Source organism: Coenobita brevimanus, chromosome 29 (assembly GCF_032717465.1).
Source record: "Coenobita brevimanus isolate Jiangsu-jjx chromosome 29, ASM3271746v2, whole genome shotgun sequence".
Classification (NCBI taxonomy): Eukaryota; Metazoa; Arthropoda; class Malacostraca; order Decapoda; family Coenobitidae; genus Coenobita; species Coenobita brevimanus.
Window position 1 is genome coordinate 44,830,658 of NC_136982.1, and position 72,089 is coordinate 44,902,746.

General features: G+C 41.0%; 2 protein-coding genes across 3 annotated transcripts; one reads left to right on the forward strand and one right to left on the reverse strand.

Moving 5' to 3' along the window:
* Positions 1–27,476: 27,476 nt before the first annotated feature.
* On the reverse strand, positions 27,477–37,998 carry LOC145395042 (uncharacterized). Its single transcript, XM_080268786.1, has 8 exons — positions 37,836–37,998; positions 36,793–36,982; positions 35,344–35,534; positions 34,428–34,637; positions 33,684–33,814; positions 32,673–32,823; positions 31,767–31,971; positions 27,477–30,450 (listed from the first exon to the last, which is right to left on the reverse strand). The coding sequence occupies exons 1-8, from the start codon at positions 37,996–37,998 to the stop codon at positions 27,477–27,479; spliced, it is 4,215 nt and encodes a 1,404-aa protein (XP_080124912.1).
* Positions 37,999–39,620: 1,622 nt separating this feature from the next.
* Positions 39,621–50,734, forward strand: LOC145394964 (uncharacterized). Of its 2 annotated transcripts, none has more exons than XM_080268714.1 (8): positions 39,621–39,704; positions 41,427–41,629; positions 42,436–42,624; positions 42,830–42,981; positions 43,835–45,596; positions 46,747–46,885; positions 48,003–48,210; positions 48,861–50,734. In XM_080268714.1, the coding sequence occupies exons 2-8, from the start codon at positions 41,545–41,547 to the stop codon at positions 50,244–50,246; spliced, it is 3,921 nt and encodes a 1,306-aa protein (XP_080124840.1). In that variant the 5' UTR covers positions 39,621–39,704; positions 41,427–41,544; the 3' UTR covers positions 50,247–50,734. The 2 variants fall into 2 exon arrangements, with proteins under 2 accessions (XP_080124840.1, XP_080124841.1); XM_080268715.1 differs by having other exon boundaries at positions 39,634–39,704; positions 41,430–41,629.
* Positions 50,735–72,089: the final 21,355 nt, after the last annotated feature.

The window sequence follows — 72,089 nt, forward strand, 5'->3', positions numbered from 1 at the left end:
TGGAGGGGAGAGGGCAGGGGCGGTTGGCAGGGAGGAAGGACGGGGGGAAGAGGGGAGGAAAGGAAGGGGAAAAGACAGAGGAGGTGGGGAGAAGGGTGGAAGGGAAAGGGAGAGACAGGGAAGGGGTAGGGGCGGTGGGGAAAGGGAAGCAGGGACAAGGGATGGGGAGGAGTGGGAAAAATGAGGGGAGAGGAGGTGAAGTGCAGAGTGGGATTAGGGGAGTGGGCAATTATTGAAGATTTGGTGGAGGAGAGGTGGACGGAGGGGAGGATAAAGTGGATGAAAGGAAGGAGGGTGGAAATGGAAAGTGAGAGGAGAGGAAACACAAAGATGCGAAAAAACATGGAAGAAGTGAAAAGGGGGAAGACAGAATGAGCTGTACGGAAGGAAGGAAAGAAGACTGGAAGTAGGGAGTGAGGTAGATGAAACTAAGAATGCAAAGAAGGAAGCATGGAAGGACTGAATGAGGGAAGGAAGGAAGGAAGGACTTGGATGGACGGAAGGAAGGAAGGGTGGAGGCAGGTGAAGAAATCAGGAAGAGAAAATTGTTGAAAAACAAATGATAAAACGGTAAACCGAGATTTATTTTAACACATTAAATCAAAGGACGTTTTTCTAACCAGAATAAAATCATCTTGCGTCTGCCAGAGAGAGAGAGAGAGAGAGAGAGAAGAAAAAGGTGGGGGAAGCCGCGAAGGTTGTGAAAAGTGGGCCGTTGTCTAAAACAGCTGATGGTACTGAGAGAGAGAGAGAGAGAGAGAGAGAGAGACAGACAGACAGACAGACAGACACTCCGGTAGATTTTTGAAGTCTAATACCCAGAAATTTCTAGGTAATATTTGATTAAGCAACTGTATTGTGTGTGTGTGTGTGTGTGTGTGTGTGTGTGTTTTATGAACTTCACGATACACTATTTCATAATACATGGCACCATAAATCTACATAATATAAATAAATAAATTATTCACCAGTACCGGCAACGTAGTCAAGCCTTGATAATTATTTAAAAAAAAAAGCAACATTTTTAACTTTTTCCCACTTGGATAACTCATCATTATTATTTTTTTCTTTTTATGATTAATGCTCTAGTGGAAGTGAAGCGTGATTAGATACATATATTTTCTGCATTAATATTCTGATTCTTTATGCTGGTTATGCTGCAGATAAAAGCTATAACTGGAGAGAAAGAGAGAGAGAAAGATGCTTGGATGTGTGTGTGTGTGTGTGTGTGTGTGAAGTGGGAGTGATATATGAGTTTAATGATGGTGACAATACGAATACACTGGATTGTCTAATAAATTCTCCATCAGCCGAGACATCCACGTATCTGTTCACTCTATCTACATTTTCTATCTCGCTTACGTCACATTTCCAGAGCAGAGCATTACTGGAAAATCTACTAATTCTCTCTCTCTCTCTCTCTCTCTCTCTCTTTCTCTCTCTATCTCTCATGCCTACACACCCACAATTCCTCTTCCCCGCTTCATATTCTTTCCTCACCTTCAATTCCTTCACAAATTGAGATTCCTGCCTCTCTCTCTCTCTCTCTCTCTCTCTCTCTCTCTCTCTCTCTCTCTCCACTACAATTGTACAGAAACAGTAAACATTTGCGAAACAGAAAAGAATGAGGAAACACCATTAAGTAGTAGCTGTTTCCCCCGCTTCATCTGAAACGTGAACATCGTGGACTGCTGGTTGAATTTGTCTTTTGCAAACCATCCTCCCCCTTCCAGAAAACAGGGAAGGAGTTGAGATTGTGTGTGTGTGTGTGTGTGTGTGTGTGTGTGTGTGTGTGTGTGTGTGTGTGTGTGTGTGTGTACCGCAACCGGACAGTGGATCCGTCCGCTCAAAAAAAACATGAAAACAGAGTGCGGGACTGACAATACTAAGGTAAACAAATAAAACTGCAAGAAAAACACCAAAAACTCAACCAAACGAGGAGAGAAAAAAAAAAACAATGAGGGAAAAAGTCTCAGATAATGTAAAAACTTGCAAGACCACTAGGAAGGTGGAAGACAAGCAAGCAAGCGGTGTCCCCCTGTTGTTTTCCTGCTCCACTGAAAATCGCTACGGTGCTTCTGCAAGTCTTTTGGTGTGGAGTGACCCTCTTTACACTCCCCAACTCTCTCTCTCTCTCTCTCTCTCTCTCTCTCTCACACACACACACACACACACACACACACACACACACACACACACACACACAACAGCACTCATTCAGCACAGATATAAAGGGGATTATAGTGGGTAATGACTCCGGATGTAGTGAGTGAGAGTGATGAGACATGCCAACCGTTGAGAGAGAGAGAGACCAATATCACTCATCTAACCCTACAAACACTAATACCAGAACAATAAATGAGGGAATAATATCACGCATGAGCTCACTTTTCTATAATGATTCGTGAGTCATGTTTGATTGCAATTCAGTCCACTGGTTTCATTACCCTTTATAACCCTTTAGAATAGTGACTCTCTCTCTCTCTCTCTCTCTTTCTCTCTACTGTTCCTGCCACCAGACGAGTTAATTCATCATTAAGAGATGCAAAATCGCGACAAAAATTTTAAATGGTTCCTGGCAGTGTTGGATATCCTTTTATTGGCATGCACAGACTTTTGTTTTTGTGTTTTTGTTTTTCACTTGCAGTTCTCGTTCATGCCTCACCGCCTGCAATGACTGGGCCGCCCCTCATCCCCCCCACCTCCCTGCCTATCCCTCACCACTGTCCTCCACCCCCCCCACCCTTTACTTCTACCCCTCGCCACCCATACGCCATCCTCCACTCCTCCCTCAACCTCATCCCTATCCCATCACCCACACCTCATCCAGCATTCCCCATTCCTCAACTCCCCCATCCATTATCTTACCATACTCGGACCTGATATCCCATCATCCTCTTATCCCCTCTCCTCCTACCAACTCCCCACTCTCATCCCTCACCTTTCATCTCCAACCCACACCCCCAACCCCCAACCTCCACTATCATTCCTCACCTTTCACCTCCAACCCACACCCCCAACCCCCAACCTCCACCCTCCACCACCACTCCCACTCCCGAACCTACATTCCTCAACCACCTACCCTTTACTCTCACCCCTAACTCCTTTCCCTCAGCACCCCCATCCCTCACCCCTTTCCCCCATCCTTCTCCCTCTACCACCCAGCCTATGCCAGCCGAGGAAGGGAGTGGCAGAGGGAGTGAGGCAGAGGGAGTTCACCTTTAATAGAGTTACTGGTACTATGTTGTGTCCACTGTAGTTTACCATGGTCCTAACTTGTTCTCTTCCTCTAGGGGGATACTCCTGTACATACTCCTACAGGTCTATATTACTGTACTCTACTCTAGTCTTCACTCTACCGGCCTTTCTTTACCCTACACAACCCTGCCCAGCCATGCACTGCCTTGCCCTGCCCTGCAAGCGACCTGCCATGTCCTGCCCTGCGCTGTTTAGTCCTGCCCTACCTTACCCTACCCAATCTTACCCTAGCGTACCCTGCTCTAGCCTTCCCTTCCCTACCCTATCCTAGCCTGCCCTATCTTACCCTAGCCTACCCTGCTTTACTCTTCCCTGCCCTACCCTACCCTACCTCTGTCTTAACTCTCTCACACCACTCCCCTACCACCCTCACTCCTTTCACCTTTCAGTCCGATGACGCGTTTTCTTAAATGTTCTTCGCTTATTTTCCTCTTCCCTCCATCCCCCCCCCCCCTCCGACTCCCCCACACCATAATTCTGCCACTTTAAGCAAATACTGTACCGCCTATGAGCAAAGATTTATAATAACGATCCTCTCTCTCTCTCTCTCTCTCTCTCTATCTATATCTCCTTGTTTTCCACGTTTTGTTACCATAAACACCATCTTAATGTGCTCACTGAATTAGAAAATTGTGTGTGTGTGTGTGTGTGTGTGTGTGTGTGTGTGTGTGTGTGTGTGTGTGTGTGTGAGAGAGAGAGAGAGAGAGAGAAACGTCAGGATTCAAAATAAGAAAAAGCAAAGAAAAAATTACGCCGGAGAGTTACATAGACTTATACAGATACACAGATCACACACACACACACACAAACATTCTAATAGCCTATTTAATCATGCAACATTGTCTTAAACATCCCTCTCTCTCTCTCTCTCTCTCTCTCTCTCTCTCTCATCTGCATCACAAGGGACCAACTTTCCACTCGAGTCAACTGTTTTAGATGTGTAGACAATTTTTTAACCTCCAGTTCTCTCCTTGTTACCATCGCAGTATCTCTCTCTCTCTCTCTCTCTCTCTTTCTCTCTCTCTATATGTATACATAATTTATTTATCACTTATTTACTTGTATAGATAGGCTACACAGAGAGCCTTGACTGACTGACTGATATATACAGTTCCATCAATAAACACTGGTTTACCTTTTAATACCATATAACCAACGAAAAGAATTTATCAACACAATAAGGCACCCACTTACCAAGAGCAACCACATCAAGCCGCATCCGTCATTGTTCTCGCCAACTACGTCGCTCCTGGAAAATTACGCCTGTTCATTTTCTTAGATGCACAAGGTTCATATTCCACTAAGATCAATGTGTGTCTTATCTTACTCCTAACTCCAGACGATTTTATCCTTCAAGACGATTTTACTCAGCGACAAGAAAATGCGAGGGTCTCAATGGTCTATAGTCTACCTCAGTATATCACTCAGACCCAAGTGTACAAATTATTTTGCTGAATACCGCCAGACGATTTTTATAAAGCATGAAAATTTTACTCAGCTGTAAGAAAATCGCGTCTCAGTGGGTTATGGTTCATCTCAATGTATCACATTCAGAACCTTGCATTACCATTTTTTTCTTATTACTGCCAGACGATTATATAGCAAAACGATTTTATAAAGCAAGACGATTTTACTCGGCTAGAGGAAAAGGACCTGAATGGGTCTATCTCAGCATAGTCAAACACCTTGTGCATTTTATTTTACTGCGACCACTACCAGACGATTTTGTTATGCAGGACAATTTCATTCTGCTACAGGCTTGCTTACAGCATCCTTCGTTAACTCAATAACTTCCACTACGACTGTCACACGAAAGTCTAAATGCCTTGAGTATGCTGTACAGTTAAGTTGTGGAAATTATCAAACTGACAGCGACATTATTATAAAACTGAATACGACATTATTATAAAACTGAATACGAAGCCAGAACAATAAACACAACAAGCATCAGCAAAAAGCACGTCGGATGCAGTGTATTACACGTACACTGTTCTCAGACTTTCAGAAACATCACCATCCACACTAAATCGCCTCTATGTCGCCCACTCCTCTGCCGCTTCGCTGCCCTAACACCCCAACTTAACCCTCCCTCTCATATACCTTTCTACTCCAACCCTCCATCTCGTCATCCTTGGTCTTCCCCCCCTCTCCCCCCCCATTGACCTCACTCAGCAATAATGTGTGTGTAAAAACTCTAAAAGTTGACCCAGGACGATAGGGACGCACACTATACTGGCAACCGTGTCTACGGATATTCTTTAAGCTTAGATGATGGCGACCTCTCTCCTCTTTTGCAAGTGCCCTGAATTTGGTTCGTAAAAATTCACCTGTACGTTATTTTTGCAACCCATATATGTATTCTAAGGGCACAAATTACTTACAGGAGAATACCGCGACCTAATACACAAAATAAATCGCTGAAGAGGTAATACATACCCTCCTGTACCACACAAAACGAGACCCTTGAGGAGGAAGCAGCACACGCACTCACACTTCCGTAGACCAGACGACTCTGACGAGATGTGGCGTTGCCTCGTGGGCATTTTGTGACACGCTGGCAGCTTCAAAACAGCCATAGTGATTATTTCTTTTGTACTGGTATTTTTCATTGTACTACATCTTTGAATCATGCACAGGAATCTCCTCCATGCTTTTTGGCTATTTTAATACGTCTTTTGGCATGTTATATACCGATTATTGAGGCATGTGGAGAGACACTCACTGCACCTCGAGCTGCCATATATCGCTGGACTTGCCATTCCATTTACAGAATTAGCACTAATAACACTATTAACAGCAGATGGGATAGAACATAAGGAATAAGAGAAAATAAAGCGACTTGTGTTGCTTTGGCGTACAGTAATGCGCTACCACAAGCATACAATTAATAGGAGTTATGGCATCTTCCGAGCAAAACAATAGGGGAAATTAGAAGTGATGCAGAGTATCGACCATGCTCACTCACGCTAAAATGCGGGAAGCTACCGGTCGAAATATCACACTAACAATATTACAACTTCCCTAAAATCACCTGCTACATCCTGATGAGTTGTTTCTACCATCTTAGCCTACGAAAAGCCCTGCGAAACTTATAATTCCAATGAAATACAGGTGGTTCAGAGTTTCGAGAAATTCTGGTTGCACCGCTCTGCAAGTTTTCGGGCTTTGTCATCTCATCTATATATTATTATTATTATTATTTTTTTTTTTTGTTAGTGCAAAATTCATTGAAGTTTATGTTTGGTGTGGAGTATAAAAGATGTAAATCTGTCTAACCTGCACCCGCGTGAGGGTGAGAGAAGTGCGTATTTCAAAACAATGCTGTCTCGAATCTCACCGCGAACTAGAACTTGGCGGACTCATAGTCTTGTTGTTAAATTTCCGTTGCTCAATGGCATTAGAAAATACTGTGCCTCTAGCTTCATCCTTTCCATAGCACAACTTCGTAATTAGTTTCCGTTGCTCAATAGCATAAGAAAATACTAAGCCTCTACATCCTGTCCATAGTACAACTTCGTAATTAATTTCCGTTGCTCGTTGGCTTAAGAAAATACTACACCTCTACATCCTGTCCATAGCACCACTTGTTGACTAGCATGTATTGATGTGTTTATCTTTAATTATAACTTAATTGCAACTTAGCATTTAGGATGGAGAGATTGTGATTTTACACATGTTTGCTGAAGTGAACAGGGTACGGTATGTTATTAACAGAAAAGGTACTGGTTCCTGGCGGGCCTTCCACCCTAGGCCCAGCATTAATATTAGTGCATAATTAATATTAATGAGATAGTCTTCTTGCCTCTGACTGCCCTAAAGTCGATGTTTGGTGGCTTCTAGTTAAGTGCAGTATGTTTACCTCTTCATACATAACCGTGCAAGCAGAGTGAAAGAAGAGTTCTAGGCAAATGTGGAAGCATGCATGGAAAAGTTTCAAAGGAATGAGAGTTTTTTTTATTGGAGATATGAATGGAAAAGTAGGGAATGTAATGGTGGATAGAGTAGTTGGTAAGTGGGATGTGCATGCATAAGTGGATGAGAATGGCGGTGCTCTAGTGGACATTGTCTGGCCATGTGGGGAGGATGGAGAGCGAGAGACTAACGAGGAGAGTGTATGTGAGCGAGGTGGAGGGGGTGAGAAGGTGGGGGAGGCAAAGCATGAGGTGGAGGGATGGAGTGGAAAGGTATATGAGACAGGTGGGTGTGAGCTTCAGGCAGGGCTGTGAAATGACTGTGAACACGGCGACACGCAGGCGATTAGTTTGTGGCCATCCCTTAGGGGATTAAGGTGTCTGGCAATAGATCGATAGATAGACTCTGTTGGCATTTTTTTTAATATTTTGAACGCCAGACAATTTTATTCAGCGAAGAAGAAACACTACGAACCGGAGTACAAATACAGCCTCCATTAACCTCTTGTAATATACGATATGGCGCTGCCAGGGAGCCTACACGCGGTGGCGCTGTGTAGGCTACAAAGGGTGGAGCAAAGCAGCTGTGACGTCCATTCAGAAGCCAAACCTCCTCGTCCTATAGTCTTTAGGTCTTGCTTCTCATATTTCCCTGTACCGCGCCATGGGGAAGGACTCTGGTCCGACCCAAGCGAGTCGGTGTCTATCACAAGGGGACACCAGTTTCCTGCATAGTGTAACCTACAGTATGTGCTGTACTGTGCCTGTAGGACGGCCTCACAGACGCAGTTGTTTAGCTGTGGTCGACGGGTCTGTTCGGCCAGACAGACAGGGGTTAAACAACAACAGCAACAACAACTAGGCTATATGATGTGGTGCCGGAGAATTGTCATCACAGGAAAAAAATTACAAGGTTAAGGCAACAGGGTTGTTCTCTCTGTAGCAGAAAGGGATAGGATGTGTGGGTGCTGTAGTATGTAGGGGTAGGGGTGTGGCTAGATGAAGGGGTAGGCAGTGTGTGTACAAGTGTGTGTAAGGGTGTGTACAGGTGTGTGTAAGGGTGTGTGCAGGAGTGTATTACGGGGTAGGGTGAAGGTAATGTGTATAGGGGTAGTGGGGGGGTTGTGTGTATAATAGTGTCCGCAGAGTTGTGCGTAGGGGTGTATGTAAGGATGTGTGTAGGAGAATAGGTGTGTGCAGTTGTGCGTGTAGAGGCATGTGTACAGACGTGTATAAGGGTAGAGGTGTGTGTGTGTGTGTGTGTGTGTGTGTGTGTGTGTGTGTGTGTGTGTGTGTGTGTGTGTGTGTGTGTGTGTGTGTGTGTGTGTGTGTGTGTTGGGGGAGTATGTGTTCGAATATGTATTGGGGTGTGGGTAATGGTGTGAGTGAGTGTGTGTTCGAGTCTGTATATGGCTGTGTGTAGGGATGTGTGTGTGTGTAGGGGGGTTGAACAGGAGAGAGAGAGAGAGAGAGAGAGAGGGGAGGGGGGAAGCATCATGGCGGATTTGTTTACAGTGGTGTACAAAAACGCAACCTCGATAAATAGTAGGGATCCGAGCTGAACCCCTGAAAATACGACGCTGCGGCGGACAGTGATGGGAGGGGAAGAGGAAGAGGAGAGAAAATGAGAGGAAAACGAGAGGAAATGACCAGGCAAAGGAGAGAAAAGAACGAGAAAGAGATGATATGACGAGGAAGGAGAGGAGAGGAAGAGGACATGACGAGGACAAGAAAGGGAATTTACAAGTGGAGAGAAGAGGAAGTATCGAGTACGAGGAGAGGAGAGGAGAGGAATGGAGAGGAAAACAAGAGGATATAAAGAGGGAGAGTAGAGGAACATAGGAAGAGCAAGTGAGGTGAGGAGGAGAGGGTAAGAGAAGAGGAAAAGGAGGAAAGAGAAGAGGAGGAGGAAAGAGGAGAGGAAGAGGAGGAACGAGGAGAGGAAGAGGAGGAAGGAGGAAGTGGAAAGGAACAGGAAGGGAAGAGAGAAAGAATATGAAGAGAGGAAGGTAGGAACAGGAAACGAAAAGAAGAGAAAATAACGTGGATAAAGATAGATTATGACGAGAAAGAGGAAAGGAAAACGAGAGAAAGGATGGGGGTAGCTATGATCAAGAAGAGGGAATGAGAAAGGGAAGGAACGGAATGGGAGAAAAGAAGAATGGAAGAATACAGCGAAGAGCATAGATGATGAGTGAGAATCAGTGGGCTAATGTATGCAAAGAACTAAAAGGAGATGGAAGGAAGAAAGAGATGAGAGATGACGAAAGAGAATGGAAGAGGAACGGGAGAGAAGGGGGAAAGATACTGTAAGAGAGAAAAGGACTGAGGAAGGGATGGTAAGCAAGGAAGGAGGGAAAAGGAGAAGGAGGCTGAGGAAAGATGAGAAATAAGGTGAGGAAAAAAAATGGAGAGAAGAGGAGAGGAGAGGAAACAGGTGGAAGGAAAAGAGAAGATAGAAAATGGAGGAGGGAAGAGGAGAAGGGAGAAAGGATGGAAGGGAGAGATACAGAGGAAGGAAATGGAGAGGGGGTGGGGAGGGGGAAAGAAACTGGAAGAGACAGGAAAAAGGGAAAGATAGGAAGGAAAGAAAAACAGACTATGTAAGGGACAGAAAAACTAAAAGGAATGAGGAGAAAAAGGGAAGAGAAGGAGGGAAGAGGAGAGTTAAAAAGGGACGAGGAGGATAAGGGAAGAGGAAAGAGGAAGGAAGGAAAGGAAAGGAGAGGTTGAGAGGACGGCTGGGAAACAAGAGGATGTGGGAGACAGTAATGGGAGACGGAGGAAGGCAACGAGGGAAGTGAGAGAGAGAGAGAGAGAGAGAGAGAGAGAGGGTCTTACTTTATTTCTGCCACCGCCACACGACTATATTCAAATTCACTAGGCAAAATAAATCGCTAATGTAAAGATGCTATGAAGCCTCCTATGCCAACGAGAATGATACCTAGGGTGTAGCCTATGTACAGGGTGACCCAAAATGAACGCAACCCATAAAGGTGTGTGTCATTTATACAACTGATAAGAGATTTGCTTTGTTTTTGCATTCATGTTAAGCTGAGCTGATAACAAAACAGTCCTGAAAGTTTGGGTTACGCAGTTCAAATGATCTGTTTTTTTTATGACTTTCAAAATGTGTTCCAAATGACCACCTCGACGTCGCAGGAACTCCTGAATGCGAAATTGTCAGTTACGCGGACACACTCCTCTCTTGGGATGGCCCTGATGTTGGCCGCGATTTCTGTTTTCAGGTCTCTCATTGTCTGGGGGTAGTTTTCATAAGCATGATCCTTCAGAAAACCCCACAGGTAGAACTCTGGGGGATTCAGTTCGGGTGATTGTGGGGCCCACTCAGGGTCACACCTACTGATCAGTCGATCCCCGAATCGTTGCCGCAGCCACATCAATGTTTGGTTTGACGGGTGTGGGGTGGCCCCATCCTGCTGGAACCATTTCTCCCCGCGAGTGATGCCACTGTGGTACGTCTTCCTAGTTATGAGTTGCATTCATTTTTGGTCACCCTGTAAGTGATGGAGGGGAGGTGGTCTCTCTCTCTCTCTCTCTCTCTCTCTCTCTCTCTCTCTCTCTCTCGAGCACGGTACTTTGCATTCCCCCTCCATAAATAAGTCAACCTCTCTCTCTCTCTCTCTCTCTCTCTCTCTCTCTCTCTCTCCAGCACGGTATTTTGCATTTCCCCTCCATAAATCAGTCAACCCTACTGCGATTCTCTCTCTCTCTCTCTCTCTCTCTCTCTCTCTCTCTCTCTCTCTCTCTCTCTCTCTCTCTCTCTCTCTCTCTCAATTTTTAACCATTTCCCTGTTCAGTTCCCCTCATTCGCTTCCTCCTCCTCTATCTTTATTCCATTATCCTCTCTCTCTCTCTCTCTCTCTCTCTCTCTCTCTCTCCTGACCTACGTAAAATAAACTGCAAAAGGACGAAAATCTGGGCCAAATTAAAGTACAAATAGGAGAGTAATAAAAGAAAAGAGACTAAGTAACTGGAAGGGATTAAAATGAGAACGTTGACCACTTTAACAACTGCGGTGGGCTAACGATGCACAGACTGTAATTACATCCGAGTGACCTAATCTGTACAGTAATTGGCGGATATGTTACACCGTTAGCACAGCCATTAACCTTTTGGCGCACACTGCAACAGCTAGCGAGAGAGAGAGAGAGAGAGAGAGAGAGAGAGAGAGAGAGAGAGAGAGAGAGAGAGAGAGAGAGAGAAGGGGGCGCGATAGGGAACTAATATTGCAACAATAATTCATTCAGCCTCTCGCATGACACAGATATCTACACACTGAACATGAAGCACAGAGACTTAAACTGTAACTAGTAGTATCCAAACACCAGTCGCACATATGGTACTGTAATGCGCGCACACACACACACACACACACACACACACACACACACACACACACACACACACACACACACACACACTAATACCAACACAACACAACCCTTACCTAACACAACTTTATCCAACCCACCCTAAATCGCGTGACTTCAAAAAATCGCTTGGATAAGTATCTCGCTTCAAAGTCCCAGCTAATCACTTTCATGACTGAATAATAATGGAAGGCGTTTTTCAGATTCAGATCGTGACGAAACTACTGCTGGGAAATACTGTATATGATACCTGTAGCTTATGGACACTGGTAGTGTTTACCACTTTTCAGTCTTTCCTATGAAATTTCCATGTCAGCTTTTCCATGCTGACATTTGTTTCCAACCAGCTTCAACTGGAGGGTTTGGTGGGAGGGCTGGGGGGAAGCCTTCTTACTTTACTATCCATATCTTCAACTTGTAGAATTAGATCCCATAATGACTGTCTTCTCTGTAACAAGCAGCCTCGAAAGGACCACTAGGTCTGTTGCTGTTTGCTTTCCTTTGTACTTTGTACTGCCCTACCCTAACCCGCCTTAACCAAGGCCTTTTTGCCTTAACCCGACTGGACACACACACACACACACACACACACACACACACACAGCACAACAACAACGCTCTATTTTCCCTCCACCTCATCTCACTTTACTCCCAGCCACAAATCACGCCACATTTCCGCCTCATTTACATTTTACCACTAAAGTTGGGAACATATTGTGGGTTCGCGCTGGCCATTCCCGGGGACAATGGCGGATCTGGGTGATGTGACCAATCAGGGGACGTCGTGTACCTGTGCTGGTCCAGTGACTGGCTGGTTGGGTGGGCGGGAGAATTTGAAACTGTGGCTTGTTTTTGACTGAGCTGTGTTTAGGCTATCCTCGGAATTTTTGTTATTGTGAGATGACTGATACACAGTGTTTTAACTGTTTATACCGGATAATCAATTTTGACTGAGTAGCGGTGGCTGAGTGATCAGCGTCGTTTACAGCAAAGATGCCGGCCCGTTAGCGCCAGGGTTCAGTTCCTGGTGGGGGTAGCTGGCGCCAGTCGGTTCAGTTGTCCTAAACACTTAATGGGTCAGTAGGTAAAAGTATTACCTTGGATAACATCTAGCGAATGTAACTGTAGTAACCTGGATGATGCAGTGGCCTTGTATCCCAGGATATTGGGTGAAAAATCTGCCACAGGCTCAAAGGCCTAAGTTATGGAGTTGAGCACCGCGACTAAGCATCCCATGGCGTCTGCCCCCACCTTCATCTTTACCTAGGACAGTAATGTTATTTACGGATGACTCCATTATTTACCAAACGACGCATTTTGACTGAGCTGTGTTTATCCCTGGACGCTGTTGTGCGTGAGATGACCCTGCACAGTGATTTAACTGTTTAATATCTTGCAACCATTCCGAGTCATACCTTTTGAATGAACTGTCTATGGTATCCTTGGAATCTGATGTTATTTACAAGATAGCTCTTACTGATGCTTTACTGTACACTGTTTATTTTTGGCAAATATACAGAATCCTCTACTCTGACTATGTTTATCGTGTGAATTTGATAGTATCTGCGAAATGAAGCTGCTTAAATTTAGCAGACATACCATACCGAATCATATGCTTTGCCTGTGATGCATGAGAAGTTATAATAGGCTACCTCAAATATATCACTTTTATCACCAATCCACTTAGTATAGTCACTATCAACACTAACCGAATCATCACTATAAAAGAGTCCTTATCACTACCAAAACTACCACTACCACCACCACCACAATCACCACCACCACCTCTACCACCACCAGTCACCACCGCCACAACTACCACCACCACAGTCACCACCGCCACCACTACCACCACCACAGTCACCACCGCCACCACCAGTCACCACCGCCACCACTACCATCAGCTTAAAAGAAGCAGTACCGGTAATAGCCATCACCACCACCACACTCCACCATCACCACAGTTAACACTACTCGACCACTACTGTTACCATACTACCACTACTACCACCACACCCACAATCACCACCAGCAGCAGCATTAAAGACGAAAGCAGAACTAAACAACACCACGAATACCACCACCACCACCACCACATTCTCCATCACCATCACTACCACATTCTCCACCACCACCACCACCACACTCCACCACCACAGTTAACACTACTCTTCTCTTATTTACTACCACCACACTCACAATCACCACCATCACCGCCGCCAGCAGCATAAAAGATGAGAGCAGAACCAATCACCACCACCACCACCACCTCCGTCAGCTGTATAAGAAAGAACTAATCACCACCACAAAAACCACCACCACCAACACCACAGTCATCACCACCAACACCACAATCATCACCACCATCACTACCACCACAGGCAACAAAAAAGAGAGAAGCATCAATCACCACCACGAACTCCATTATCACCACCACAATCACCACCGCCACCGCTACCACCAGCATAAAAGAAGTAGTATCAATCAGCCGTCTTGTTTGTCCTTAATTTCCAGGACTCCAATTTTGCACCACGAGGAGAGAGAGAGCAAGAGTGAGTGCTGGAAGGCTGGAGATAGTAACTGGAGCCACCCACCACTAACATCATCATCATCATCACCATCCACCACCAACACCATCATCATCATCACCACCACCACCGCTGTAACCATCACCACCACCAGTATCATCATCATCCCTATCACCACTGCCACCACCACCATCATCATACCATAGCTACCGCACTGAATCTCTCCCGCCTGTTTGCCAATCTTTAGCCTCAAGGCAGGTGTGGGTTTAATATTAACAAATTTAGCTGCTTTCTAACTCCTTCAATACGATGCCTCTCATATGTTCGCCAGCATCTGATATGAGGTATGTTCACTAGCTTCTGGGGTTCATAATAAAAATAATACGGTGAATACTGCAATGGTATACAGCGAATTAAGTACGGTACTAAATATAAATAACGGAATTATCATTAGAATAAAAAGTCTGAAAATGCCCCGACTCGACAACAACAACAACAACAACAACAACAATAATAATAATAATAATAATAATAATGGCAATAACAGCAGCAGTACGGTATATGTACCGCCTCGTTTTTTCGGTCTTGAGACAATAACAGCACAGCTGCCCCTTATACGGTACTGACTTTCATTCTGATTACCATGAGAGAGAGAGAGAGAGAGAGAGAGAGAGAGAATGATATGATAAACAAAAAAGGATGGAATTATAGTTGAACTGGGTCATCAGAAGGATTTCAACTTTCTTTTCAGTGACTGTTCCTTAAAACAATTTTCCTGATTAATTTCCGGTCTTACACACACACACACAAATTACAAGAGATGAATGATTATGTCAGAGAAAATGATCCACATATAACATGCCTAACTGAAACAAACTTAACACCAAGGATATCCAATGACATATTAAACTTAGAGGAATACAATATATGGAGAAGAGACAGAAATTTCAAAAAAGGAGGAGGAATTATAATATTAACTAAGAAAAATATAAAAGTCAATGAAATAAAACTAGATATACCATCACAAGTAGAACTGATTGCAGTAGAGATCAACACATCTGAAGGGAAAGTAATTGTAGCCAATTTGTACATGCCACCCAGTTCTAACACATGGAAAAGAGACGAATATGAGGACCTGGCAGAGAGTACAATTCAGAGTTTAAGATCATTACTACATAAAATGGAAGAGAAATCGGAAAGAATTATACTAACTGGAGATTTTAATACAAATATAACTTGGAATGCTCTAGATATACCTAGCCAAGAAAGCTGCTGGGACCAAAACCTCCTAAATCTCGTGCAAGAGTTTTTCCTAACGCAACATGTGAGGAAAACCACCAGAAAAAGAGGACTCGATGTACCTTCAATGCTAAATCTAATATTTACTAGGCAAGAAAATGATATTGACAGTTTAACACATCACCCTCCACTCGGCAAAAGCGATCATGCAGTACTAAATTACAACTTCAGGATAGCATATGACATAGTTAACAGCAATGAAAGTTAAAAAAAGCTTAAACTATAAAAAGCGAAATTATCAAGACCTAAAGAAGTATTTCTTAGAAGTTGATTGGGAAAATGAGCTTAGAGGACAAGATTTAAATGCTGTATATAAACAATTCTGTGAATTTTATGAAATAGGAGTCCAGAAGTACATCCCACAGCACAAAGAAGCAGATAAGAAAACAGAAATGGTTCAATACAGAATGTAAAAAATCAAAAGAAAGAAGAGATTTGTTGTGGAATAGATACAGAAGATACAATAGTGCAAGGGCGTATAATAATTACAAACAGGCAAGAAACGATTATACAAGAATAAGGAGGGAAGCCCAAAAACAGTTTGAGGAGGATATAATAAGCAAAAGTAGTGATCAACCAAAGCTATTTTACAGCTACATCAGAAGCAAAACCAAAGTAAAAGATATAATACAATCCATTACGGACGAGGGAATCACCTATACACAAGAGAAAGATATTTGTGAAGCGCTAAATAAGAATTTCCAATTAGTTTTTATAGAAGAAAAAAATTTTGAGAGGGACTATGTGGAACATGCATGTACACACATACTACCAGATATACAAATATCAGAAAAAGTAATACAGGAGGAGTTAAGTAAGTTAGACAGAGGAAAAGCAAGTGGTCCTGATGAAATTTCATGTTGGGTACTACGAGAATGTGCAAAGGAGTTAAGTAAACCATTATTTTTAATTTTCAAGAATTCCTTGAGTCAAGGTAAACTACCTGATATTTGGAAGAAAGCAAATATTGTCCCCTTATTCAAGAAAGGAAATAGACAAAATCCACTCAACTACCGACCAGTATCACTGACCAGTGTTGTAAGCAAGGTATTAGAAAAGCTTATAAGAAAAGCTTGGGTAAATCATCTAGAAGAACACAGTATGATAACAGAAAGACAGTTTGGTTTCAGAAAAGGAAAATCATGTGTTACTAATCTGTTGAGCTACTATGACAGAGTAACAAACACAATACAGGAAAGAGAAGGATGGGTGGACAGTATCTATTTAGATTTCAAGAAAGCATTTGACACAGTACCACACCATAGACTTTTATGGAAACTGTACCATCAAGGAGGAATTCGAGGCAAACTGTTTTGTTGGATGCAAGATTTTCTCATAAAAAGAGAAATGAGAACAGTACTAAGGGGAAACTACTCATCATGGAAAGAAGTGACTAGTGGAGGACCACAGGGTTCAGTGCTGGCACCAATCATGTTTTTCGTGTATATAAATGATATAAACAGTAACACTGGAAATGAAAGCTATCTGAATATGTTTGCAGATGATGCAAAAATACAAAGAAGAATTACTAACACAGACTCTTGTAAAGAGCTACAAGAATTAAATAAACTTCATGAATGGAGTAATACATGGCAAATGGAATTCAATGTGGACAAGTGTCATGTAATCAAGTTTGATAAAAGTGGAAAAAGACCTGATTGGGATTATACGTTAGGAAATAAAACCCTTTACACATCAGAAAGAGAGAAGGACCTAGGTGTGATTATCAATAACAGGCTATCTCCGGCTGACCACATCAGCAAGAAGGTACAGAACATGTATACACTGCTTGCAAATATGAGAATAGCATTCACATACATAAATGAAGACATACTAAGAAGGATAATAACACCATTCATTAGACCAACCCTGGAGTATGCATCAGTAGTCTGGAGTCCTCATCTCAAAAAACACATAGACAAGATTAAAAAAGTTCAAAGGGCCGCTACAAGATGGATACCAAGCTTAAGGGACCTAAGCTACGAAGAAAGACTAAATAAACTGAATCTACCAACACTACAGGAGAGAAGGAAAAGAGGTGGCATGATAATGCTATATAAATGCATATCAGGGAAGGAGAAAATAGACATAAATGATTACTTAACATATGGGGAAGCATCAGCAAGAGGACACTGCAAAAAACTGCATAAGAGAGGTGATAAAGACATAAGGAAATTCAGTTTCCCAAACAGAGCAATTGATCAATGGAATGCACTACCGAATGAAATAGTGTGTGCCAAAACAATTCACAAATTTAAAGATATGTACGATAAATATGGTTTAAGACACGGGACAGTACGAGCTTGACTCATTCCTGTACAGATACAATTAGGTAAGAATACACAATTGAAAAAATATATACATATGAGCGTAGAAACAGTTGAGCACTGACTCAGAAACATTTTCCCTTTAAAACGTAGGTTAATATAGTACTTTACAGCTGAAAGCGAAAAATTACAGGTACCGTATATGAGTGGGAGCTCTCCTAGATTTTCTCCGAACAAAGTACTATGTGTACGTACCTTTCAAAACCGTGGTGCTTTTGTATTCCTCCCCACTGTAACATGGTGAAGAACAGTACATAACCAGCTATGTACACCGACTCAGTCACAGTCCAACATTTTTATCAGCACAGGAGGGTTTCTAACACCGCTTCTTCCTTACCTATTAATTTTGAGCGTGATGGGTTAATATTCTCTTGTATGTTATCTATGCACTCTATGTCAATACTAGAAGGCATAGATGACAATCAAGAAGCTAGTCACGGGTAACTGAAAAATAAATTACTGGGGAAGAGGTGCATACGGGACTGCCGAGCTACGGAAAACTAAACACCCTCATATTTCCGACTCGTAACCAAGATTTGTTGATTGCAGGAAGAACAGGAGACGTAGAAATATCTGCACTCCCTTTCCCTGTCCTTCCTGTTACAACAAATCTTAGATACGAGAAAATACCGACAATAAATCGTGAATACACGCCACTCTAACACATCACCACAGCACTTAAATCTTCTTGTTCCTTGTTGGCATTGGTAGCGTCCTCATGAACCGAGTAAGTGAAATACCGTAATATGAATGTAAAAAATAGTTACGATACATAGTTACAGTCATTCCAAAAGTAGGCAAGATGAAAAAGAGAAGCCTAAGTGAAAATACACACCTATAAGGGAGACGCATACAGAATGGGAGACCTTTTACTTTTAAACCGGAACTTCAACGGAGGACAACAGCAGACGACGCTCGCTTAATTCAATCTAAACTCGCACTTGCACTGTCACAATTCCTTCATTATATCACAGTTTAAAAGAATTATGCATATGTCAACTCAGTGCCAGTGCCTTCTATTTCTTTTCACTTGTGTATTGTTTTTTATCTTAATGGGAATTTCTATTCACGTTCAACCATCCAGGTCGGATTCTCGAACATGTTTACGATTGATTCCTTGTCGCAACTTATTTTTCAGAAAGAGCTAGAGATATAAGAAGATACTGTCATATCCGTTCCTTTTTCTTCCTGCAGAAAACTAATATAGTCTGCGATAATAATCCTTTCGTAACTAAAAGAAGGCATGGAAAAACAGTAACTATGCATTCTCGTTTCCTTGTCTTTCCGTCAAAAATAAAAAAGTTACCAGAAGATAATATGCGTAAATATTTTTAGAATCCCGTCTCAGATTTTGATCTGCAGAGAGAATGAGTTATAACAGGGTTATAACTTCCCTTGTTCTTCCTTCAAATATGAATCATAGTTACAAGTAGTAGATGATCGGAAGTATGTACCTAAATCCGGCTCAAGATTCCGTATTTGCAATTTTCATAAGCTTATCTTTTTTAATATTATATGTTTATACTTTTTTCTTCATTCAGAGAGATACAAAATACTTAAAAGCTTATTCCTTCCTTCTTTTCAACCCTCTTCCTCCCCTTCCTATCCACTCTTACCACCACCTCCTCTTTTCTCCACACATCCCTACTCCCTCCCTTTCTCCTGCCGCTCTTTCCCTCCTCCCCTCTCCAAACTTGGGAGCAGGCTGTAAAGCCTATGCCCAGAGTCGAGCACATAAAAAAAAAAAAAACTCCCCTCTGCCCCCCACCACTCCCCTCTCCTCCTCCCTCCAAATTTCCTTCTCTCAAACCTCTCCTACTTTCCTTCGCCCTCTCTCCAAACTCTTCTACCCCCTCCCCTCCATCTCCTCTCTCCAGCCTCTCCTCCCTCGTCCCTCGCTGCAGCTTCTCCCTCCCTCCCTTCTCTCTGCAAACCACCCTACCCCTCTCCCTCTACTTCCACCCCCCCCCCCTCACCGCCCGGTGTAATTGATTGTGCCCTGGTAATTAGTTTAGTGCAGGTCTCGTCCCGCACCGCCTCAGGACACTGCCAGAAGCAAACGCCAATCCTTAGTTACTTCCTGACACACACACTCGCTCTCTTACTCATTCACCCCTTCGCTCTCACTCATACTCCCTCACTCTCGTTCATATACTTCCTCTCTTACCCATTCACCCCTTCCCGCTGTCATTAGTTCACTCCCTCGCTCACTCACTACACAAACCTCACGCCTTCCCTCCATTTTCCTCCATCCCTAGTACACACCTTACTTCCTTCCTCTCTTCTCACATTCACTCCCTTACTCATTCATACGTTATATACTGCATTCCTTCTCTTCCTTAAACACGTCCTTTCTTCCCATCCTCATTTCACACTCCTTCCTTAATTTCCTCACTTCCTTCCCTACTCAATCCCTCCATCCCTTCCCTTCCTTCCGCACGCAATCTCTCCTTCCATCACCCCACCTCTCCACACACACGCACGCACACACACACTCCTATCCCGTTAATCTAAAGCCATTTAACTTGCGGCCCGTTATTCTGATCCCTATTAAGCAGTCCTTAACTCATTCAGAAACTGTATGTCTATTTCATTCGTACTATTTAAAATTCATTCATCTTAACTTGGCGGAGATATTCGTCCTTTTATAGTTTATTCTCCGTAGTTCTGTGGCAGAATAAAGCAATACCATACAGCCTGGCTCATCTGAACATGAACACAGTGGAGTGCAGGCCGAACTTACCCATCTTCAGCAGTCCACCAGCCTCCTTTAGGGGAACAGGTAGGGAGCTGATGGGGCGATTGGATCACCGGAAAGCTCCACCGCCCAGTCATATTGGTGCCACTACATGAAGTCGTCCCTCTCCAGCACCACACCACCATGATAAAAGGGGTCCCAGTCCCCGTCCCCCAGTTCTCCCCGCTCCCGCTCTTATCAGCTTAAAGCTGTAACTTCTGCCTCGGTGGACGATACCGAAATGTGCCGTGCTGAGGAAAGCAGAACCAATTTTCAGCACGGTGATGATGGTGGTGGTGGAAATGATGACGACGACAACGATGATAGTGATGATGATGACATCCATGTGGAATGGGGTCCAATATTCTGATGATCATATTTTTCTCTTCTGCATCTGCTGAGATATGATCTTTACTTTGAGATTTGTTTTATCCTTGACTTCATGCTGATATTGTGTTCAATTTAAAATCCCCTTTGTATTTCGTACAGTATGCATTTTTTTCTCTACTTTTCAAAATAAATTCTACCTAGTCTCTCTCTCTCGATATTGTGGGTATTGAAATCAACGGGTCTCCGATAACACCGCGTGGAATATTGAAATCCAGTTTCCTCCTCTTGTGACTTTCCTTTGGTTAGCTTCTGGCAGCTTGACACCTAATCACGTCGTTAATATGGCTTCTTATTTTTATTTTATTATTTACTGGTGTCAGATGATTTTAGTTTACCTGGGACAGTTATGGTGGTGAAGGAAGTGGTTTAAAAAAAAAAAATCCATTAACCTTCCAATATGATTACCTTTATACCAACCTTCATTCAAATTTGAACAGGCCTGTGGCAGTGAAGGGGATACTGAAGGCTATATCTAGCTCCTCCAGTTCTGGAAATCTCCCGTGCTGAATAAAATCGTCTATTAGAATAAGTCTTAAGTCACTACGTTGAATGAGTTAACAAGAGGGTCTTCCCGAGATTTATAAAAAAAAAAAAAATCGTCTGGGCAGCAAGAATTAGATTTCCTACAGACATTATCATACTGTACTGAAGGATTATTCCACTCATCGGAAGACGTTTCACTAAGCTAAATAAAATCATCTGGCGTTAAGAATAAAATTTAATACCTTAAGTCCCAGGAACGTCTTGTATTATCTTCCTGGGTCTGGTTAGTACTTGGATGGGTGACCGCCTGGGAACTCCAGATGCTGTTTGGCATCCCTACGTGTCAAGTGGGGTTGGTGGAGGATTAGTGCCCCTCCCTGTAAAACAATTAACTCTAAGCCCTTGACCACCCCGTTTGGAGTACATGGCGTCTGGCAATGGATGGATGGACGGATTATCCAGACGCTTTTATTCAGCTTTGAAATATCTTTTTATCTGACAGGAATACGATAAATCTTTAACCCCTTCACTATTACGGTGCTCTCCTTATCTGAAAAAGATTGTTAGCAGCACAAAAAAAAAAAAAAAAAAAAAAAAAAAAAAAAAACAGCAAGATCAAGGTGTGTGTGTGTGTGTGTGTGGATAGAGAGAGAGAGAGGGCGTGTGGGGTAGTGTGAGGGTGTGTAGGGTGTGTGGGATAATGTGAGGGTGTGTGAAGCAGTGTGGGGGCATGTGGGGTAGCATGAGGATGAGTGGGGGTGTTGGAGCGGTGTAAGGGTGTGCGGGGGTGTTGGAGCGGTGTAAGGGTGTGCGGGGGTGTTGGAGCGGTGTGAGGGTATGTGGGATAGTGAGAGGGTGTGTGGGGTAGCGTGAGGGTGTGTGGGACAGTGTGAGGCTGTGTGGGGAAATGTGAGAGTATGTGGGGTAGTGTAAGGGTATGTGTGATAGTGTGTATATTTGGCGGTATGAGAGCAACAGGGCTACCATAATGAATTACATCAGTACACACCACAAAAATGCACCCCTGATCTCCACTGCATGTACCAGAGTACTGTCCCATAAAGGGGAATGTACTCAAATGTTACAAGAGAAGTATATGTCCCAGTAATTAATACTAGCAACAGACCACAGTTGACTGCATTGAAGAACAATAGGAACCTAGTGCCAACATCCACCACAACGCCGGATCATCGGCTACAAATTGTGTACGCTGGGTGGGCCGGGATCACAGACACGGCGTCGTGAAAGAAATGGGTCAATGGAAGAAGTATATCATATCACAGATGGGACTACTACAATATGGAACAGAATTAGATGTCGGAAAGAAGGCCAATAGAGGTAAGGAAGGACATGATATTATGGAAGGAAAAATACGGTGATTCCCAGAGAAAGTCTGCAAGAAGGGGGGGGATGCTGGAGGCGAGACAAAAAAGGAAATGCAACACGTAGCTGCATAGTGTAAAGAGGACAATCAAGGAAAATATGCCATACGGAGAGAATGGTAATGCAACGAGTACAAAGATGCGGAGTGAGGAAGTCTGTGGACACCAGAACCGAAGAGAGTATACCGAGATGGTATAGTCATGTGGAGAAAATGGATGACAATAGAGTAGCGAAAAAGGTATATCTGAGCGAACTTGCAGGAAGGAGGAGGCGAGGCAGGCCAAGAAGGTGGAGGGATATGGTGGATGACTGTGTGAGGATGAGAGGTATGGAAGTTGGTGAGGCTAAGGGAATGACAAGAGATCGAACTGGCTGGATGAATTTTGTGCACAGAAGTGCATGACCAGAGATTTGGCACCCATTTTTAATGTGACAGTGTTCAGATTGGCTCTATCAGATAGGTATATGTGATGCTACAGAATGTGGTGATATTTTTTTGGCCTATCAGATTGAACCAGGATTTCGAGGGCTTGAATGATGAATGAATGGAAGCGTGGCCCATTGAATTGGGAAAACTTTGGCTGTCTGGACAAGGCTACTCCTCACCCTGCCCTAGGTGGCAAACAAGGTCCGGATGATGGTGGTGATGATACAAAAGCTCTTAATGAGTATGGGGCAAAAAACTGGGGGTAACAGGACATTTTTACTCCTTCACATACACGAGGCAACAGAACATTTTTACTCTTTCATATACATGAGGTAACAGGACATTTTTACTCCTTCACATACATGAGAAAACAGAACATTTTTACCCCTTCATATACATGAGGTAACAGGACATTTTTACTCCTTCACATACATGAGATAACAGAACATTTTTACTCATTCACATACACATACAAGTACAGTATAGTACAACACAAAGCCTCAAATCTGAAATACATGGTTCCAAAGCCTTTATGGAAACTGGAATATATAAGAAAGTAGAATCACAATGGTAACTATGAGATAATCTTGTATGGAGTTTTACCCTAAAGTACCACAAACAATAAGTGCATTGAAGTGCCTTATATTTGTATTGTATCACCAACTATCAGGCTTGTCACAAATAGATTTTGTCTTCAAGCATGCACTGATCGTGTGAAGACAGAGGATATAAAAACCCTTCTGTTCTCCATCCAATGTATTACCATTATGCCGGGAATCGAACCTGGGACTCTCAGGTGAGTGCCAGGCAGCAATCCACAAGGCCATGACCAGCTAAAAGTTATCTCACATTGTTACAATCTTCATCCTGACTTGCCGTAAGTGCTAGGGATAGATTAAAAGCATCTACTTGTCCGAGTGCCAGGGGGTTATCTCAGCCTCGTCATGTCTACAGTGGGGGTGGAGGGACATTGGTTATATGATTGTGACAATGTGAGATAACTTTTACCTGGTCATGGCCTAGTGAATTGCTGCCTGGCTCTCACCTGAGAGTCCTGGGTTCAATTCCTGGCACAATGGTAATATATTGGATGATTCTTCCCGTGTAAAGAACAGGTTTCTCTCTCCCTTCTATTCCATGAAAAACTATTTTGGAATGTGAGCATTTTGAAAATCAGATGTTCAGATTCTCGAGGCATACTGTACTATGATGTATATGCTTCCTTGTACCTCTTCCAGTCAAGCAGACACAAGCAGTTATATTCATAAGCAATCATACTCATAGACAAGAAGGTAAACCTGAGAATCATAACATCCCAGCCCTACATTCCACTGATAAATGGAACAAGCTAGAACCAGATACAGGAAGAAAAATCATGAGCAGAACAAATCAACAGATTATCCACGTAAATGTATAATACAATCACACGTCCATCATTCTGGAAATTCTCAGCTCAAACCATACTACCGGTATGTAATTTAGTTTTGATTACGTTGCTCTTGCAATAGCAGTTGGGTAGAACCATTCTGTTAACTACCAAAAATAAACAAATACTGTATATAAAAGCAATAATAATAATAATAATAATAATAATAATAGTAGTAAAAGTAATAATACTAATACTAATAATAATCATCATCATCATCATCATCATCATCATCCGGACCTCCTTTCCCACCGTAGGGCAGGGTGATGAGTAGCAATAATAATAAAATAATAGTAATAATCTATCTATCTATCTATCTATTGCAAGATGCCGTAATCCTGCAAGGGGTGGCCAAATGGCTAAGGGGAAGAGTGAAACCTTTGTCAACTGCACCTTCACACAAATTTCATCCATCCATTTCCCTCCTTATTAATTCATTTGCTCTCTTAGTTTCTAAACCTTGATATCTACGTTCACTTACCATACTGTATTACTCATTTGCCTCGGCCTTTCATGCCTATCTGTATCCCCAAACTCACTCTCATTTATTATTTTCACATCTAACCTAACCTAACCATCTATCTATCTATCTATCTATTGCTTGGCCTTTCATGCCTCTCTCTATCCCCAAACTCACTCTCATTTATCATTTTCACCACCTTGGTCATAGCCATTCTCACTGTGATACCAATAATAGGGCACTAGAGCAAAGCCTTCATGTGATGGCACTGATACAGCCAGGTGATTTAACTGCCTGGCTATACAGCAGTTCCTCAACTCCCTCCCTATCCCCTGAAAGGAGAATGGTAAACTGCAGCAGGAAGACAACTTAAACCTGCAGTCCACCAGGTTTATATATGAGTTTTGGTCCACAACTACAATTACCAAAGGACACGTTCTTCTACCCCCAATCAACAAACTGAAATACTGAGCTCCATTTCACTCATCACTAAATTTTCTTATTCTATCCTACCTACATATAATATCTCATCTCCACTGTTCTCACCCATCACTTTTAAATGCATGCCATGACAGTGTCTCACATTCATAGCTCAACATGGATAATAACATACCCTTTATGCATTCACAAAACCCCAACCTGGTTTCTTGGTAGAAATTATACATTTATATTATAAGGTACATTAGTTTTTGTACAGCATAACATAACAATACAAAATTTGTCGTCGGTTTTCATACTATCCCCTTCAGTGTGATGATATCTTTTATATTTTATTCTTGTTAACATCAGATGATTTTATTCTGTTTAGGGAGACACTTCACAGTCAAAGGGCAAGAAACTATTCAGTTTAGGGGAGGAACCTCACAGTCAAAGGCAAGATACTATCTCCACGTACGGCTGCCCTAAGACAGATCTTCCCATGCTATGCATACAGTAACTGTCTGATGTAAACAAGAAATAAATTTAAAGGATGTAATCACACTAATAGTTAACCTCATATAATCTTTACCTTTCACAGTTATGGACACAGTTAAGTACCTTATCCTGACTAATATCAAACAAAATTTCAAATAAAACTGAAGATAAGGCTTAGCAGTCAACAAAGTTTAAAACACTCATTAACCTTTACACCGCTATGAATGTATCTGCCAATGTAATCTATTCTGGCTAATATCATGACTATTCAGCTGATGGAAATCCTTGGCAATCAAAAACTTCAGGAAAATAAAACATAAACTCTATGTTTCAAAAGTCTACCTAAATACTGAATGAAACTGACAGGCAATATTTCCTTCACACCCTAAATTCAGTGGCTGATTCTTTAGGTCATTCTTGTTACATCAAAACAATTTTATTCACTTTGGAATAGATTTTTCAAACAGGAAGGGTTTGATATAGCCTTCCTTAACTTCCTCCCTTCTATGAAACTTTTCCAAAATGAATAAAATTGTCTGCTGGTTCTATGATTAATAATAGCAGTAGCCAAGTCCCCGGGTTCAACTAAAATATCAATCAGTGGACTGTGGGCTGATGCTACCCTCCTCCTGCAGTCCACCATCCTCCATTTGGGGGAATCGGAGACAGCTGAGGGACGTTTGTATAACTGAGCAGTGGAGGTGCTCAGCTTTATCAGTGCCACTATGTGAGGGCGTCTCTCTTCAGCACCGGTTGTGTAATTAAAAAGGAATATGCTTGACAGAAATGAAGGGGTAAATTATGTAAGGTCTTTCCTACAACTGAATAAAATAATTGTATACTCACTATAAAAACATCATCACTGTATTAAGGGGTGAGTATCAGATCTACATAATACTGTAAGTAAAATGTAAAGAATATTACATTAAAAAGAGGGAAGCTGGCTTATCCAAATCCACATATAAATGTGGATGTTGGATAAAATTTGTGTGACTTCTGAAAAATCCAAATTAATCCTAACAACCTTAAAATATATCTTTGCTATCTAGCTTTGGTTTCACTGTGAGTAAAAGAGAGAAAATAATAGAGCTGCATGCAATAAATATGACTTTAAAAATTAAATTAGTAAGTATGACATAAAATATTCTGTAATGACCAAGAAGATATCCATGCAGAGTGTAAGTTGCTTCATCATCATTAGCATTGTCTACAAATGTGACAGTTACATTACTCAGAATTTAGTAAATGAATGAGATAATACTACCTGTTCTAATTTACAAAATACATTAAACCACTGAGTGGCAAAAATGCATATGACAGAAACTACGGAAGTACAAAACTTATAATTCGCTAATGCAATCCTATTGCTAATTCACTTATTATAAAAAGTAAAGGTGAATTAAGAGACTCAAATACAATGAAATATAAAAATATAATGGAGACCTGATAAATGACATCTTATGTAAGAGTTTATATTCATCAGAAGTCTCTTAATACCGTACATGTTGGATACAATGAATATGAAGTCTATTTTCCTCTCAAATTCTTCTGGAAAATATCTTAGAATTAGGGGACAAGGTTGATTTCTGCATGTTAATCTCTGGTGACTGAGATGATGAGAGAACAATATGGCTTATGGATTTCTTCTGCTGGCAGTGAGGGGAATCTGTAGTCTTGGATATACTGATTATAGTTTGCTTTGTTTCTGGTTGTAGCTGTGGTAAGCTCAATGCACCTGGAAACATCGTCTTACTGCCCAGGTATTGGACATCATCTCGAGGTGAATCGTGCATCTTTTGGGGGTTTATTTGTGCATTCTTTTGAAAACCTGACTCAAACCGAGTTGCATGTAAGCTTTCATAGGCATTCTCATTACCTATGGGAATTTTGGTATTCTTGAGACTGACAACACTAGTTCCAGTTATCTTCTGTATACTGCCTGTCTCTATGCTGGTCTGATGAATATGTGACTGTGAAGTGATTATGTTATGGTTGAAGTTTTCTGAGAGAGGCATCCGTGGTTTGAAGTTCTCAGGTGATGCAACAACACTCGATACTGCACTAAGAATGCTGATTTGAGGCAGTTGTTTATTTCCCTCAGGGGTACTTGTCTTTGGTCCCTCTGTTAATTTCACTTTATTAGGCTCAAGAGCGGTTTTGAACTTCTGTGTGGCTTTGGGCCTGGTGTCATCTGGTGTGCTGGTCTTTGGTGTTCCTTTGGTCAGTTTACTGTCTGCAGGGTTTTTAAGCTGTGGTGTTTGCTGTCCTAAAGACTTGGTAACTTTTTTCTCTGTATTAGGTGCCACATTTGACTGAACAGGAGTATCAACAGGCTTTCTAATGGTTGGAGTTGTTGGGGTAGTGGCTTTGGATCTGAATGGACTTTTCAAGCGAGGGGTATCTTTGTTGTCCTCTTTCTTAGGCGTAATGACATGAACTCTGGGCCTGCGGAAGACTTTTATGCCAGCCTGTAGTGCCTTAGCTGTGCGGTCCTGCAGTGAATTCCTTCTCTGTGGTGTCTGTCCTTTCCTAAGTGGTGATTTGAGGGGAGTCCAATGGGGGTTCTCAAATCTCTCCCGCAGCAGTGAGAATTTGCGTCGTGGGCGGATGTTGACTCCCAGTGGTGTGTTCATGAACTGATGAGGTGCAGATTCTATGTTTATGGGTGCTGCTTCTTCATTTTCAACATTCTTAGCAGCCTCTTCTTCCCTCTTTCTCTGTTCATCAATCAGTTCCCTGACTTCTAGTAATGTTTTATTGTCTGGTACAGAAATAGCTCGCACTATCTCCCTGCCTGAGCTGTGTGAGGTATGATGAGATGAAAGTGAGCCTATGGAGTAATTTCTTCTCATTCTCTCACTATAGTACCTGAAGGACAGATCAGACATGGTAGAATAGTAAAGGTTACACAGAGATTCTCTGGCACGAACATCACCAATAGTGACGACTAGGGAGGATTTATTACCTGTGGAGGTTGTATGAAGTGATGTCTCTTCTGATTCAGGCTTATTTACATCACCAATCCAAATAGTCTCATAATTGGGAATGTTGTCAACAGAACTAGATTTATTAATAGTTCTGTTGGCTCTGAGCTGATTGAGGACATCCATCAGTCTATGATCAGTCTTTACATCAGCAAAACTGACTGGTTTTTCAGCCTCTTCCTCTGGCTCCTCAAGGCAGGTGTCCAATCGGAATGCACTCAAATCAGGTAATGATCTGGACAACACACTCTCACAATCATCAATCAAACTAACAGACCTTCGGGATCTTCCTTTCAATATGCTGTTATATTCTGAATACACAGTTGAGGCTATGGTACTGTCAAGGATTCTGAGTCTCTCCTTGAATGTACTGTCATCATGTAATCTGGTTTCTATATCTGAATATGTCTTCCAGTGTCGGACACCCCACATCTCCCTATTAATATTAACAGCACAAATGTTCTCATAATCATGTGGAATGGAAGAATGAGTGGTCTGAGTTTCATTAAGATTAGGCACCACCAGATTCAACGACTTGGGTGGTAGATTCCTCCTCTGAATATCCTTCTCTTCATATGTGTTCTCATACCCCGAGTGTCCATCAGAGCTGACCCCCGATGACTCCGTTTCAATAATGTGCATTCTGTCTATCACTGCTAATTCGACATTTGGGACATGTGGAGCAAGAATCTCTGGCTCATTCCCGCATTCAGGATTGGTTTCTGCTAGCATGATATTGGTGAAGGTATTTACCATGCTACTCGAAATATTTGGCAGTGAAGTAAGCCTCATGTCAAAGTCCGAGGTGCATCTCCTACCGCGAGAACTGGTTCTCAATATACTAGCACTTCTATGATGCACCTCACTTCCACATATATCATCCAAACTAATCTGACTTGTGTAGTCTAGACGCAAAGGAAGACCAACACTATTAGGGCTAGATTTCACTTGTGAATGTCTCAGTGAATTGAACTTGCTATCTTTAGATCCTATATTATTGTTTATTTTCCTATTAATATCACTATTTTCAGAATTTTCATTTCTTCCACAGTCACCAAGATCTGGTTCACACAGCCTGGTACATTTGACTTCTGGCACCTCAACTTCCTCCAAATCTGTCATTTCTTCCTGACTAGTATTTTGATTTATTTTTCTAACTTCAGTTACATGGAGCTCAGGATTACAGTCTTTCATATTTAAGGCAGACAACTTTGAGTTCAGCTCCCTAGTAATACTTCTCTCAAAAGAAGTTGGGCTTACCTCTAAATCATCTCTCTTTTGTCCAGAGGAGATAGCATCACCTGAAGCTCCCTCAGTCTGTTCTTCCTCATCATCTCTGATCTGGATGTCACTGTTACAAGAAACATTTGCCAGCAAGTCCTGCACAGTACACATGGTCCCGGGATGTTTAGGTGGAGATTTATAAGTGATGGTGGCATCAGGAATGGCAGGGATGGTATCAACTGATGAAGATGACCTAGAGCGTGGGGGAGACGTCTCAAGGATGACTCCTGGTGCTGATAACACACTGTTGAATGAGGGAAAATATGAATATTCAGACCATATTCGTTTCACCTGAGCTTGGCCTAAAATTGCTACTTCTCCATTTTGAATGCTGACTAACAAAAGATTAACCACAGAATACTGTGGCACTCATGAAGTATGGGAAGTTGTTGTGCCAGAATATTTTAATTTTCTTCCTTTGGGTTACGTAAAATAAGCTGCAAAAGGACAAAATTATGGGCCAAGTTGACGAGAACCAATTGAATGATGGATCATCTTCTATGGTTTTATGTCTGCTTTCTATGTAGCACAGGTCAGATGGGTTCAACTGATAACACTCCTCCACCATGATCTACTCTGCATCAGCTCTAGTAGTACCTCTAGATATGGGGTCAGCATACATCACCTCAACCCATGTCTTCCTTGGGTAAATATAGGGAACACACATAAACTGGCTAACTGAGTGCTGGATGAGAGAAAATACAGATAAACTGGCTAACTAAATGTTGGATGAGGGGAAAAGAATGAAAACTGATTGACTGACTGCTGGATGAGGGGAAATTTAGGTAAACTGACTAACTGGCTCTTGGATGAAGGTACAGCATTACAGACAAGAAACATACATACATACATCATCTAATCAGATTCTTAAAAATTCATTATCATCATCCTGCCTCTTCCCTCTCCCTCCTCCCCCACAGGTGGCATAAAGCACAGTCCAGAAAGCAAGGAAAAGAAAAAAAAGCACGACAGTGGCAGAACTGATCAAAAGCATTCCCAATGAAGTGGACCATACACTTATTTACTCACCATTGTCAACAGCAGCAATGACCAACTACCACATATTGCCTGATATAATGTGCACAATTTAATATACTGATGTGGATGGATTGGAAAGTATTATAAAGGTATGGTACCGTACTCTGAAATGGTTTGGACATGTGGTGAGAACATAGAATGGAAGACTAAATAGGAATGTAAGAAAAGGAAGGGAGATGATGGATGAGATGGAGGGCTGGGGAGGAGAGGTATGACTTGCAAGTGAGGGGGGGGGGGGGATAAAGGGAAGACAACTTGATGGCAGGGGACAGAATGAAATGGAAGTGGTCTGGCTGCAGTCAATCCTCTGGGATTATGGCAACTGGCTATAGATACACGAGAAGACAGTTCATTGTTCTAAAGTATGATAAACTATTTGGCTTGGCTACTAGAAACAGACCACAGCCAATTGGTTTTATGTGAGACCAATGATCACCATACCCACCTATTAAAAGAATTGCAGCCAAACAGATAGATACTTAAAACAGAATTAAATATCGGAGCAATCAGCATCATTCTCACCTATTAGAAGGGTTGCAGCCAACTGGATAAAGATACTTAAAATCTCTCCGCATGTCTAGTGAATTAGAATCCAGGTCCTTAGAAGCTTTAATGATGTTACCCTGACTATCTTCTCCCTCCTTGGCCACTCCTATCTTGTTTCCAAAAGGCTTGATGGGACCAACTGGGTGCAAGAACCGGTAGTAAGAAACCATGCATATCAAACCTGAAAAACAAAACAAAAAGATTCATGCAATATAATTTCCATCAAAGATTCAAGTATCATCATCATCATCCTGATCCTGATCCTTTTCCCATCTAAAGATAGGGTGAGATTCAACTAATGAGTCAGGTGTTCCTGCAACTACATCTGGTTGGTTTTTACATAACAGAACTGAGCCACTTGTAAAACCTGAATGGCATCATGGCTGCATGTAATTAAATGAACCCTTCATTATGAGGCAGCAGTGAGTCTCCTTGGCTACAAGTAAAATCAACTCTCCAGTATGAATATATCTGACCAACTGAGCTAAAACGGGTTAGGAATCTTCGTCAGGTTAGAAAAAATGAGCTATAACATTCTTAAATGCGATAACTGTGTGACTAAAACTAAACAGAAAGACAAACTACAGCTATCCCGACAAGTATTTCAAAAAAACAAGAACAATAATAAAAATAATAACAAAATTACATAAAAAAATGGGAGACGCTGTATTTAGGTATGCAGATGCGTCCAGCAATTCCCAGTCTAAATCAATATTGTTCACTATTTTCATTAGTCCAGAAACCTAGCCCTGTGGATCTAATGACTATTTTTTTTCCCCAGACGATACCCTTCCTCTAAAATATTATGTTGCCATTCCAATTTCTACATTCAGGTGGTGTACCTTCAGTCACCAAACCACCTGGCAAAAATAGCCTACTTACCAAGACTCAGACAAGCAAGGACCACAGCCAATGCTGTATTCTTGACCCACAGCTTATGGGGACTAAGGAAGTAGTAGGTGAGAGTTAGGCCAACATTCTCCATCATCATAACACAGTAGAACACCAGCATCCTCCATCGTGCTTGTCCCTCCTGTAATAAAATGTAGGTCAAGGTGAAATACCAAGTTAAACACCAACCTCTGCCACTGGGTCAGTCCCTCCCTTAATAAATTGTTGCTGGTGTGGCCCCAGGCTCATCCGGATATGAACCTGATGGACTACAGGGCGATATGCTCCTCTCCTGCCATTCACCATCCTCCTTCCCAGGGATTGAGAGAAATAAGGGACCATTTGTGTAATTAGTCAGTGGACCTGCTTGTAAATATCAGTGCCAGCACATGAAGGTGTCCCTCACCAGCAATATCCATCACAGTAACATCCTCCATTGCGCTTATCCCTCATGCAATAAACGTTAGTAACTACTGTATACAATATACAACATGCAGGTATATACAAGTTACAGTCTCTTGACCATTCCTTTATTGTCCCATCGGCACAGGGGCCTGGGGCTATGCTAATAGACAGTTAATGAGGGAGTGACCAATCACTGGGCCCTGAGTGGCATCATATAAGCAATAAACCCCAACCATCCTTATGGGCGAATCCAGCTGGATCACCAAGTGTCCATTTTTATGGAACCACCCCATGCATAAATAGTTTCCTGGACTATGAAAAGCCATTAAATTTGTCATTCGGTGTCTTCACCTAAAATCAGCACTATATCGAGTGTAAGGATGGTAGATGCCTGCAACTACAACCTATATTACAAATATATTAATCACAAAGTTTGATATTATATGAAATACCGTATGATACTGTCCTAATAATGTTCTGACTTAATTTCCCAGAGCTGAATTAAACAGTACAGTGTTAGCAAGAATAAAGTAACTATATACTGTATGTGCATCCATAATGATGATGATGATGCCCAATACTTACAATACTACTCACCTTGAGGTTAAAGAAGCAGAAACAGTAAGTGATGGCCATGATGAAATTGAATGTATGTTCCTCCCACTTTGTCTTGCTGAACTGAGTCTTCTGTGTCACAACCCAGATGAACATGACAACAAAATGCAAACCTGTGTGACAAGTGGCCATTAACAGCAGTGCAGTTAGATCTGGCTACCTACCATCCTACCTGCAGTATCTACTTATCTGTTTCCCTTCCTACCTGTCTATAGCCAAACATCTTTATCCCAGAAGGGGTGGCAACAAATGAATCACCTCTATGTTACCCTGTTCTCTGTCATCAAGCTTCCCTTTCTCCAACTCATACACACTCCCTCATACAACTCTCTGTTCCATCCCTCTATCTCACCTTTCGTCTCCCCATACCCCTCCCACCCTCCACCTCACTCATATACTGTACATTCTCCTATTTAATCTCTCATTCTTCATTCTCAGTCGTAACAAAATCAAATCAATGACTTCATCTCAAGTCTTTTTTGGTCTGCCTATCGCAACCTTATCCCCGATGTTCAAACTTTTCACTTCTACACCCAACTATCATCCTTCGTCCTCTCCGCACGCCCAAAAAGTTAATACAGTATTGTAGTTCCAAATAAAATCTGATTCTCAGTAGAGAATCAAGTGCACTACACAGTAAATGTAACCATGACATCATACCACAGCCAGCACCAAAATGGCCATTCTCTATTAAAATGTGAACTCTAAGCCTGAACAAACACTGACCTAGGATAAAAACAATCCATGCCTGGAGTACAGTGGTGGCCAGTGCAAGAGCAGCTACTCTGGCAGCTATGGTGCCAACCCGCCATGCCATCTGTAGCACCATCCCCATCACTGACATCTTGTGTTTATTAGGCCGGACCTTACGCATGGCCTTGGCGTATGCTGCTAGTCCCCATCCTAGTGATACTAACGAGGACATTGCAGTGATTCCTGTAAGAAAAGAACAACAAGTTGCTATAGTTAAGCTAGAATAAAAAGTTATATTTTTTTACTTCTGTGATGTATGGGCCAATTTATGCTTTGGTATACTTTTTATGTACCTCAGTAACAATAAAATTCAAGTGGTATGTGCATTGCTAAGTTGGTTACTACCTTGTATACACTATTCAGAATAAATGGTCTACTGAATGTATAAAAGGCATGTGCACAGTACAATACAACACTGTAATCTGTGCTTCTGTGGCCCCAGATTTGACTACAGTAAACAGTCAAAATTTGTATTAAGAAAGAAGTAGCTGCAGTCCCAGATTTATCTGAATGTGAACCCAGTACACTGTGGATTGAAGCTGTCCCTCTGGCATTCCACCATCCTCCTTTTAGGGGACACTGAGGGAGCTGGGGGATGTTTTGTATACGGTAACCAGTTAGTGGAACTGTTTGCTCATATCATTACCACTATGTGCAGTTGCTCCTCTCCATCAACTACATAGAGCAAAGAAAGTAGCTACACTATACAACCTTGTCCATACAGAATAGTTGTTACAGGAGAGCATTATATCTGTCTTTCTCCACCACCTACATAAAGTGCAAAAAGAGTGCACAAACCTGTCCATTCAGAGCACTTATTAAAGGAGAGCATTATATTTGTCCCTCTCCATCACCTACATACAGGGCAAAGTGAGTATGGTCTACAAACCTGTCCATACAGAAAAGTCATTACAAGACAGCATTATATACAGCTGCAACACCAGCTGTGGTGCTGCCTCCAGGAAACACTCGAACACACGCAGGATGGATGCATCACACTGTTGATACAGCAGGTCACGGAAGTCATCGGGGTTCTGAGTTGTCCGGGCTTTGATCCCCGCCACAAACATCAAAATGTACCTGCACCAGATATAGTAACTACCATTTGTGATGTATTCAGGATAGCAACAGTACGACACCCTTTTTACACTAACTTGGCCCAAATTTGCTACATTTTCATCCTGAATTCAGACCTATACGGGATTTAAGATAGAATAAAGTGCTAAGCAAGAAAATGTGGTACAGAAAACAAGTACCGGTACAGCCACGGTATTGTCTTATTCTGCCACTGAGATTTGTGAAATAAGCAGTATCCATCCATCCATCATCCAATCTTACCTTGCGGCCAAACACTGGATTAGCTGGTTCCAAACCTTCCTTGTCCCAGTCAAACTCCTTTTTCAATAACCAGCTATAATGCTCTCTCCATGCATTTTTAATATCCCCCAGTCTTTAACATTTAAATTTATTTCATGAATATAGAGTGACTCAACACACATTTTAATTTCTAAAAAAAAAAAAAGCCAATAATGGCAGCTTGGGAGCCCCCTGGTGGCTTCAGGGGCCCTATGTAACCACATAATTTGCATATAGTAAGAAACAGCATTGGTAAAAAGATGTCATCAGGCTGAAAGAGTTAATCAGGACTATTTCTAAATCATTCAGGTTAAGGATAACTTAGCTAAAAAAAAAAAAAAAAAAAAAAAAATTTCTGCTCCTTATTAACGGCTTCAATAGGATGATCACCAAATGTAACCCCACTAACCCAAGTCTCAAAACTGTAACATATAGCTAATGGTCTACACCAAAGCAGTCTTCAAATTCAAACACACAGATCCAGCAAAATACTATGCATTTAACCTCAACCATTTCACTTCTTTCTTGTAACAAATCATAGATAGAAAGGCAGCCATGAAATGCTACCACTCCTACAATTTGAATAGTCATGACTGCATAAAATATGATAAGCCTTACTGGTAGGAATTAGCCTCCTTGTTTTCTAATCAAATCTACTTTCCATTCTGGCAATATACTGCCCTTAACCAAAATGAAAGGAGTCAGGAAACTGTTAATTAAAACAAACATGCACTATGTTCTTTTCAACCTGGCCTAAAATTGTCATCTCTCCATCATGAATGCTGTGATGAATCAATACAGGTACATGTACCGGTATATCAGTATTACAACATGATGTCTGAAACGAAGAGCTGTGGAATGGACAGCCATATCAATGTCTTTTTCTCTCACTGACCTATGTAAAATAAGCCGTAAAAAGACAAAAATCTGGGCCATGTTAAGGTGAAAGACCTATACAGTAGTTACAATAAGCCTCACATACCGATGAAGAATACCCCACAGGCAGATGTTGGCGATCCAGTGCATCTTGGTGATGCGTTGTGAGTCACCAGTAAGGTGCCACCTCATCGACATCACTGCTACTACCACTGCCGTCACTGCCACCAGGGTCAACGTCAGTCCTGCCCACACCACATACCCGCTAAGGAAGTACCGCACCACTAAATTCACATCTGGAAGTGAGATACTATTACTCTGCTTCTTCACTCTAAGGACATCGTTATGCAGTACTGCACCACTTATTTCAAATCTTGCCCAGAATGATGGAGAGGGATGCCTTCATGTGGTGGCATCAATGTGCCTGGTTATACAAATGTCCTTCGATCCCCTCTACTCAGGATGAGATGGAGACGACAGACAGATAAATGAGAGAAGGGGGTGTAAGTTGGATGGAGGGCAGCCAAATTGCAGAGGACAGGATAAAATGGAAGCAATCAGTCTGTGGCCACCCCTTATGGATTGAGTTCCTGACTACACAGATTGATAGATGGATGGGTGGATAGACAGATAGATATAGACTGAAATTCCAAACAGCTTATATTCAAGTCTACATCAAATTACTTTCATTTGCTTATAAGTCATAGTACCTATCTACTGATTTGTGAGCATTAGTATTTACTGATCATAACAGAAGGAACATAATATTACTGGCTTAAATGCAACCATCAATGAAAAAAAACAAATACACCAATGCCTTAAACTAAACAATTGTAAACATCTGCCACTACTTTATGGCTATTTTTATGGATACTTTTTTTTTTTCATATTCAACTGTTTGCCAATACTATACTTGTGTTGGGCTATGCTTAGTTACACTGACTGCATATATCATACAAACGTACTGTATAGCCTACCTGTACTTGCTACTCTTGGTCATATATTCCATAGGCTAATAGCATACAGCACAATTAACGCAGCATTCCATAACAACGTAATATGACTTCCAAGCCAAATCTATCATGCTAAACATAATGGGTATATGTTCACGTAAAAACATTAGCACTGCTCACGTAACCAGTGGCTTACCTGTTCCGACGTCCGCAACAAGTGTCAGCATTGATGTCACCATAAAAGCAGCATCCAGCACCGTAAAGGAGGGCATTTTGACGATTACCACTTTGCCATCGGTGCGAGGAGGCGGCTCAGAAGGTATGTGTGAGCCCGGGTCCTCATCTGAACTGACCGCCATGACGACCGTTGCGGGATCATTCACACATGTAGAAGGTAAACAACGATCCTACACACGCCTACCAACCAATCCTGTTATCCTACGTATACCTTTTTTTTTTTTAAACTTCAAATTGGCCTAAAAATTGCTCCTTTCATCTAAAATTATGGGATGGAACAAAATATTAATACTAGAATATGGTGCTAGCCACGAAGAAGTAGTACGAAGACTGCAGAGCCGTCCTCGTCTGCCACTGGGCTTAGGTGAAATAAGCTTCAGAAAGACGAAAATGTGAGTCTATGAAGGTGGAAGGAGTATATACATCTCTACTCTTCCTTGCCCCTCCTTTCTTTCTCTCTTCAAAATAAATTTAACCAGCTAATACAACAATGTCCTTTTAACTTCCCTGGCGGTTGGTACGCCTTGCACCAGGTGTTCTGCTTCATTTCTTCAGAATGATGCCATGTCCTTGCCAAGCCCCTGTATTCTATTTTGCCTGTCCCATAAAATTTTATCACATATGTCTTTTCTGGCCAGTAAAACACCTCTTATCGTCTGTGGTTTGACAAGTACCCATCCCCTGGTACAAGGGATAGGATTTTTTTTTTTTTTTTCAGTTGCAACTCCAGATGTAAGGAGGCTATTGTTGAACATCTGCTCCTGCCCTACAGTGACGATGTCTACCTACAAGTATGTAACCAAGGAGGGGAACGGAGGGAGCGTATCTCCCCTCCCTTGAAAATACAGAGGCTCATATCTATCCGGAAAGGGGTGGCCACAAATGAATAGCTGGATGCCCTGACTCCAACTCACCCTTTTCTCATAATTATATCTCCAGTCCCCACCCCATCACTCCATCTCATCCTCGGTTTCCCTCCCCCCTCTACCTTGCACATATCGCTCCTTGTCAGTCTCTTATTCTCCATTCCCTAATTACCCTCTTTCACTTATGTATTTTGTGGCGTGGAGTTTTCCCCATTACAATCCCTAAGTGTACCCAAGGCAGGGTACAAGTCGACCCCTCTCAAGATCATGTTGTGACCGTCCTGCCGAAGCCGTATACTCACTGTAGTTATCTCCCAACTTACCTCCTACATTTCTATCTATCCATAGCCAGACGCCATAATCCCATAAGGAGTGGCCGTTGTCTTTGAGTTGGTTGTTTTGCGGGGAATAGCACTAACCCTGCACCAACTCACTTGTCGACAAGTAGGGTACACGTATGGGTTGGTTATGTGGTTACTATCCAGCGTTGTAAATGGTTTCTTGGCTTGCAGGAAACTATACGCTTGATCTCTGACTGGGTCTGGAAACCGATTGGGAAAGATGACGGGTGGTACAGAACAAGCATGTGCAATAATGTGGAATGATTTTGTACTGTCAGTTTAGTTGCTCATAGGTTGGCTGAATTTAGAATCATAGAAAACTGAGAAAGTACCGTTTTCTATTGAAATGTCAAAATTTTCAAATTATCTGTCTCATCATTACGACTGTATTGTGTTTAAATGTACGATCTGCGTTTGTTACTGTCAATGGCCAAACGACTGGGTGCCAGTAGGTGTGTGGATAAAAATCAATGGTGAAATGGAATCCAAGCCGAAAGCTGGTGCCACCTGACGGGAATGTGGAGAAACTTGGTCGTCTGTCTGTTTACTAGGCTGTGAGAATCCTATTCTGAAGTTTTCTGCATTTTTCGTTCGGGAGTTGTCCCTTGCAATAGAGTGATTGTAAGTTCTTTGTACTCTTGGCGTCGCAGTGATTGTTTTGTTCAGTTATTGAAAGAGAAATGAACAGTATAATGGCCTGAAAGGTGAATTACGATGTAACCCCTGTTTTCAAGCAGCTGATTTGTTGACATCATAGACCACAGCTGATCTAGTCAGCTGATGTAACATGTGCTTTCTCGATGACACCACAGCCCCAGAACAACTTATTACATACTTCTCTGCCTATGAGTCTTTGTGTACCTTCAGTCTCATTATGATTATGTTAAACCTGTTGTGTTAATTACAAATTGTAAGAATGTACATGAGTTTTGGATTAGTTTCTTAAGGAGAAAATTAAATTCTATGCAAAATAATTAACCTTCTTGGATGATTCTGGCTTTGTTTTTAATGCATATGTTGGATGATGGCTGTTCCAGGTGGTCATAAGCATCCGAGTCTGGTTCTAGTTAATTTGCTGCTTACAGTTGGAGAGTGGAACTTCCCTTAGTATTAAATTGAAGTTTCACTACTCCTCATGTATCAGCTCTTCATTTTCACCTAATTCATTAATGCCATTTGTTTTTTGTTTTTTTTAAAGCACAACCAATCCAAACATTTTGTCAGATATTTGACATCCTCCTAAGGAGAGACAGAGGAGGAGGAGGAAAAGAAGTGACTTTAGAGAGTGGGAGAAGTGTGAAAGGATAAGCTAGCATATACAACTCAAGTACAGTAGTTTGTTAATTTTTTAAAATTTTACTCACTGCATCTTCATAAAAAAAATATTTTACAGAAGTTGTATTAGATTGCATACAGCCCTTTATGGGAGAGTAGTAAGTTACAAAATTAGTAGGAAAATATCATTCACCTCTTTTATTAGCTACTGCCATATCGACTCTCTGTAAGATAGTTTACCAAATACAGTATCAAATTATGGTATATTTTGGAGAGTATCTTAGTAGTGAAAAGTCCATGGAGGCAGTGTTTAATCCCTCATCCAGAAATCATCTGTGAAGCCAGGATTTTGATGGTCTGAATGGTGAGTGAATGAATGTGTGGTTCATTTCAATTTGGCACTTGTATATAGTCGAATAGTTCTCCTGCTATCATTATTCCCCCCTGTCCATACCCTACGTGACCACGTGTGGGTTAATAAAAAAGGCAATATGATGATGATGATGATGGTGGTGGTGGTAACTAGCAAGGATGATAGAAGAAATGCATCCTAGAAGTAAAGGTGTTAATTTAGTGAAATTAGAGTACAGTAAAACTTTGACAAGTTGACCCTGCTGAAGGCGGAATTTCCGGTAAGTCGAACTCTGACCGAGGTGTGATGTAGTGTTTGTTCACATGGTTACATTTTAGTTTCTTATATTCCAAGTGCTTCATTTCAGTATAATTGATTGTAAAGTGAAGTATAGAAACAAGTGCAGAACTTTATGTACTGGTAATTAAGTGACTGTTGCACCCTCCATCTATGCAACCTCCTAGTCTAGCCTAGTCTGTGACATGCACCGAATAGTTTTTATTGTTTATTTTTATTGCTTTATAACCGATTCATTAGCGTTAATAACAAGCAGTCACATATGCTTTGTGACTATTGGGGGGGTAATGTAGTTTTTTTCGCAATTATTTCCAGTTAGTCAGAATTCCATAAGTTCAACTACCCTAGAGCCCCATATAGTTCGACTTATGCAAGGTTTACTGTATACATAGCTTACACACTTTGTTCTCCAATTTCAGCAGGATGTAAGCTGAGCAAGGAATTTGGCCAGCACAACTGCTGTGTATTTGAAGAATATTGCTGGCCACTCCAGTTGACAAACACAGCTTCACTGCACCTCCTCAGTCCACTGTAACAATGGAGGAAACTCTTGGCCCTTTTACCTTCACTTCAAAGTTTGAGTGTGGCAACCTAGCTCGTGTGGAGAGGGTTGACCCCCCAGGTGAGACACCCATATTTAATTATAAGTTCAGCTTATTCATTTGGTCTCTGGACACTACCTTGCCCAGTCCTAAGGGGGGAAAGGGAGATCCAGTGATGATGATGACATTGATGATGCAGTAATCCCTCATTTATCCGGACGTGCAGTATCCGGACCTGTTCATTAACCAGATATTTGACCTTGGTTCTGTTAAACCATTATCTGAATTTACTTGCCATTATCTGGACATAAAAGTCCCCGAGAACTTTGGTCGGCCAGCCGACATGTTCAAGCATTTGATATTGTGGCCTGAGGGTGACTCTACACTGAGTGACAAGCCAAATGGTTTCCTGTACACCAGGAAACCATTTACTATGCTGGGTGGTAACCATATAACCAAATTTTGGCGCTTGGTGGTTTAGTGAGTAATTACGGCGCTCCAATCGGATTGAGCCGGTGAAGGTTTTTATCCAAGGGATGGTTGGGGTTTATTGCTCACGTAATGCCACTCAGGGATGAGTGAGGCTGGTCACTCTCATCTTAAAAGTTAGGACCAACTTGCCTAGCCCCGGGCTCCTACACTTCTCATGGGGCAGTGTAGGATTGGATGATGATTATGATAATGTAAAGTCACCCGTAGGCAGAAGGACCTGAAAAGAATGAAGTAAAGAAAGACAGAAGAGGAAGGAAAGAATGAAGGGAGGAGGAAAGGGCAGACACCTGAGAGCAGCACTACATCGAGTGAGTGGATATTGAGCACCTCCACCTGCCACATTAGTGTATTCCTGACGTATAATGAGGAACACTTGTACTTCCTGCATTTTCAGGTTCTGGGTGCTCAAGTCAGAGTTCATCACTGAGCACTAACCGTAAAGCCCACAAGAACACCGCACCCCCACAACCCACTGTTGAACCTCTCCCAGTGAACTACGAGTACAACTTGTGGACTAGACCAGATTGTGCTGGAACGGAGTACGAGAACAATAATCGGACATGGTTCTTCTTTGGTATAAAAGGTACACACTGCAATTTGATCATATTAATTTTAAAACTGGTTGTTAGTAGCTATACCCTCTTAGGGATTTTTTTATGAATGTTGATTTTTATACTCTTTTGCATTCCTTTTTCTGTTTATGTTAGTTTTCCCATGAATCAGTGGAAAATACGATGAAGATGATGTTCACAATGCTCTCACACTATGCACAACTTTACTTTCACTAGGGGGCACCATGGGAAACCGTGTACGGCTGAATGTGATGAACCTGAACAAACAGACGAAGCTGTTTTCGCAAGGGATGCAGCCAGTGGTCCAGTGTATCTCCTCCAACCGACCCCCACGCTGGGAGCGCATTAAGGAAAAATGCTCCTATAGGGTACAGTAACTTGTGTTGCACTGATATAGTTGGTTTATTCTCATCTGTTAAAACTGGGCCTTTCTCACATCTTCAGTTTACTGAGTTGTGGTTGCATGAAATTTGATGAGATTATGTTGTAAATGTCTCCTTTGTTTCTGGTGAGATTTAGTATCCACTCTGACCACACTCAGTCACCAGCTTAACTGAGAGGTTAGGGATGTTTGTCAGGTAATATATAAATCAACTAGAGGACACTCTCCCAAGCTGAATCAGGTGTCTGATATTAGCAAGAATAAAGTACTAAGATGCCTCTGTATAGGAGGTTGTCCAGGCTCCTCCAGATGCTTTCTGTATTATGTTACTTTTTCAGTACTTTATGTTATGTATTTTTATTTGTGTATTTTTGCTATTACACTTCAGTGTAGTGAAAAAATGCTAATAAAAGTTACATTGCTACCATAAGAATAGGTTTTTTATGTTTCCCATTTACAGCACTATACTCCATTGACAAATTGGCATAAATTTGCCATCTCTCCATATTGAATGTTAAGCATTAACAAGAGAGTAACACTAGAATATGGTGCTAGCGACAGAGAGATACAGTACAATGAAAAAGATGTAGAGTCATATTCTTATCATATTCAGCCAATGAGTTATGTAGAATAAGCTGCAAAAGAATGAAAATCTCCACCTAGTTAAAGTGAATGATCTGTAATTGGGTGGAAAAGTTGAAACATTTGGGAATATATCCTTAGTGTATGAGGAAGACTTGTTTATATATTGATGTCATATAATGTTAAAATAAAGTATAAGGAAAGATAGCCTTTATAATAATGCTGGTTTATATTAAATAAAAGTATTCTGCTTGCAGAGTGAAGAAAATAGCACGGTGATATCATGGGTCCACACAGTGACTGATGCAAGTGCAGTTACCCATTATGCATTTACGTATCCCTATACGTACTCAGAGGTGCAGGCTGTGTTGGAAAATCTTGACCGTCGCTTCCCCCCAGGGTATGAAAGCCTGTATTACCACCGGGAATTGTTAGCATACTCCCTGGACCACTGGCGTGTTGACCTAATCACAGTTAGCTCCCACTATGGCCGAGTGGAGGAGAGGGAGGACAGACTACCCGGTCTCTTTCCTTTGGTCAACCAGCCTCGGCCACACCGCTTCCCGAATAAGAAGGTGGTTTTTGTTTCAGCCAGAGTCCACCCAGGAGAGACCTCATCGAGTTTTGTGCTGAATGGCTTCCTTAACTTCATTGTGTCAATGGACCCTCGAGCTGTGAAGCTGAGGGATATGTTTGTCTTCAAGTTGATTCCACTGCTGAACCCTGATGGCGTGATTCGTGGCCACTACCGCACCGACCAGCGTGGAGTCAACCTCAACCGAGTCTACGTGGACCCCTCGCCTACTCTTCACCCCACGATCTATGCTGCTAGACAAGTGATTCTTTACCACCACAGAGGGCAGCTGTCCCCTGCCTCTTCACAGAACACACCCTCCACCTCCACAGTCAGTGAATCCACAGATCATACCTCTGCCACCTCCTCCACCACACCTGGGGAGGGAGGCAGCAAAGGAAGCCCTGAAGAAGGCACAAGGCCACTAGTTGTGATGGATGAAGATACCTGCCATAGCTTTAGTGATGTGCAGGCAGGGAAGGCTGGGGGATTGGGGTGCAGTAGGGTGAAGGGGGTGTCTCTCATGGAGCTAGATGAACCTTCTGCCTCGGGATGGGACATATCCAGCAACATTTCAGTGGATTGTACCCAAGCCAGTACATCTTTACCAAAGGGACCAAACATATTAGACATGCATGATGACTGCTCAAATGTCTCTGGCATCAGCGAGGCAGAAACTGGGGTCACGTCAATGTTTGGAGATATGGCTGCTGTGAGTGACTTCAGAAACATTATTGCTGCAAGTGAGAACACTGGAGAGCCAAACAATACGGTGCTTTCATCAGATATAACTGATGTAAAAAATGAAAGCGAGTTTACAAATACATGTAAGTCTAGAAACCTGTATCTAAAAGATTTCCAGAAAAAGGAAAGCAAATACCTGTTCCCAATTGACCAGCCAGTTACTGGTGACAAATGTGTGAGGGAAAATATGAACTTGTTTAGTAATGTAAATGTTAGTAGACCAGCCGATGTAAATGTTAGTACAGGGACTGATACTGACAACATTAGCACGATATCGACTTCACTCTCTAGTCAGCATCACTTGGGAGTTGATTTAGGTAATAGTACTGCCAGCACCAGTAGTGGTTTTTGTTTTTCTCAGAAGACAGATCCAAAGACTGACAAAGACTCCAAGAGAGATCTGACCCCACAAGTTTCCCCGCCCAAGACTTTCCTCAAGACGACCTCCCCTCCAACTCCAGGTGTTATGCTGGGAAGGAGAGAGGGAGGTGGCATTGCCAGCAGCAGTGAGAGTGAAGCAGAATGTGGGAGGCCTGGCAAGGAGTCGGAAATAGGCCTGGGAATGGTGGAGGGGCCACTGCAACTTGGTGGAGAGAATTTTACTTCCGCTTTCCCCCTCCCAACACCAGTGCCTGAGGAAACCCAAGTTACCTCAGGACTCTTCCTCTATGTTGACCTCCATGGTCATGCCTCAAAGAAAGGTGAGACAGATTGATTCTAAGATAATAAATTTTCCTTTTGATTATGTTCAATCTGATGCTGTATTTTTCATTTCAGTTTTGGTATTTCTGGACAGTTTTATTCCAGTTAGGAGGGATTCAAAGTAATGACAAGGCTTATTTAGGGTACCAGTAAATCTATTCCCTCCAGATCAAGAAGTTTCCTTTAGTTGAATAAAATAATGTGAAGATAGCAAAAATAAACTACCGTAAAAAACTGTGGTGCCTCACCATCTTCAAGGGGTAAATAATGGTAGATGCCAAAATTGTTGATGCTGGAACTTCAAGGTGAGGTTTTGAGAGGATGAGATGGAGGGATGGGGTTGAGAGGTACAGTATACAAGGGAGAGGTGGTCTGAATTGGAAGGAGGACACCCTGATGGCAAAGGACAGGGTTACATGGAGGTTTTTCATTTGTGGCTTCTTCCAAGATTAAGGTGGCTGACTGTAGGTAAGTGAGATGCATCAAAGGTGTTTTACTAGTTATTTATGAGGTTTATTGTTGTATACTGGTATCAGTGCAAATTGTGAAGGTTTATATGTTTATGTGAAGCTACAGAATGTGGTGAATGTTTTTGGCATATCAGATAGAGCCAGGATTCCGGGGGCACGAATGATGAGTGAATGGAAGCGTGGCCCATTGAACTGGGCAAACTTGGGTTGTCTGGATGTTGCTACTCCTCACCCTGCCCTAGGGTGGGAAAGGTCTGGATGATGATGATGGCGATGATGATGATTAGCAATGCACCCATTTCTCTCATATATACTTCATCATATGTTGTTGAGTGTTGATCCCAGATTGCTTTAGTTCTATGGATGTAGTTTCTCATCAAATACTGGTCATTTAAAACATCCTAATTACTCGTCATTGACACTTAAAAGCTATAGGCCTTATGGGGAAGATATACTTACGAGGTAGAGGTAGGAATCTGTGAGCTTGAATGATGAGTGAAAGAGTGTGCAGCTCATTTCATTGGGCATAATGTTGATTAGTTCTCCCACTGTCATTTTTTTCCTGTTGTTTTCTTGGCCATGTTTCAAACCACCTGCAGATGGTAAAAAGAAGTATGATGATGATGATGACAGTGATGTCTGTTAATTGCACATCAGCCTGTGTTGTTTTCTCTTACAGGTATTTTCATCTATGGCAACTGGTATGAAGAGCCAGCTGTCATGATTGAGAACATGCTGTTTCCTAAGCTACTTGCCGTCAACTGCCCAAATTTTGACTTCACCGCATGTAATTTTTCAGAAAGGAACATGTATCTCAAGTATGTATCATAAAATTATCTGTACAACTTTATAAGTCATTAATGGTATGAAATTGAAACGTGTAATTCTTCAGAAAAAACATGCATCTCAGTTATGTCTCTTACCTGTGAAACTGACCCTAGTATTATTTTTAGCACTGAAACTGAAGCATGTAATTATTCAGAAAGGAATACACTGAATGAGTATGCAGCTTATATAATTGGGCATGTTGTTGAGTGTAATTCCCCCACCCCCCTTTTCTTCCTGGACCTTGCAGGAAAAATAAGGATGATGATGTGAATAAGAGCCGTTTTCACAGTGAAACATATACTTATGAAGGAGATTAGGTTTACAACTGAAGAGTTTAGAGGAAAGATGGGACTAGTGTGTATTGTTGCTGTGATGAGGAGGGGTAGATTGAGATGGTTTGGACATGTGGCATGGGATGGGGGATGACAATTGGGTGCAGAAAGTGAGAAGAGTTAACTTTGAAGGTATGGTTACAAGAGGCAGACCAAAAACGACTTGGGACAAGGTCATAGAGTGTGACCTCAGGGCCAAGGAATTGAATAGGGAAGCTGCCAGAGGTCGAGCAGCATGGAGAGCCACCATTAGGTGACCAAGGCCGTCACATGCAAGCATGTTGGACCCTTTATAAAAAAAATATGAACCCTTCTGTTTTAATGACAGACCAGTAAATTATTCAACTTCCTGGGGTTCTTAACATTAATTATTACCAGTTTTGCATATTCATAATATCTTTTGTTATTCATGCAGTACATCCATGTTTTAGATGACACAGGTAGCTGACGGTGAAAAAATATTACAGTAAATTGTACATACAGTATTGTCTGTTATAAAGGAAGAGATGCTATACTCAGTTTTTTTCATCGAGGCGAAGATGCACTTGAGCGATTAGTGATTACTGGCTGAATGCAACATTACTTCATAATCTAGCATTATTAACTGACAACAATTATCTGAGAGGGAAATTTGAGTTAGTAAATATTTTTTGGACATGTTGCATTCAGCCAATCATCAACAACCTGTCGAATGCATCTTCGCCTCAATAAAAAAAACGGAGTATAGAGGAGACGACTCATTATGAAGATTTGCTGTATAAATAATCTGTTTCAGGGACCGTCGTGATGGTATGAGCAAGGAGGGGTCAGGTCGTGTGGCTATCATGCGTGCGACGGGCCTACTACGCTCATACACCCTTGAATGCAACTACAACACTGGGCGCACCCACACGCCCACACCACCTTCACCCCTCGACCATAAGAAGACTCCTCAGAATACTCTCACAGCCCCACCTAAGTATACTCCAGCTATATTTGAAGATGTAAGCTTTTTGTGACATTTGGTTCATGATCTTCATTAAATGCTAAGAATAATTTTTACCAATCCATAGCCAAATGCCATAATCTCGGAAGGAGGGGCTAAAGATGACTTACTTTGATGCTACTCTGTTCTCTACCATCAGGCTGCCCTCTCTCCAGCTGACCTCCCCCTCCCACCATACTGTATATACCTTTCCTTCCTATCCCCATCCATCAAATCCTGTCTCCCCCTTCCCATTCTCCCTCTCCACCTTACTTGCATTCACTCGTAGTTAGTCTGTCATTCCCCAGTCTGTCTTAAATTCTCCTAATAACTCCTAGCACACCCACAGCAGTTACTGTTTTGTCATGTTTATAATAATTCCATTGCATTTTATCTGTAAATGATGGCTGGTGTGTTCCACTATATTTCATCTATAGCAAAAAAAAAAAAAAAAAAAAAAAAAGCAAAGATGTAAGTTTCTTTTATGTTTATGTCTGATGAAAATAAGATGACAAACAAAAACTGAAACTTTGAATATGGCCTTATGACAGCTTTATAATTTTTACCTTGAATTAAGTTTTGCTGTGCAGATTTTTTACTTTTATAGCATTATTTGACCTGTGCTACATTTAAATTATAAGTATAAAAGCAGTGATTGTTATCTTACAGTGTGGACGTCAGCTTGGTGTGAGCTTACTGGACCTAGTGGGTGGAGGCACTGAGTGGTCTCGGGTGCCTCACTCACAGTATGGCAGCCTGGCTGGTGTACGTGCCTGGCTTCACCACTTCCTGGCCTCCTCAGCCCTCTCCCCTCGTACCCAGGTATCGGGAATGCAAACTCCACGTACACTGCCAGCACGCTCGGCAAACAAACTCACGGTTGAGAGGCTTGGGGGAACAAGGGGTGGGCTGAGTGGGCCTAGACTTGGCCCAGGGAGGCAGGGTCCCCCAAGTACCCCTGCCTCACCCAGGCTTCCTCGCAGTCGTGGTCAGCGAGTGCGTCGCCATTCATGGTGCCTTACTGTTGATGCCGAGAACCAGGAACCACCCCCAGACATCCCTTCAGGTCCCTCGAGACCAAGACCTGCCAGTGCAAAGAAATCCATTGCTTCTGGTGCCCTGTCCCCCCGTTGTAAGCCGAAGTCACAAAAGATTAAAACTCCACCGCCAAAGAAACCTGGTGTATCTCGATCACTAACATTTACCGAGTTAGGTGAGAGTAGTCACATAAATGCAGGAGAAGGAAAAATTGTCAGCAGCAAAATGACGTCAAGCAAGCACAGTCTTACTGCATCTGTAAGTTTAACGCCAAATTTAAATGTCAAGCTTTCTATATCAGATACGCCAGAAAGCCCGACCTTAGTGAAGAAGGTAGAGAAAATCAGAAGACAAAGAAGCAAAGGCTTAGCTTCTGGCACCAAAAAGTTGAAAATTTGCCCTAGCTCAAGTACAAGCACGGAAGAATCAACGCTAAAGAATAAAGAAACTTCATTCTATAATCTTCCTAGCTTGGAGATGAATGAACGTAAATGTAGTCCTCTTTCATCATCACAGGAAGGCTTCTACCCTGCAGGACAGAGCCCCCTGTCCCCTCGCTCCCCGCTTTCATCTGTGTGTGAACCCCAGGCCAGCCAGAGTTCCCCGGGACTTGGCATCATAACCACTGCAGCTTCATGTGATATTTATGTCCAGCCTAAGTCTCCAGTTGTTGTCACGGCAACCAAAAAGGTGACCAAGGTTTTATCATCTCCAAGCAAGCGCTCCAGTAAGCACACCCTCAAGTCTCTGTCTAAAAGTATGGACCGGCTACCGGCAGTGGCTGGGGCTGCAGGAGAGAGGCTTAAACTTCTACCCAAGAAGGTCAAGAAGAAGGTTGCCACTCGAAGTGTGACCGACTTGCCAGGAACCATAACCTCACAGCCCATCAAGCCCGCAACATCCCAGCCCACTTTGGATTGGATTATTAGTGAACCACCACAAACCCTCTCCACTGACTTAGATCCAGTACCTCCCAAGATGAAGAAGCGTAAGAAAAATAGTCGCAAGTCATTATAAGTACAACATGTCATGTAGCAAAAACCGTAATGCAGGATTTTGAAATCTCACCTGTTTTACTACGCTTATATAGTTATTCGTCAGTCTTCTTGTACAAATTCTGTGTATTTTTTGTGCAGTAGGTTACTGTTATATGGTTTAAAGTCTCTAGTAGGTACCATATCTAAAGTATAATGCATTGCATGCATAAAATCCATTAATAGACAATTTGCAAATGGACTGCAGCTTAATAAATAAATAAATACTTATTTAAGAATATTTTCCGTAACTTATTTTCAGTTACTAATGAGCAGACTTTGTTGCACCAAAAGCCATTTCTGTCCTGTGTAGGTAGGTCACAAAGACACCTGTAAAAGGGCTTACGTCCCCATGCCAAGACAGGCTGTAGCCTACATAGCAGACAATATCATTGTTTCATCTTGATTCCTACCAGTTAAGGAGACAGATGCAAAGACTGCTGTGTTAAGAATGAAGCCTAAGCTATGGATGACTAATAACAAAATTTCATATTAACAGAAATTATGAGAGAAACTATTTTTTTACATATTCACCATAAATAACACCTAAAAAATACAGAAGTGCACTATACAGCTCAGTAGTGCAATATTCAGACTGGAAATACGGTACAGTATACAGTTACGAAGAAACATACAATTACAGTTTATATGATAGGCACAGCTTGTAATTCAAACATTTCTATACCAGACTTTGGGTTTATATCGTACATTTTAACCCCTTCACTCTGGTGACGTGCTTTATTTACTTACTTTCACTACGTCCAGGTTATGTTATTTATCTTTGTTGGGGAGACTTCTTTTAGTGAAGGGTAATTGAAGGCTTTATCTAGCCATGCCTGCTCAAATTGTATCTCAAAGCTGAGTAAATAGTCTATATACAGCAAGAGTAAGATGAAAAATACTGTACATCATCAAGGGGTTGAGCCTGCCAAACTTACTTCTCTCACATCTGACTCAGTTCATTGGTGAGCTGTACTGTGGCCTTTTTTCATTACAGTTTAGTAAGCTTTATTTACAATTATACATATTCATTTTTGCATTATTTAGTGTATTACTGACTTCAGTGTCTAATATTGTTATCCATGTACCGTATAAATTTGTATTGTCATGGACTTGCATGTCAGGGATGGATTGAAAAATATCTCAACTTTTCCTTATAACTGATACTGTACAATAGGGGAAACAGACAAATCGCCTATATACAAACCAGTGAAACTCCAATAATCATTTTTCTCAAATACAGGTATACTATGGATGTAATTGCAAAAAGAAGAATATGAAAGCCAGCTCCTAACAAGAACTTGCTGCAATATGAAATTATTCTTTACTATATTGGGTTCCAATTTCTGACCCTCTTCATCCCATTGAAATCATCATCACCATGATCTTAAAGAACCAACCTTGTGAGTATCTGTGACTGCTGTATCAAAATTTATACTACAGTGCTTGAGTGTTGTGACATGATGCCTCATTGACACTGTAGCATCATCCCTTGTGTGGCAGCAACAGAACCCACAGGAGCACTAAGATGCATATGTTGGTTAATGTAGATATGAGTAGAGTAATATGTGTGTTAGTTAATGTGGATATGAAAAGTAGTTTTGTGAGTTAATGAACTTGCACCCACGAATCCCTTCAAAATGCGCACATCGTAAACAGGATAAAGGAGAGTTATCAAAAGGACAACTCGAAACACTTAACAACACTGTAATTAAAAGATGTTCTGTGAGCAGTCTTAGGTAGGCTAGCTACCTAACTTCTGACTTTGCAAAGACGCCATTGCTTTTTTGTTGCAAACAGGATATACAGTATTGTCTAGAAAGCTCAGTCACTGAGAACTAGAAAATGGAGAACTCATATCAAAAGGGGGATGTCCATGTTTTTGTACAAAACCTGTTAACCTCTTCGCACAAGAATGTTCTTTTTATTTTATTGAGGCTAGCATCAGGTGTATGTGAGTGCGATGGAAGGGGAGACCAAGAATGAGATGGAAGGATGGGTAAGGTACATGAGAGAGGGGGATGTAAGCGGGGGAGGAGGGCAGCAAAATGGCAGGGAACAGGGTAACATGCAGGCGATTTGTTTGTGGCCACCTCTTAGGGGATTAAGGTGTTTGGCTATAGATAGACCAAGTTATTTTATTCAACTTATGGGAGGATCCCTTAGGGTAAATGAGTTAGCACCTGTAAAACCCACCCCCAGATCATGCGGGGAACAAAAAACAAGTAACAGAAAAATTGAATGTGACCAGTCATAAGAAAAACTGAGTTCCACTATGCCTTGGTGGGTTGGAGACATTTTTCATATCAATGTAAAACATGGATCTAAGGTATGCAGTGAATCTGTTTAAGCAGATTCTTTATCCTAACCTTTAGAGTCAGTGCATTTGTCTCTCTGGCTGCCAGGAATTGAAGTGACACAGATGGGAAATTACCATGTCTTAAAGCTTGGTCAATGCACTGTGAAGAGTTGAACCATAAGAGACACACTGACCCAGCAAAGACTTTGGTAACATTTCATCACCATCAGCCTTAATTTTTTTCTCCCACCTTAGGATGGGATGAGGTAGGATCTTGAAAATGAGGGAAGAGAAAGTACAAAAGTGGGAGAGCTATCAGCAGCATGCTGATACTAGATTCCCAGAGGACAAAGATACAGGCAGTCATCATTGTACAGTATGTAGCTTTTTTTTTTCTCTCTCTCTGTTAAGTTCTCATTAAAGTTCCAGTGATAACCTAAGATGATTTGCCATTTTCCCCACTTTACAGTACTGTACAATACCAGTTATACATAAAGTTGTGATATTTTATAAATCGTGCCTCAGTACAAGGACTGACTGCTCCTTATGTGCTGTGGATGTTTCGTATATTGATGTAAGTTATGCATCCCTATTACTGGTGTCTGAAGCAACAGGTAGAAGTACTGGTAGTAAAAGAATTTATTACGCTGCAAGATTATAAAGAGGAGTTTGTTGATTATGGGAAGGGAGAGAGGTTGAGAATAAGATGGTGCTCGTTTACCTAATTTTTAATTGAATATTATGATAGTATGTGTCTTTAAAAAAAAAAAAGTATACTGTATATTCATTCTTCAATTTATGTAGGTGCCCATAGAATATTTGTTGCTGTTATTAAAAATTTCATATATTTCAAGAACTCGTTTTATACGAAGAATATTCTTTTATATTGAAGGAAAGTCGTTTTATAATACCAAATATCATTGATATGCATTTTTTGTATGAAAAGCATTATTCATACCATGCTGATGAGATGCTGTTCATAAAGCATACCACTTAGAATGTGTAGTTTCCAAAAGTTATATATTACTAAGAGCATTTTAATAGTGTAGTGTGATTATTGTAAAAAAAAATCTGTGTAAACTGACATAGGATGCTACGGAACACTCACTAGACCAGCACATAATTCAGTGTAGTAGTGTATATCTAAATGTTAGATATGTGTATCCCATAGTAATCAAGCAATAACTGGCCATATTCTAGTAGGCATAAGAGACTGTTGTGCTACTTCCTCGATAATTTATTTTCCATCCACCTCCTCTTGTATGTTATATATTTCTCTTTAATTTGGTGATGTGTTTTTGCTACAACTAGATGATTATATTTAGCCTAGAACAGAGGCCATGGGGAGATGATGGAGAATGAGAGACTGACTGGATGAGTGTATGTGAATAAGATGGAGGGTGAGAGAAGGGGGAGACAGGGATGAGATAGAGGGATGGAATGGAGAGATATCCTTTATGAGTGGAGGTGTGAATTGGAGGGAGAGCAGACGATAGAGTGACATGGCGATGATTTGTTTAAGGCTACCCCTAACACCAGTAGATAGATAGAACAGAACTCTGTAGTGAAGGGGGTATGAAAGCTGTATCTAACCCCTGCAGTGAAGTAAAATTTAAAGTAGCCAATAATCAAATGAAAGATGTGTCATTGAAGTGATACAGTTTCATCAGTAACAAACGAGGGTTTATTAAGGTACGATGTGCAAAATAAATAGCTGAGGAACAGGCATTAAGAAATCTCTGAAGCCAACTAGAAGTATGGCCCATTGTGTAAACATAGGGACAGTATTATTTTGCCTGAGTTAACACAATCTAGTTTGTAGAACAGGCAGTTCTGTAACTGACAATATTCCTGTGTTTTTGTTTTGTATAGTCACTGATATGGCATCCCCAGTTGTTATTGCATGTGGCTGTATATAACTGCACTTAATTTCAGCTTAATGTTTTCTGTAGAACATAAAGTCTCTCAGTTACTCTTAGAATTCTTTCAGTTACTGTATGACCTGAACATGAGGTTTCCAGTCTGCGTATGAATGTTGTAGAGCACATAGATGAGTATCCCCCCCCCCCCCAAGTAAAAGTAGAACTGCAGTGTATCCAGCAGTTTAAATTTACGTAAATATATGCATATATTGAAGAGTACTATTCTTTCAAATCTTATGGCATTATTTTCATGTCAGAGTTTTTCATGGTATGGAAGACCATGAAAGTCAACAAAGAAATACCATTTTTATGTAAACCTTCAGAGCACTATTTTTTTTTTTAACATCCTTTTAATGCACACATCATAATTAAAGAATTATTTATGAAAGACAGTGCAGAGTTTTCATCTCATTTTAGGGGACTCTCATGGATAGTTCACCTTCCACTACATCTTCCAAGTGTGTTTGGTTACAATAGTTCTCCTCTTCAGTCTGATTTTTTTCCTTGCTACATCCAGACAGTTTTATTTAGTTTGGGAGAGTGACCCTGTAGCTAGAGATGTGGAGGTTATATCTAACTCTTCCATTTTGAAAAGAGTCTCCTAAGCAGAATAAAATGTCTAAGTAGCAAGAATAAAGTCGAAAAATACATAATTGGATTGAAGGTTTTAAAAACCACTGTTCACAGTGTGTACCGTAATGTACTGCACATGCATTTCTTTATATAAATCTGGAACAGTTGACCAATATGGTTTGTTCTAAATACTGTACATATACTAATATACCATTATATTATCTCTAGTGTTTGATGACCTTTACCTTCATGTGCATGGTATTGGTAATGTATGTCCTATTCATTTATCTGTCTCACAGCAGCCATCATCTTTTGTATTTTTATCCTTGACTTTCTTTTGCCCATATGAACCCCTTCTTTACAATGTTACTTTTTTATATATAAATATTGTGTTGCCACTTCCAGATGATTTAATAAACTTGTGGAGACTTATCATACTGAAGAGGTCAAAAATAATCTTCAACCCTTTCAATATGAGAGCTCCCTTTTGGAATGACTAAGATTATATGGTGGTAGCATGAATGAAATAAAAAGGGCATTGTTGTTGGAAAAGTATTAAACTATTCCTCATCATGAACTAACATCCCCTAATACTTTGGACTACATAGCCTTATTGCAAACAAGCATAAAGATCCTTCAAGTAGATCCTAACTTCGGTACTTTGTATTTTAGCACAAATTACTGTGTACAGTAAATATATCATTCATTGTATTACGGAGGCAAGAAGGAACTCTTTACAAATGGAAGGGAAGGGGAACTAAGCATTCGTTTGTGAAGAACAGTGCTGTATGATATGGCAGCAAAACACTGGCAGTAAATGAGGATATGTTCACAGATTCATGTGAAATGAAGTGAAAATGGTGAGATGGATGTGTAGTGACATACTAAGGGACAAAATAATGTGTACACATTTAAAGGGGTGTTTGGGCATTGAGTTAGTTAAGTTTTGTGCACCTTATGGCTGAGCTGGTTTGGACAATGAAGAGATCAGTGTGAAAATAACTTGGTGAAATGTTATATGGAGCTAAACTTACAGAAGATAAAAGTGTGAGAATAACTAAGTGAAATGTTAAGGAGCTGAACTTATAAAGGACCCTGCTGACAGGCCAAAGAACAAATGGGATGAGTTAAAAAGGGGACATGACCAGGATGCTGCAGACCATGCAGCTTGGAAAGCAACTTATCAGATGAGAAGAGGTTACCCATGCAAACAAGGAACATGATTATATTGAGCATATTGCCATAAATGTTTGTACTGTTTAAAAAGGCTCCGACATGCTTGCATGTGTCATCCTTTTTTGTTACAGCAGTAAACAAAAAGAAATCATTGTTGCTAGGAAAGAGAGTACAACAAACACTGCAATTAACCTGTACCCATTTCAGTTCCTTTTTACCTGTAATATAATCTGCATCATCATCATCATCATCCTGTTCATCTTTCCCACTAAGGATGGTCAAAGGTAAAATCCAGAAACAAAGAGAGTACAAAAATAGATAAGCTATCAACAGCATGCCCAATGAAATAGGCCACACAATCATCCCCACATCATTCTAACCCTTTGATTCCTGGTGCCATATCAGGCCAAACAAGCTATGCATTTTGTTTCCTTTTCAGATGCACTTAACTAACACCTGTCAAACAGATATGTCGGTTATCAAGTTCAAACTGGGTGCAAAACCCTTGTAATGTGCTTCTCCATATACTAATCGTATATATCCTATGCAATCAACAAGATTACCTGGCCTCCTCATTCCATACCTCTCATTTTCATATACTGTACTCACCATATCCTTCCACCTTATTCAACTACCAAACCTCTTTGCATCATTACTGTATTAAATTTAGTTTAACATACTCTGGTGACAGTTAGCCCTATAAGGTACGAGACAGGTCTGTGCACACATCTCTGTGAAAAAGTCATCATCATCACCATCATCATCTAATCCTGTGTTGTCCCATGAGGAACGTAGGAGCCCGGGTCTGGGCAGGTTGGTCCTGGCATTTAGGAGGAGAGCGACCAGCCTCACTCATCCTTTAGTGGCATCACATGAGCAATAAACCCCGACCACTCTTTGGATATAAACCTGCCCAGACTCAATCCGATTGGAGCACTTTAATTACCCACTACCAGCGTAGTAAATGGTTTCTTGGTGTACAAGAAACCATTTGGCTTGTCACTCAATGCAGAGTCACCCATAAACAGAAGGAAGAAGAAAGCATGAAAGAAAGAAAGACTGACGAGGAAGGAAGAGAGGAAAGTACAGTCACCCAAGAGCAGCACTGCATCAAGTGAGTGGATGGTGGGTGCCCCCACCTACCACCGTGAGAAAGAACAATTTGAATTAAACCCCCTGAACACAGTGAAAGATGGGGCAACTACAATTAGTGACCGGGAAATAAGAATATAAAGCATGACGGCATGCAACACAAGAAAGCAGTGCCTGTTATACTACTTACCCTAAACTGACGAAAATTTCAGTGAAATCCTAGCTGATTCCTCAGATGCCAGGGAGAAGGTAGCATTGAACTGGGGGCCCACCAAATTGCTTAACAGAACAAAGTTTCAAGCTTATGTAGCAACAATTTGAATTAAACCCCCTGAACACAGTGAAAGATGGGGCAACTACAATTAGTGACCGGGAAATAAGAATATAAAGCATGACGGCGTGCAACACAAGCAGTGCCTGTTATACTACTTACCCTAAACTGACGAAAATTTCAGTGAAATCCTAGCTGATTCCTCAGATGCTAGGGAGAAGGTACCATTGAACTGGGGGCCCACCAAATAGCTTAACAGAACAAAGTTTCAAGCTTATGCATACAGGCAAGGTTATGTAGCAGCTTTCTGGGGGGGTAGGGGGAGTTAACATACATTAACCCGTTACGTCCCGAGGTTTTCCACACCTCCGACATCCCTCAGTCCCAAAGTATTTTCGAAAAATTTTTTTTTGGCTAAAACCTTCGCTTTTGGTGAGAAACATCGAAAATTCATAGAGAAATCGCTCACCTGAGGTTTAAAATACCCAATCCAGGTAGGACTTCCTCCTTTACCTGACTGGGTTTTCTAACATGCTGGCACCAAAGAAAACGAGTTCTATGGGAGGGTATTAACTATTTTATCCACTCATAAACGGTATTTATTTATTTATTTACTTGGTACGAATATATATGTAGTATGAGAGTATATTGGTTTTCAAGCAGTAATAAAGGCATTATAAGCATTGTTTCACTCACTAACTAATCACCATACCTGACCTTTTTTTGCCACATTACCTGATCATTATTTCTGGCTGTTTCTTCTTCTAATGCTATGTAAACATTGTCCTCCACATTGTCATCGATTGGGGAATCACTCTGGCCCTGAATATCTTTACTAGCCAGGTCACTGGTAACAGGTGAATTGCCAAGACAATGGCGTGAGGGGGGGAGGGGGGAGGTTATTTGGTGTAAGGCATTGTCCCTGCTTGGCATCTTGTAGAGGAATAGAGGAAGGTGTTCCGTGTATACATACGAAAAATCACGAGCGAAAATTGAAAATTGTGCAAATTAGGGACCTTGCAATTGCACGAAGTACCGGTACGTCGCCGGGACTGGCAAATGCAAATCGTTGCAACGTACCCATACGTCGACGGGACGGGGCGGGTTAATAAAAATATCAAGGCACTTAGTGAACTCTGCAACGTTAAATGGAAAGCATACATCTAACATAACACAGTGGATAGGTAGAAGCTGAGGAAATATCAGCATATGCAGGCAGAAAAATATAAATGTCTAACATCCCAGACATGGAGGGTGGATGCCAGGTCTGACCAAGGCAGAAATGGCAAGAAGTCAATCACATCAATTTTGCTAAAACACATGAGATATAGTAAAACCAAAGCAGCACATGATATACATGAAAATGACATGCAAAAAGAAACAAGCTGGGAATAGGGTAAGTGGACAAATATATAATGAGAAATGGTATGGCTAAACAGAACCACACATGGAAGAATTATGCCACCTTCCAAAAGTCATTTGACTGTGCTGACTCCAGCACAGATGAAGGCACATCTCAGTGAAAGGTGTGAAAGGCCTCACTTTCTTCAAACCTTTTGGGAAGGGTTCTTATTCTTTATCACAAGGTGAAGAGCTTGGATATCCTATACAGTACTTTAGACCAAGAGCTCATTGAGATGTGCTGTCCTATTTCACAGTGTTTGGTGGTTAAGTACATACAGAGAAATAGGCAAAAATTACAGGCACCATCAGGTATGTTACCTGTATTGATCATCCTGTCCTTTTTTGACTCCTCAGAGCGTATGGACCTGGGGTTAGGCTACTCGGTCCTGTCATGAAAGCAAGGGGGACCAACCTCACTCTCTCCTGAGTGGCACTGTGATCAATAAACCTCAACCACTCCTTGGATGTTAATCTTTAGGGGCCTCATATGGTTTTAGTGCCTTAACCTACTTGACCAACAGACATTATTTGGTTATATGATTACCATCCACTGCAGTAAATGGTTTCCTGGGTTGCAGAAAATAATTTGGCCTGTCATTCAGTGTCGGGTCACCTGTAGGTAGCACTACATCAAGTAAGTGGATGGTGGGTATCCCCATTGACCACAAAATGTTAAATACAGTACATACAAACACAGCCGTAACAAATATGCATGTCATCATCATCACCCAGTCCAGCATTGGCCCAGCAGGGGTATAAATGCCTGGGACATGGCTACTCAGCCCAGACAGGGTGAGAGCACCCAGCACTTTGTCATTACCTGAGCAAATACTCTCAGAAGTTAATCGTTTTGGATGGCAACAGGTTGGAACTCAAACTCACCAGAACACCAGGCATCATGTAAAATATATACCATGTGAGGGCAATGGGCCTAATGCATTATCTTGATACACAGCACAAAGATCCTACCCTTGACCTTCCTGCATGCATCTGAGAACTGTCCAAGAAGGGGAAAGTATTCACGTGTGACAGGGTATTATGCATAAGCACAGCTTGAAAATCATCTCCTCCCCCAAAAGGAAGATGGAAAGAATATATCAGAGGCAATAGGATAAGTACACACAACAAAACATAAAACTATAGTTCATATATATAGATAGATAAATAGACAGATAGATAGATAGAGAGATACACAGACAGATACAGATGGATATAGATATTTAGAAATATATATAATGTCAGGTACAAACTGACAATAGTGACTGTTCTAAGATGTTCTCCAAAGTCCTGCTGTGCTTGGAAGTCGTTGTAAGCAGCTTTTTGGTCTGCCTCTTCTGAATGTTATAGCCATCTTACAGTAGGGCATTAACGGTAGCAGCAGTAGTGATACGTGAACCCAGAGGACTACAGGCTGAAACTGTCCCCCTCTTGTAGTCCATCATCCTCTTCCTGAGAGGGCAGTAGCTGAAGAGCATCTGTATAAGAAGGCAAGTGAGTCACCCACTTATGCTGGTGCCACCAAATGAAGGCATCCCTCTCCAGAACTTACTGATGGGGTACAAATGATGTTCATGTTTTGTAAGGTATTATTCTAAATGGCTATTTAAAAGTCTTAACTTCCATTTATTTATTTTGTACTTCCTATCACATCAATGAAAACAAACTTAATACTCACTGGCTCATGTAGGCATATAAAAGTATAAAAATAGTTACATGATCATACATACATAAAATTTATTACTGATAATACAGCAATATGGTACTAACACATGTAAGTATATTCAGTACAGTACACACACGAGTAACACAGGTAATATGCTCTAATATAATGTCTTATTATGGATGTTTAAATCCCTCTTTTCTCTATATACGGCCTCACCTCTTGCCCTCACCTAGGAATAAAAATTTTGTCACCCAGGAATAAGAACTTTGATCCCAAAGCTCTAATATGGAAAAAAAAAAAAAAAAAAAAAAAACACTGTAATGACCCGAGAGAAGGCTAACAATCCAGAACATTTAAGGGTAGAACAGCAACCTATGTCCGGCCAGCACTTACATTCTGTAACTGAAAAACCTTTGGCTACTAATAGGACATGAACCACAGTACACTGGCAACAGTGCATTCCAACCCAAGACATCTACCATCAAACCAATAAAGCTGGTATAAATACTAATGCCATACACAATACAACGTAAAGGTATATGAACAGAATGTTGACTATAAAATGCAGATAAGTAGTGGTAGTTGCAACCCAAGGCTCATGTGGATGTGAACCATGCAGAGTGCAGGCTGTACTTGCCCTCCTACTGCAGCCCCTCCACCCTCCTTTTGGGGGATTGGGAGAGGAATGAGCGAGGTTTGTATAGCAAGTTGGCTCCACCACTTGGTTATACACATGCCACCACATGAAGGCAACCCCCTGCAGCACCCATCAAGACAATATTATTTTCTTCAATCCAGTTACCTTTTTTTTTTTTTTTTTTATTCCTTACTATCTCCACATGATCATATTTACCTCTGGGTGGACATTTCAGCTGGAAGAATTAGATACAGACTTCATCAAACTCTTCACTCTGCTGTTTTTGCTCTAAATTGGCCTAAAATTCTCTCCATTTTAACTGCTGAGCTGCAACAACAGATTAACACTAGACTATGGTGCAAGTCATGAAAAAGTGCCATGGAAAGGATGTACAGCTGTACTTATGTCTTTTTCTGCCATTCAGCCACATGAAATAAGATGCAAAAGGATGAAAATTTGGGCCAAGTTAAAGTGGAAAGGGTAAAGTAAGACACCTTCCTGAAACTGAATATAATCATCTGGTGGTAACAAGAATAACATGAAGCATATCATCAGGGTGAAGGAGTTAATGGGGAATTTTAATTTGCAACTTATTTGTATTATTTTACAATAGAGCCATTTAGAGTACAGCAGACCCTTGCTATAATGGATTAAATGGAGGAAGCCTGAACCAATACCCCCAACAGACTGTTACGTCTGATGGTCACACCCTCAGGTGGGATTTCAAGTACATGTCTGAAAATAAAGGAGTACAATAGCATAATCTAGTACTAAAAATGAAAACTATACTCATTTTATACTAACCTGGCCCATAACTTTGCCTTTCCTGTTTATTTCACATTGTTGTCATAAATTTCTTCATGACTAGTACAGTATTACTATAGTCTGTTATAACAACTCAGCAATCATGATCGGAAGAGGGCAACTTCAGACCAGGCTGGAGTAAAATGGGTAGGAAATGCAGATACTCTGACCCACTGTGCCCCATTTAACGGACATTGTTATCGTCAACAGAAGTTCGGTGACTTCCGTAGTGTCCATTAAATCCAGTACCCGCTATACTGTGCTGGGTTCTGTCACAGCAAGAGTCTACTGTACTACAATATCGTGAGGAAGAGGAACACCTGCATGTGGTGGCACCATTATAACCAGGTGTCCGCTGCCCAGATACAGAAAAGTCCCTCAATTCTGTCCCTGTCCCTAAAAGAGGAGGATGGTGGACTGTCAATGAGGGGAAACTTCAGCCTGCAGTCCATTGGTTTCATGTTTCAGATGAACCTATGGCTATAACTGCTACTGCTACTAGTATGATGTATATAAAAACAAGAATTTACTGTTAAATGATGAAATCTCCACTACATTAATAGTATGTGCTTGATAAATGTTCTGATGGGACACTTTTGCAGTTCTTATCAGACTTTCCCAGACTAGTGCAATCAGCTGAATGTTCTTTTACATCTAAGCCATAAGGATGAACCAGTGTGGTTGACTACTACATCCACAAGTGTGATAGATTAATAATCTTTTGGCAAAAATTCTTCATCCATCATTCAATCCTATGTCGCTCGTTGAGGAGCATAGGGACCCGGGGCTAGGCAAGTTGGATCTGACATTTAAGATGATTCTTACGTATGTAATTATTTTAAGTTCTGCTTAATACTAAGCTTGTTAATGCTTTGACAATGATGACAAGTCTCGTAATTTTATTTGTGCTACAGTCAGATGGCTTAAGCCAGTTTAGTAGGACCTCTCATGGCTAAATCATTGCAAAGTCTCAACTGCTGGTAACTGTAATTAATGTTGCTGCTTAATCCAATATTGGCTGGGTGCAACATATACTTTTAGTGGTTCTATGGCTGGGATGGTCTACAAAGACCTCAATGACTGACTCAAAATCTATCCGGTTTCTTAACTTTACCCTTTATTGTCCTATCAGGGACACAGGGACCAGGGACTTGGTTATTCAGTCTGGGCATATACTTGTGAGGTGTAAGTGACCAGCTGCCAACACTCTGAGTCTCATGTGAGCAATAAATCTCAACCATCCCTCAGATATGAACCTCTGCATCGAAATGGCATCTTTTACAGTTTATTCTTCATGATATTAATTTTCTTCAACTTAGAAAAGGCCTATCACACTGAAAGGATATACTGAGGGTATATTTAATCCCTCCAGTCTAAAAGGTCTGTCCTAAGCTGAATAAAAATGTCAGGAGATGACAAGAATAAAATGAAAAAGATATCACACACCTCAAAGGGGAAAAGTCTCACACGCCACTTCTAGTTGGAGTGCCTTAACCCACTAGACCACCAGGTATCCATTTGTTGGCCATATGGTTATCAACCAATGTACTGTATATAAATGGTTAGCTGGGTACTCGACATCGCACTACTGTACTGTAAAAATCTAGACTGTGTTACTCCTGGGTGTGATGTACTCTACACATCTAAAACTGTGAATATAACAACAACCACAATGGATATATTGTGGGGGAGAGACACAGGTTACAGCTCCTCTCTGAAGTTGGGTTCTGTGTATCCTGAAACATTACAGACTATAGAAAATTCAAGCCCCAATCTGTCTCTCTCCCAGCCAATATTTTCACATGTCACAATGGATTATTAACAACCACAAGACAGTACTATATCTAGAACTACAGTAATTTCTCACTTTATGCTAACAATGTGTTCCAACAAGCTGACACTGTAAAAGAAAACCACCTTAATAGGTATCATTTTAATACAAAAGATTATCGTATCAAATTCTGCCAAGTTAAAATTTATAATGCTAAAATTTAACCCTATGGCCCGAAGACATTTTGTTTCTCTCTTTCTCTCTCTTTTTTTCCTTTTTTAACTTTAACTCCATGGACCCAATGATGTCTTTTCTATTTTATTCTTGGTGTCTTCAGATGATTTAATTCACCTTTGCAAGAAAAAAACAGGCTGTGATGGGGTAAAAGAGATTGTTTCTATGTTTCCATCCTCCATCACTACAAAATAATCTCTTTAAAGTTCAATCAAATCATGGAGGGCGGAAAAACAACATAAAAAATACTTCACTAGATTGCATTGGTTACTACTATATGATATATAGGGTGACCCATGTATAACACTACATTTCCACTACACTGGTCAATTTCTCGTGTGCTATGGTGACAGCTCAGTTAGCGGAATCAATATCTGTCCTGCATCATTTATTCATTTCCTGCTCCAAATGCCACATCAACAACCACACAAGCCGACTGAGCTGTCCCTGAAACACACCATGATTTTTTTTTTATTATTCTTATGGCAAGGAAGAAGGAACCAGAGGCTAGAAAAACCAATAAATTGTTCCCTAAAAAAAAAAAAAAAAAAAAAAAAAAAAAAAAAAAAAACAATTGTAAGCCAAGAGAATTTCAAATGAGAGGAATTTACAGGCTTCCCTGTATTACATTCAGTTTAAGACAGATCTCATTGGCTTGCTGTTGCTGTTGAACCTGGTGGACTGCAGTTTTAATCTGCTCTTCTCTTACAGTCCACCATTCTCCCCTGGAAGACAGGGGAGAAATTGTGGGACGTTTGTATAACCAGGCAGTTGAGCCACCCCGTTATATCAATGCCATCACATGAAGGCTTCCCTCTCCATGCACTGTAGAGGTTAAAAAGACTAATTTTAACCCCTTCACTACCAAGACATATTGTTCCACTTTATTCTCACTAATAACAAGCAAATTTATTCAGTTTGGGAAAAAATCTCTTGCACTGAAGGAGTCAGCAGAGGCTAAACCTACACCCCAACAGTTTGAAAAGTCTCTCCAAAACCAAATAAAACTGAAGGTAGAAATAATACAGTGCAACAGAGTATATGTCACTGGAGTACTATTAGTAGTAGCTGGTCTAACAATTGTAACCCCAGGCTCATCTGAATGTAAATCCAGTAGAATGCAGGCTGAAGTTGCCCTCCTCCTGCAATCCACCATCCTCCTTTCTGGGAATAAGAAGGGAAATGTGCAACATTTGTATAAACAGACAGCTGAGCCACCCTGCTGTTATAGGGGACACCAAGTGAAAGCGCCCCTCTCCTTCACCATGTCAATATTAAAAAGATGTCAATAATACAGAGTGTAGTGATGTGCAGTATACAATATAAATAATTATAGAAAAGGTGTTATACCCTTTTTACTCTACCTTGGCCTAAAATTGCCCTCTTTCCACTTTGAATACTGAGCTTTAACGTGAGATTAACTCCAAGATATTATGCTATACTTATTTTACTCTAACTTGTCCTAAAATTGCCATCATTCTATCTTGAATTTTGAGTTGTAACAAGAGATATATACTGTTGATTGCCAAGAAGTGCTATGGAAAGATGTATAGCTATAGTACTGCCACTGAGCTATGTGAAGTAAGCTATAAAAGGACAAAAATCTGGGCAAAGTTAAGATAAACAATCAATAGAGAGCTTTCTGAGCCACTCACAGTACAGCCTCAAAGATGTAACAACCCTGGGCAAGGCTACTGCAGTCCAGAATATTTAACTTAACTGAATGTATATGATTTTACTTATTCTTTCTGCAGTCACACAATTATATTTGGCTTGAGAAAGGCCACTCCTTATGGGATTATGGTGAATGGTGACTGAGAGATATATAGATAGATGGACAGATATGTAAAGATACATGCTGATCAAACAGTTGGATTAAGAATTAGATACACAGAAAAACACATTGACTGACAAGCAGAAATAGAAAGGCCTCTTGTACTGAAGTTTTTTTAACTCTTCCATGGCAGGCAAAAAAGTTATGTACCATAACTCACACACGGGCACTTCTCGAGGAAAATGAAGTACCTCGAAAATCATTTTAACCTTTTAAATATATTAGGGTATGTCATAAATAAGAAAGAAATGCATGTATGCACTCTCACCTAGCAGCATCTACCAGCTGCAGTGGATGGTGGAGGGGAGTGGGCACGAGAGGTTGAAGGCCATGGAATACCCACGACAACAGTGTTCTGACAATGAATGAGGCCCCTAAAGGCAGACTGGCCAGAAACAGCAGACAGGAGCGTGGCTTGGAGCATCCCACTGTTGCCATACAGTCTGTACAGTAATCCCTTGATTATCCAACATAACAGAGCCAAAAGCATGTCTGGATAGTGGATCCATCTAGATAATGGATTTCTCCTCTGGCCCCCCCTTCGTACATACCCTAACTTTGAAGGCCATTATAAAAGGCCACTCCAGTGCATTGTACAACAGGTACTCCTGGTGTTTTACACTATTCTGTCTGGTCAAGCAGACCTATAAACCACAGCCAAGCAAGTACCATGGTCAAGCAGACTCATCAACCACAAACAAGCAATCACCAATGCAGGCCCATTCCCCGCAGTGACCCTTTATAAAAAAAAAAAAAAAAAAAAAAAAAAAAAAAACTGCTTGGCGAAAATGTTTGCTCTGCCATAATTTCCACCCAGATGCAAGCGATTTTGTCTGGATAAAATGGAAAAATATATGAATGATGGTTTCAAACAGCAAGATCACAGCATCTGGATAATGGATTGTTCAGATAAGGGGCGTCTGGATAACCGAGTGATTACTGTGCAGAAGTTTCTGCACCATTATACAAAACAACTCAGGAAACACAAAAACGTGATATTACATGAGCCGCTCTGCCACTGCCATATGTGCTTATACTATTATGAGCCACTGCTGGGGGGTTAAAGGCTACACCAAACCTCTCAAGTTCATGAAGCGTACCCTAAGCTGAATCGGGCCATCAGAAGATGGCAAGAAAAAACAAAGCTTCCCAAGCTTTTTTTTTCATTTTTTTTTTTTTTTTTTAAGGAAGAGTCAGCATTATTCCCTTCACACCTATACTCTATTCACTTTAACCTGACCTAAAATTGCCATCACTTAATTGTAAATGCTGAGTTGTTGCAATAAATTTACACTTGACTGTGAAGTCGTCATGAAGAAGTGCTATGGACTGGATCTTGAGCCACAGTACTGTCTTATTCTGCCACTGAACAATGTGAAAGAAGCAGTAAAATGACAAAAATCTGTGTCAGATTAAAGTGAAAGAACTACAGATGTCTCTCCCAATGCTATACAAAATCACCTGGCAATAAAAAACTGAGAGAGAGAGAGAGAGAGAGAGAGAGAGAGAGAGAGAGAGAGAGAGAGAGAGAGAGAGAGAGAGAGAGAGAGAGAGAGAGACCTTCAATCTGGTGATGCATTTCTCCATTTTATTTTTGCTGCCACCAGATGATTTTACTCAAGACCATGTCCACACCAAATGCTTGGTGGCACGGGAATACCTGTACACGTTTTCATCCACACTTGTATGCATCGAGAGGGGCCACATGCATGGATTAGTCATGCAAATTTCCCAGACAGTCAGGTTACAGTCATGCGAATCTTCCAGAAATTCAGGTTATAATCAGGCAAATCTCCCAGAAATTCAGGTTACAGCTGCAAATCTCCCAGACAGTCAGGTTACAGTCATGCAAATCTCCCAGAAATTCAGGTTACAGTCAGGCAAATCTTCCAAATTCAAGTTACAGCTATGCAAAACTTCCAGAAATTCTCACCCATACTAGTATGCATCCAGTGGGGCCACCTGAATGGATTACAGTCATGCAAAACTCCTACCCACACCCATGCATGTCTGTAAGCATTTGGTGTGGATGTGGTCTAAGGGAGAGTTTGTTGTGAGGAGGGGTATATGAAGGCTCTATCTAACCTTTCCTATTTGAAAAATTTACAATGTTCTAAGGTCCATGAAAATGAATTGCAGCATGAAGATATAAAATTTAAATTAGGACACTGGAGCGAAGTGATTGACAGTAGGCAATCTGCTACAGCTCAAAAAAAAAATAAAAAAAATAATAAAAAATAAATAAAAAAATAAATAAAAAACTAAGGTACCCAATCACATACATAAAACATGACCAATACTACTACTATTACTACTAACGATCTCAATAATAACTTCACACCAGAATAACCTAATATTACTGAATATTTAAAGTATGTTTATCAAATGTATGCTAAGTATGTACAGCAAAACCTCACTATAATGGACTAATTGGGACCTAAGCCATTCTGAAAAAAGTGAAACTGTGATAAAAGCGACACCCGGACTTTCCCCTGCTAGCCTGGACTTTTTCCGACATATCAGACATTAGTCCGAATCACACCAACGGTTTATAAACTGTTTTCACTACCATTGCAGTAATGTACTGTACTGTATTATACATTCACTACAATAATGAAATGGTATAATATATATAATAATACTGTACTGTACTGTGATAAACATGTCTTTTATATACCTTACTGTGGTGATCAAAGCTGAAGTGGTCAGGCAGTCAGGAATGTTTCTGGCTTCATTGGACTTTTTCTGATATACTGTATAAGAATTTAGTCTGGCAGCTCCTCGATTCCAACAAAAGCGAATTCCGGTCTGTTGGAGTCCGTTATATCGAGGTTTTCTGTATGTTTATCAAATGTATGCTAAGTAGGGCACTGCTGTCCCTCCACACTAACATAATAAAACATATCTCCATCATTACAGTATACAATAAACACAGTGAATTACTAGACTAACAATCTGAATAATGCAATTCTTCAAAGAATTACATAAAACAGTGCAACTCTTCAGACATTATCACAGCATAACATAAACTTATACACACATACATTTATCAGTTCAAATGTGATCTTTTTCTCAACCTCTTTAGCCTGAGAACAACCTTCCAACGCTGAAAACAGAAAAATTTGCCGTCTGCCATTATAGCATTGGGCTTTTTTTTTTTTTCTCTGAGACATTTCCATCTTGGGATACTTTTTTCCTTTTTTAGGCTAGAAGGCTTAGATACAACCTTGATAAACAAAACGTACAAAGTCTCTCCCAAGCTGAATAAAATCATCTAGTTGGAGCAATAGTGAGCTATATGAGACTGAGGGTTACAAATTAAGCTGCATTGAATAAACAGTGTTAGTACCTGTTTAAATGAACTTAAAACTAAATTGATCATACTAAAACTGACATCACTCAATTTCAGATGGTTAAAAGATATCCTCAGGCTGAAGGCTTCAATATGACTTCAAAAATTTATATTACTGAGATGAATTAACATGAAAAATTAACATAGTAATCCACTATCCATGAAAAATTTAAAATACTATTCTATCCTATTTTGGTAACAAGGAGGGAGGTGAGAAGGGAGGAAGAGATCATTAAGATGGAAGCAGTGGATCTAATGAATAAAGTCAAAAAGGGGAAAACCCCAGGAATTGAATGTGTGTGGTGAAATGCTGAAGCATGGGGGAGTGATAATAGTAGGACAAATATGGAAGATGTACAGATTGGCCTGGGATGAAGGTAAAGTCCCAGAGGATTGGAAGTCAGGGGTATAACGATTCCTCTTTACAATGGAATAGGGGAAAAAGAAGTGTGTGGTATTCATAGGGACATTTGTCTTCTGAGTGTAACAGGAAAAGTATATGGTAGGATACTTACTGACAGAGTCAGGGAAATAACAAAGGTATTGGAGAAGAACAGGGAGGGTTTTTGAAAGGGAAGAGGTTGTGTTGATCAGATATTCATCCTTAGTGTTAAAGTTTCTAGAGAAAGGAAAAAAGTTGCATGCAGCCTTCATGGATCTAGAGAAAGCATATGATAGAGTAGACAGGCAAAAAATGTGGAATATATTAAGAATACAGTAAATTCTCAATTATCCGTCATTGCAATATCTGGCCCAAAGTGATATCTGGTGCTGCTGGCTCGGCTCTATTAAAGCAACATCTGGTGCCAAAATGGGACGTAATTGGCGGTTCTTTGCAATATCCAGCACTGAGATGTATCAACTAGCTCATAAACAGTAGCCAACCAGAGCTGTATTACTATATTGTATCATTATCTTGTTGTATTGTATTCTTAATTTTTATCTTTTACTCATAGGAAAGTTTTTAGGAGAGAGGTTCGAGACAGATAGTAATGCAATATCCAGCTCAACGTCGAATACCGAGCCAATGTAGGGTACTATGCAATATGCAGTATTTTGCTTTAACAAGCATAGAGATTGGCTGATTTACACTGGGCAATTGGGAGTTTACTGTACATGGAGTAACTGGGAGGTTGCTGAATGCCATGAAGAGTATGTACGAGGCTCCTATAGCTGCAATGCATGTGGATAGTGAACTGAGTGAATTTTTCTGTTTGAATGTTGAACTGAAACAGGGATATGTAATGCCTCCACGGTTGTTCAGTCTCTATATGGATGAGGTTATAAAAGAGATACAAGGTAGGGCAGTGGATGCTGGAGCAGCCCTAGTAAGTGAGGGCAATGTTTGGAAAGTCCCTGTACTGTTGTTTGCAGATGATATTGTAAAGTGAAGACAAAGGGGAACTGCAAGGCTTGGTGAATGAGTCTGGGAGAATGTGTAAGAAATGGAATCTAAAGGTGAATGTAAGGAAGAGTAAAGTTATGGTCATCGAGAGAAATGAAGTCACTGAATGTACAGTGAGGATGGATGATGAGGAAATGGAAAATGTGAGTGCATTTAAATACTTGGGTGGTGTGATGAGTATGGATGGAAGTTTGGAGGAAGAAGTGCTTGAAAGGGTACAGCATGAAAGAAGGGTTGCTGGTTCTTTGAAAGCAGTGATAAGAAATAGGGAAGTGAGCACGGCAATAAAAAGTTGCTGCATGATAGTATTGTAATACCAACTCTAACATATGGATATGAAGCTTGGACCTTGTCGGAAGGACACAAGTCAAGAGTGTGAGAAGTGAAAATGAGTTATTTGAAAGAAGGATGTGGAGTTACATGGAGAGACAGAACAACATATAAGGAAGTGAAGAAGGATTGTGATGTGGATGTGTATGTGACAGAAAGCATTGAGAGAAATACACTGAGGTGTTTTGGCCATTTGGGGAGGATGGAGAGTGAGAGACTAATGAGGAGAGTGTATGTAAGCGAGGTGGAGGGGGGGAAGGGGAGGCCAAAGGTGAGATAGACGGTTGGAGTAGAAAGGTATATGAGAGGGGGAGGGGTGAGCTCGGGGGAGGGCAGTGAAATGACAGGGGATCCGGCAACATGGAGATGATTTGTTTGTGGCCACCCCTCACAGGATTGGGGCCAGGGTTGGTGAAAACCAAGGAATTTTTTTTTTTTTTTTTTTTCCCCCAAGCAATTCTACCCTAATGTATATCAGTCTGACATACAATTACTCACTAATACAATATAAAGAAGGATGTAGCATGCTTCTAATTCCATACATAAAAAAGTGAAAACACAATAACTGATTTAGAACGCAAGCTTTTATCAGCCAGCTACACTTGTCTCACTCTAATGACTAGGTTAAAGTTTTTCATTTTCTAAAATACAATATTAAGATATCTCTCAGTGACTGTTCTCAGTAAACTAAAAACTTATTAGGGTTATTCAATGTGCTGCATTCCATTATAATGTACAGTATACTGGTATTAATTTCTGTTAACTAAGCTAGAAAGGATTTCTTTAAAACAAATTAGCTATAGCTTACTGAAAGGAGTAATAAATTTGTCCATTTATGTACTCTGATGTACTATATACTGTATATGCTTCTGGTTAGAACATTTTATTAAAATTTTCAGTTCACCTTACTATTTTTAATCCTGGTACTGTATTAGGAATACTATCTACAGTATCTATCTATCTATCTATTGCCAGACGCCATAATCCCGTAAGGGGTGACCATTTGACTTTGAGTTATTTGTTTTACGGGGAGGGGCACTAACCCTCCACCAACCCACT

Excerpts from the sequence above, each read along its gene's own strand:
- LOC145394964 (XM_080268714.1), top strand. The coding sequence starts at position 41,545 with ATGGAGGAAACTCTTGGCCCTTTTACCTTCACTTCAAAGTTTGAGTGT. Across the intron at positions 42,625-42,829 it reads GTTCTTCTTTGGTATAAAAG|GGGGCACCATGGGAAACCGT; the intron begins GTACACACTGCA and ends TACTTTCACTAG. Across the intron at positions 48,211-48,860 it reads CTCCAGCTATATTTGAAGAT|TGTGGACGTCAGCTTGGTGT; the intron begins GTAAGCTTTTTG and ends GTTATCTTACAG.
- LOC145395042 (XM_080268786.1), bottom strand. The coding sequence starts at position 37,998 with ATGGCGGTCAGTTCAGATGAGGACCCGGGCTCACACATACCTTCTGAG. Across the intron at positions 36,983-37,835 it reads TGTTGCGGACGTCGGAACAG|ATGTGAATTTAGTGGTGCGG; the intron begins GTAAGCCACTGG and ends TCTCACTTCCAG. Across the intron at positions 35,535-36,792 it reads CTGTGGGGTATTCTTCATCG|GTACATTTTGATGTTTGTGG; the intron begins GTATGTGAGGCT and ends TATCTGGTGCAG.